General features: G+C 42.0%; 5 protein-coding genes across 24 annotated transcripts; 2 read left to right on the top strand and 3 right to left on the bottom strand.

Annotated features, from left to right (window-relative positions):
- The first annotated feature begins 3027 nt into the window (after window positions 1–3027).
- LOC130391395 (E3 SUMO-protein ligase ZBED1-like) lies at window positions 3028–6463 on the top strand. The gene is made up of 3 exons (XM_056601516.1): window positions 3028–4788; window positions 5038–5143; window positions 5289–6463. Exons 1-3 carry the CDS (start codon window positions 4093–4095, stop codon window positions 5654–5656), a joined length of 1170 nt encoding a protein of 389 aa, XP_056457491.1. The 5' UTR covers window positions 3028–4092; the 3' UTR covers window positions 5657–6463.
- A 14423-nt stretch (window positions 6464–20886) lies between these two features.
- Window positions 20887–25322, bottom strand: LOC130391390 (uncharacterized). Its single transcript, XM_056601492.1, has 10 exons — window positions 24819–25322; window positions 24581–24643; window positions 23870–24250; window positions 23499–23597; window positions 23051–23283; window positions 22766–22944; window positions 22544–22640; window positions 22345–22454; window positions 22045–22162; window positions 20887–21903 (listed from the first exon to the last, which is right to left on the bottom strand). The coding sequence occupies exons 1-10, from the start codon at window positions 24934–24936 to the stop codon at window positions 21874–21876; spliced, it is 1428 nt and encodes a 475-aa protein (XP_056457467.1). The 5' UTR covers window positions 24937–25322; the 3' UTR covers window positions 20887–21873.
- A 5581-nt stretch (window positions 25323–30903) lies between these two features.
- LOC130391392 (uncharacterized) lies at window positions 30904–56127 on the bottom strand. Of its 6 annotated transcripts, none has more exons than XM_056601496.1 (12): window positions 54558–56127; window positions 41148–41186; window positions 38282–38556; window positions 38070–38189; window positions 37802–37948; window positions 37634–37681; window positions 37465–37518; window positions 37298–37348; window positions 37016–37206; window positions 36606–36765; window positions 34972–35075; window positions 30904–32716 (listed from the first exon to the last, which is right to left on the bottom strand). In XM_056601496.1, the coding sequence occupies exons 1-12, from the start codon at window positions 54614–54616 to the stop codon at window positions 32675–32677; spliced, it is 1290 nt and encodes a 429-aa protein (XP_056457471.1). In that variant the 5' UTR covers window positions 54617–56127; the 3' UTR covers window positions 30904–32674. The 6 variants fall into 6 exon arrangements, with proteins under 6 accessions (XP_056457471.1, XP_056457474.1, XP_056457470.1 ...); XM_056601499.1 differs by lacking the exon at window positions 30904–32716 and having other exon boundaries at window positions 33378–35075; window positions 38282–38393; window positions 38478–38556; XM_056601495.1 differs by lacking the exon at window positions 30904–32716 and having other exon boundaries at window positions 33378–35075.
- LOC130391393 (uncharacterized) lies at window positions 31398–52760 on the top strand. 15 transcript variants are annotated; one of them, XM_056601505.1, is made up of 13 exons: window positions 31398–33407; window positions 33839–34026; window positions 35783–35856; window positions 36640–39646; window positions 39803–39969; window positions 40063–44393; window positions 44574–44775; window positions 44873–44999; window positions 45328–45623; window positions 45890–45980; window positions 46113–46229; window positions 46355–49231; window positions 49332–52760. In XM_056601505.1, the coding sequence occupies exons 6-12, from the start codon at window positions 44219–44221 to the stop codon at window positions 46649–46651; spliced, it is 1305 nt and encodes a 434-aa protein (XP_056457480.1). In that variant the 5' UTR covers window positions 31398–33407; window positions 33839–34026; window positions 35783–35856; window positions 36640–39646; window positions 39803–39969; window positions 40063–44218; the 3' UTR covers window positions 46652–49231; window positions 49332–52760. The 15 variants fall into 15 exon arrangements, with proteins under 15 accessions (XP_056457480.1, XP_056457488.1, XP_056457484.1 ...); XM_056601513.1 differs by having other exon boundaries at window positions 31398–34026; window positions 36640–38201; window positions 39071–39646; XM_056601509.1 differs by having other exon boundaries at window positions 31398–34026; window positions 36640–38201; window positions 38728–39646.
- A 6882-nt stretch (window positions 56128–63009) lies between the features above and the next one.
- LOC130392541 (coiled-coil domain-containing protein 106-like) lies at window positions 63010–70685 on the bottom strand. Its single transcript, XM_056603083.1, has 8 exons — window positions 70510–70685; window positions 69591–69675; window positions 69158–69247; window positions 68932–69021; window positions 68702–68791; window positions 65250–65414; window positions 64794–64973; window positions 63010–63366 (listed from the first exon to the last, which is right to left on the bottom strand). The coding sequence occupies exons 1-8, from the start codon at window positions 70675–70677 to the stop codon at window positions 63059–63061; spliced, it is 1176 nt and encodes a 391-aa protein (XP_056459058.1). The 5' UTR covers window positions 70678–70685; the 3' UTR covers window positions 63010–63058.
- Between the last annotated feature and the right edge of the window lie 87 nt (window positions 70686–70772).

The raw sequence follows: 70772 nt of genomic DNA, 5'->3' as shown, positions 1-70772 counted from the left end.
CCTTGTCTTCAGGTAGAGACCGTCAAGTGGGCGTGGCCTAGTGGGCGTGGCGGGGGTGCCGTACTGGCTTCGGCTTCTTCGTATATATAAAAGCGCTGCTATCTGTGGCTGGAGCAGCCTTCAATAAGCTCTTGCTCCCCTTGTGGCTATGTATAGTATTTACGGCTTATATGTTTGGTCCTGCTTCATTTTGGTCTATGTGTGGGTAGCTTAGATTCTTAAAATACGTAACAGGGTGTACACTAGACATAAATAGGAAGCAAACTCAGGAGGACTGACCTCTCACACATATTTAATTATTTGTTTCAAATAACCCTGACTCCTTAAATCAATGAGCTTGGTGTTTTGCTTTCAAAAATAGGTGATAGATGAAGTCTAAAATGCAGAAAATAAAAACATCCAACGTGCCTTTTAAGGATACCTTGGAATATCAGTCTATTTTTTAACCATCGGACCCTAGTTTATGACCAAAACAGCACAATTGACGGCAGCTCCTTTGCCGCGTGGTTGCATGTAAGGATTAGAGGGGGGCGGTCGATAGAAACCACCATAGCAACCATGACAGTCAAGTGACGTGTACGAAGCCCCATTGGAAAAAAATAGAATACATACCCTACACACTCAGGAGATTATTTATATTTAAATTATTATGACCATGGAGCCTTTATTTTGAATGGGTTTACATTTCGTTCTGTGTAGAAAATGTTCTGCAATCATCCAAAATCCAATGGAAAAACCCGTTGGCTTGTTGTCAAGGGAACCCAGGGCGACGCTCACTTCCGGGTTGGCCAACAAACGTCATCCCTCCACCACTCTATACTGTAAAAACAAATGTTCAAGTTGAATGATAATGGATGAATTTATTCTTTATTCTGCCATAGTATTTTTTGTTGTCGTTGTAGCAGCGAAATGCATTGTGTGTGTGTGTGTGTGTGTGTGTGTGTGTGTGTGTGTGTGTGTGTGTGTGTGTGTGTGTGTGTGTGTGTGTGTGTGTGTGTGTGTGTGTGTCCACTGCCCAAACCCGCCCATCCTCTGGTGTTTAATAGTTCTGACTGAGTTTGAAGAACGACGAAAAAAGTACCCATCGGGAATTGACGCCAGGGATCCTTGGCCATGCGTCACACATTTGACGAGTAGGGAGTGAGACTGGGTTGATGAAATCGGAAAATATGAATGGGTTTCAATGGAAAGAAAGTAATTATTTTCTGGTCCCAGTCTTTATATGCCTTGGATTACACATTTGTTGTTTGTGGATTTAAATTATATTTTTTCATGCCAAGAGAACTAAAAATGTTCGCGAAGAAGTTTGATAATGTTAGGTTTTGTCATGTGTGAGGCCACTTTGTGAACTACCAACCCGGTATCACGCAATTGCGTGCTCCTGCGCACGAACGTTAATCTATTGAAGCGTGTTCCCGAGCACGATAGTCCGACTTTTTGCGTGTTACACAAAACGAAATGTAAACCAATGCATTCTGAATGGGAGTGTTCTAAGACAATTAACGTGCTCCACAAAACGGTACGAGAGAGAGAGAAAGAGAGAGCGGGAGGGACAGAGAGAGAGAGAGAGCGAGAGAGAGGCTTCAGAAAGGGTGTGCGCAGATAGTACAGTGCACCCTAGTTATGTTTATGCCAAAACCTATATATATAATTAGGCTGTGGAAATTGCAATAAGTTAAGAACACAACTTCGCACGTTGAGCACACAGCCGTGTGACTCGTTTATTTTGTAAAAAAGAAAACCGGAAAACAAAGCGTGCTGAAGGTAAACAAATCCAGCATGGTCTGTGACGTCATGAGACGCACGTAATCCTTAGGGACAGCGATCCCTGAACCACCAAGAACGTAAATGACATGCAGTAAACAACAACACAATTGAAAGAACAACACATAACGAAATACTGTAGGTGAATTATGTTACGGTCACTACAAGGCTATAATTATATTATTTAGCGTGTAATGAGACAATCTATAGCCAAATTGTCGAAGATGCCCGAGAATCTTCGGGGATATCAGCATGGGAAATCGGCGAATCAGACCCATGAAGGGGGGGGGGGGGGGGGGGGGACACGTTAGTTGAAGGGGGGGGGGGGGGGAGGACACGTTTGTTGAGGGGGGGGGAGACACGTTTGTAGGGGGGGGCACGCTCGACAACGAGAGTTGGTTTTTATTGAACGAGACTTCAACACGGAACAGCTGCACGAAACGATGGTCACGTCACTCTCGGTGACGGTGTCGAAAATAATGAACACACGAACAATGTTAATAGAACAACACACAACCACATAACATCCCGAACCCATTAACCCCACTTAATCCTAACAACAAAACAAGTTAACAAAAGCCCCATTTGTCAACTGAGAACCCCAATTCCCAGAATCCCCCGCGGCTCCGGAACACGGCGTAGCTTATATTAATCTTTATTATCTGAATGGGAAATGCAATATTTTAGGACAGATACACCATTAAACGCGTTTCTAATGACATTTCTAGCGAGAAATGTACATTTTCCTTACATAATCTTCAGTCAGTGAATGTGTATGATCTTTATTAATCTTTATTATCTGAATGGGAAATGCAATATTTTAGGACAGATACACCATTAAACGCGTTTCTAATGACTTTTCTAGCGAGAAATGTACATTTTCCTTACATAATCTTCAATCAGTGAATGTGCATGATCTTTATTAATCTTTATTATCTGAATGGGAAATGCAATATTTTAGGACCGATTCACCGTTAAACGTGTTTCTAATAACATTTCTAGCGAGAAATATACTTTTTACTTGCATAATCTTCAGTCAGTGATTGTGTCTGATCGTTAGTTTTATAGTAATTAGGATTTGATCGGCTCGCTCGCATGTTTCAACGACGTCAGGTTGCTTTCGCTAAACTAGCAGCTCACGTGCTTCCTGCGTTTGTGTTATTAAACTGTTACTTTATGTAACTTTTAATGATATCATCTTGTTAGAAACACGTATATCTGAGAGCCAACCCAGTCGCCAAAAGCATACGTTGACAGTAGGGGTGTAAAAAAAACCCGATACGTATCGATATCCGTTTTTAGCTTGTAAGATACGACTACATCGATGCGTGAAGTCCCGCATCGGTTTTAAAATGACACGAATCGGTTGGTGCCCCGATTTAAAAGCTATGAACCGATTCACAAGTGTTTTTCTCTACGTTAAGTTGCTATCCGAAACCCTCACTCACTGACTTGGTGCATTTGAGCTCAGTCACAACAATGACAGCCTGTCATTGGCCAAAGCCCGCATACTATAAGCCTATCAGGCGTGCCGCTATCCCTTTGAATAACGCAACGTATGTTGACATTAAGTCTGTAGTGAAATGATGTCTGACCACAGCGAACCCATTTTCAATGCGCCATCGACCCTCCGATCAAAAGTTTGGAAGACATTTGGCTTCTTCAAAAAAGAAGGTAAACTTGATAAAAGTGAAGCCGTATGTAAAATATGTAGGGCAGCAATTAAGTACACTGGCAGTACTACAAATCTCAGCACACACATCTCGAGACGCCATGCCAGTGATGTTGAACTTGATGCCAGCACTGCATCGACCAGCAGCAGCACCAGCAGCACTATAACTCAGTTTCTCACTCAATCACAACTGAGTTACAATTCAGCGAGGGCTAAGTCAATAACGATGCGTGTGGCTCGTTTCATCGCCATGGACCTAAGGCCATACAGCGTCGTTGACGGAAAATGACGGATTTCGCGAACTGCTTAGAGAATTAGAGCCGAGGTACAAGATACCAAGCAGACAGCATTTCAGCGAAACGTGCATACCCGAGCTGTACAAAAAAACTAAAACTGACCTTAAGGCTAAGCTCTCAAGTGCAGAACGAGTGGCAATAACTACCGATGCCTGGACATCACGTGCAACGGATTCATACATTACGATAACCGTGCATTATGTTAATCTGGATTGGGAGTTGGCAAGCTATGTTTTACAGACGAGAGTCTTCAATGAGTCACACACGGGGAAAAACATCGGGGCTTTATTGAAAGAGGCATGTCTTGAGTGGAACATAGAGGATAAAGACCCAGCACTGGTGACCGACAACGCGAGAAACATGGTTGTGGCGGGAGTAGAGGCCGAGATGTCCCCTCACCTTTTTTGCTTCGCGCACACATTAAATCTGGCTGCCCAGAAGGCCTTGCATGTGACCACTGCTACGAAGGTGCTTGGGAAAGTGAGGAGGGTGGTTGGATTTTTCCACCGTAACATAGCGGGTGCTGAACTACTGCGACAAAAACAACAGCAAATGGCATTGCCCTCCCACAAGCTCATCAATGACGTTACTACCCGGTGGAACAGTTCCCACGACATGCTCGAACGTTTTTTGGAGCAACAATCGGCAGTTTTTGCCACACTCATGTCAAGGGAGCTCAGAAAAGGAGAAGATGTAAGCGCTCTTACTGAAGGAGACCTCAGCAATGCTGAGGACATGGTGAAAGTGATGGCACCTGTCAAAGTTATCACCACAGTTATGTGCGAAGATGAGCAGCCCACAATTTCGTTGATTGCCCCCTTCAAAGCAAAACTAAAGAATCACTTTGAGGCCACTACTGAGGACACAGGGCTCATTAAGGATATGAAGAAGGTGTTCCTCGAAGATTTTGTTAAGCGGTACACAAACATTGAAGACCTGTTGTGTACTGCATCAGCTTTGGATCCACGCTTCAAAACCCTGCCTTTCCTCAGTGACCGTGAGACCGAGAGGATCTTCTTGTCCATTACAGATGAAGCTACAAACCTGCATGATAAGGTAAGCTAAAGCTACCCCTCCCCTTTACAAATTAACTGTCTAAATACACAATATTTTTTGCATTATTGTTATAGTATTGTCTATTCTTTCCTCTCGTCATATTGTTGAGTGTCAGTCAATGATGGGCTACTGCATTGAACTAGACAACTAGTTAATCCAAAATGTTTGTTTTCTGTGATGATAAACATCTACCTAGTCAGTGGTTACTCATCAATAATCATCCCTGTTATTTTGTACTATTACTACTAGAAAGTAGAGGAGAGCCATCCCAGTCCGAGTGATATTCAAGAGCCAGATCAGAGAGACCCAACATCCGTCCAGTCCAGCCCAGTCCAGGTCCATGAAGAACCAAGAGGTGCGTTTTTGCATTCTGCATTTACATTTAACACTGCTGCTGCTACATTTAAAGTAATGTTTAATGGTATGGTAAATGTTATCAACTGTCATCATGGCAATCCCAAATGAGTGGCTTAATATACTGTAATTGTGTTGCATGTCAGGTGATTGTCCTCCTTGTAAAAAGAGGAAAAGTACAGCACTGGACCAGCTGTTTGGAGAAACATATGTGGTAAGACCATCAAGAAGCTCCAGGGAAAAGGTCAGCGAGGAAATCCTGAGGTACAGAGAGAGAAACCTTTTGCCCCTGAATGGCAATCCACTGGAGTGGTGGAGAGCACAGGTCGACTTACCATTGTTGTCAGATATTGCAAAAAGATACCTCTGCATACCAGCTACAAGTGTAGCATCAGAAAGAGTTTTCAGTACCGCAGGAGATATTGTTTCCTCTCAACGCAGTGTACTTAGGGGTGACCATGCCGATCAATTGATTTTTCTCAAGAAGAATCTTAAAAAACTCGAGCACAAATGAATTATTAGGAGGTAGCTAAAGGATATCAGCATACACTAAATGTCCTACAAGAATTGTATTAGTTCTACTTATATATTTTTTTTTTCTCCTTATGCTGTGTTTGGCAGCAATTTGTGCCATTACATTAAAGTAATAATCTAGGCCAGGATGGCGGTTTTGGTTTAAACAAAATTAGATATTTCCTATTGCTGCTTCTTACAGTTCACAGCTTTACTTCGTGTTTGCAGTGATATTTCCTATTTTCTTACAGTTCGCAGCTCTATTTGTGTTCTCAGTGAAAGGTTGCACATGTATTAATTGGTATAATGATACCTTATCTTGAGTCTGTATGATTTGCAGAGGCACTTAATTTGCAGAAGCATTTATTCTAAATATGAGAAAAGGCCAAGGTCTAGCTCTGTTTTATTTTATTTTTGTATTGTCATCCATCAACAAGGGACTTCTTTGGGTATAGAAAATATATTTTATTTTACTATTTTATTTAATATTTAAATATAATTTTTTTGTATTTCCTTATGGTGTATTTATTTGGCTGCAATGTGTGCCATTACTGAAATGTATTTTTTTTTTGTATATGTGAGACAAACTACATACAGACTAATTTCACAATAAAATGTTTGTTCATATTCATTGAACAAATGAAAAGAACTCTTTCAGAATATTTTCAATTATTGAACTGCATCGAATCGCATCGCATCGCATCGCATCGAATCGCACTGAATCGTTTTTTAACAACATGCATCTTTTCTTATATCGTATCGTGACCATGTATCGAGATACGAATCGGATCGTTTTTTTCATGAGAGATTTACACCCCTAGTTGACAGTGTACTTTTCGTGAACACTGGATTACGTCGCATTTCAACATAAAATAGCGTGTTATACACACACACACACGCACGCACACGCACAGACACACACACACAAGCACACACAAGCACACACACGCACGCACAGACACACAGACACAGACACACACACACACACACACACACACACACACACACACACACACGCACACACGCACACGGTGCATTTCGCTGCTAAAACAACAACAAAAAAATATTCCCTCAAATATTATTACTTTCAAAACGTTGGCCAAAATGGCCAATAATATCATTTTTTATTTGGGATGCTTCTAGGACATTTTGGGTGGATTTAGAACGGTATGTGGGGGGCACGTTTTTTTGCAGGACCTGGCAACCCTGCGCTGTTGCCCGAGATCTGGATCCACCCCGGCGTGGTGCCGTCTCCTTTTGACCTTTTGACCCCAGACTTCTGGGGGAATAGCTGAATCAATTCATTAGTCAATCAGAAGCATGTAAATATCGTCCCGGTGGCGTAAGAGGACGAACAAGGTGTCCTTCAACATCTACGCTTCCAGGAGATTGCAACGGTGCCACACATAAGCATATTCGAACATGTTTAATGGTAGTAATTAGCTGTCGAAATTGGAGGCCTTAATCAATACTGAGCAGCTATTGATTTGCTTCCCGATAAAGATTTGTCACAAATGACATGTTATTTAGCATCTACACGTTGAGCTGAGTCCAATGACACCAAGAACGACACTCTAGCTAATGGTAACATGTATTTTACATGGTACACCTAGGTCTAGGACATGATCTCGGTGTAGCAAGAGGCCGAGCTTGATCTCATTGGACTCAGCTTAACGTGTAGATGCTAATTAACATGTAATTTGTCAAAAATCTCCATCGGGAAGCAAATCTATAGCTGGTCATTATTGATAAAGGCCTCCAAAATCGACAGCTAATTACTACCCCGAAACATATTCAAATATGATCATGTGTGGCACTGTTGCAATCGTCTCGAAACTTAGATGTCAAAGGACACCTTGTTTGCTCTGTTGCACTACCGGGAAGATATTTTCATACTTCTAATGGATTGATTCATGTTTTAAGGTTCTCGGAGTGAGACTTTAAGTGGCTGCAGCAGAAGTGTTGAGACGAAAGATGATATCAAGAGATTTATAGAATATTCCCATTCACATTATGATTCTTCGTCGTAACATCCGACCAAACATCCTTTACATTCACAGAGCGAAGATTATGAAAGTCCAGGCTCAGCAAGTGCTCCATCTCATTGCACCTGCACCCAGCGGCTCGCTTGCAAGATTTTGGCCTGAAGTTCTTCCCAGACCTACACCCTAGCCATCCAACATGCATATCTGAGAATCAGGCCTCTCTTTAATAATGACAAAAAGTTATGAGAGAAACACACATTAACTTTTTGTTATCTCATAAGCGGCGTGGTGCCGGCTCCTTTTGACCTTTTGACCCCCGACTTCAAAAACGTGGCCACAGGCCAGCTGTGTCTACACACCTTTAACCACAAATGTACACCTCCATCCCACAAAAAATGGGGACTAGAAACTAACCTCTGTCTTATGTACATTTACTGTACTGTTGGAGGTCACGCCCCTTTGCCGACCTTTTCGAGATAGCTAGGGATGCTAAAATGTTTACACACATTTCCCGGGGTCCCGTGTACGACATATCCGAGATTTGGAGTTCTAGCCCTTAGAGAAAAAAAGTTTTCCCAAATGGAGTGTCATTTGGACAAAGCCCCTCAGAAGTGTAGCCTGCAAGGCCTAATGGTTCAGAATGTGGTGGAAAAACAGTTTTTGAGATAGGAAGGTCCTACCGCCCTGAAATTTTAATACCTTATTCTAGGGCCTAACTGGGACCTCCGCACCGAAACTTGGCCCGGTCGGACCCCGAGGGCAGGAAGGGGGGGCCCTTCCTGCCCGAGACTTGGCCCGGTCAGACCCCGAGGGCAGGCCCCCCCTTCCTGCCCTCGGGGTCCGACCGGGCCAAGTTTCGGTGCGGAGGTCCCAGTTAGGCCCTAGAATAAGGTTTTAAAATTTCAGGGCGGTAGGACCTTCCTATCTCAAAAACTGTTTTTCCACCACATTCTGAACCATTAGGTCTTGCAGGCTACACTTCTGAGGGGCTTTGTCCAAATGACACTCCATTTGGGAAAACTTTTTTTCTCTCAGGGCTAGAACTCCAAATCTCGGATATGTCGTACACGGGGACCCGGGAAATGTGTGTAAACATTTTAGCATCCCTAGCTATCTCGAAAAGGTCGGCAAAGGGGCATGACCTCCAACAGTACAGTAAGACAGAGGTTAGTTTCTAGTTCCCATTTTTTGTGGGATGGAGGCGTACATTTGTGGCTAAAGGTGTGTAGACACAGCTGGCCTGTGGCCACGTTTTTGAAGTCGGGGGTCAAAAGGTCAAAAGGAGCCGGCACCACGCCGCTTATGAGATAACAAAAAGTTAATGTGTGTTTCTCTCATAACTTTTTGTCATTATTAAAGAGAGGCCTGATTCTCAGATATGCATGTTGGATGGCTAGGGTGTTGGTCTGGGAAGAACTTCAGGCCAAAATCTTGCAAGCGAGCCGTTGGGTGCAGGTGCAACGAGATGGAGCACTTGCTGAGCCTGGACTTTCATAATCTCCGCTCTGTGAATGTAAAGGATGTTTGGTCGGATGTTACGACGAAGAATCATAATTTGAATGGGAATATTCTATAAATCTCTTGATATAATCTTTCGTCTCAACACTTCTGCTGCAGCCACTTAAAGTCTCACTCCGAGAACCTTAAAATATGAATCAATCCATTAGAAGTATGAAAATATCTTCCCGGTGGTGCAACAGAGCAAACAAGGTGTCCTTTGACATCTACGTTTCGAGACGATTGCAACAGTGCCACACATGATCATATTTGAATATGTTTCGGGGTAGTAATTAGCTGTCGATTTTGGAGGCCTTTATCAATAATGACCAGCTATAGATTTGCTTCCCGATGGAGATTTTTGACAAATTAAATGTTAATTAGCATCTACACGTTAAGCTGAGTCCAATGAGATCAAGCTCGGCCTCTTGCTACACCGAGATCATGTCCTAGACCTAGGTGTACCATGTAAAACACATGTTACCATTAGCTAGAGTGTCGTTCTTGGTGTCATTGGACTCAGCTCAACGTGTAGATGCTAAATAACATGTCATTTGTGACAATTCTTTATCGGGAAGCAAATCAATAGCTGCTCAGTATTGATTAAGGCCTCCAATTTCGACAGCTAATTACTACCATTAAACATGTTCGAATATGCTCATGTGTGGCACCGTTGCAATCTCCTGGAAGCGTAGATGTTGAAGGACACCTTGTTCGTCCTCTTACGCCACCGGGACGATATTTACATGCTTCTGATTGACTAATGAATTGATTCAGCTATTCCCCCAGAAGTCTGGGGTCAAAAGGTCAAAATGAGACGGCACCACGCCGGGGTGGATCCAGATCTCGGGCAACAGCGCAGGGTTGCCAGGTCCTGCAAAAAACGTGCCCCCCACATACCGTTCAAAATCCACCCAAAATGTCCTAGAAGCATCCCAAATAAAAAATGATATTATTGGCCATTTTGCCCAACGTTTTGAAAGTAATAATATTTGAGGGAATATTTTTTTGTTGTTGTTTTAGCAGCGAAATGCACCGTGTGCGTGTGTGTGTGTGTGTGTGGGTGTGTGTGTGTGTGTGTGTGTGTGTGTGTGTGTGTCTGTGTGTCTGTTCGTGCGTGTGTGTGCTTGTGTGTGCTTGTGTGTGTGTGTCTGTGCGTGTGCGTGCGTGTGTGTGTGTGTATAACACGCTATTTTATGTTGAAATGCGACGTAATCCAGTGTTCACGAAAAGTACACTGTCAACGTATGCTTTTGGCGACTGGGTTGGCTCTCAGATATACGTGTTTCTAACAAGATGATATCATTAAAAGTTACATAAAGTAACAGTTTAATAACACAAACGCAGGAAGCACGTGAGCTGCTAGTTTAGCGAAAGCAACCTGACGTCGTTGAAACATGCGAGCGAGCCGATCAAATCCTAATTACTATAAAACTAAAGATCAGACACAATCACTGACTGAAGATTATGTAAGGAAAATGTACATTTCTCGCTAGAAAAGTCATTAGAAACGCGTTTAATGGTGTATCTGTCCTAAAATATTGCATTTCCCATTTAGATAATAAAGATTAATATAAGCTACGCCGTGTTCCGGAGCCGCGGGGGATTCTGGGAATTGGGGTTCTCAGTTGACCAATGGGGCTTTTGTTAACTTGTTTTGTTGTTAGGATTAAGTGGGGTTAATGGGTTCGGGATGTTATGTGGTTGTGTGTTGTTCTATTAACATTGTTCGTGTGTTCATTATTGTCGACACCGTCACCGAGAGTGACGTGACCATCGTTTCGTGCAGCTGTTCCGTGTTGAAGTCTCGTTCAATAAAAACCAACTCTCGTTGTCGAGCGTTCAATAAAAACCAACTCTCGTTGTCGAGCGTGCCCCCCCCCTACAAACGTGTCCCCCCCCCCCCCCCCTCAACTAACGTGTCCCCCCCCCCCCCCCCCTTCATGGGTCTGATTCGACGATTTCCCATGCTGATATCCCCGAAGATTCTCGGGCATCTTCGACAATTTGGCTATAGATTGTCTCATTACACGCTAAATAATATAATTATAGCCTTGTAGTGACCGTAACATAATTCACCTACAGTATTTCGTTATGTGTTGTTCTTTCAATTGTGTTGTTGTTTACTGCATGTCATTTACGTTCTTGGTGGTTCAGGGATCGCGGTCCCTAAGGATTACGTGCGTCTCATGACGTCACAGACCATGCTGGATTTGTTTACCTTCAGCACGCTTTGTTTTCCGGTTTTCTTTTTTACAAAATAAACGAGTCACACGGCTGTGTGCTCAACGTGCGAAGTTGTGTTCTTAACTTATTGCAATTTCCACAGCCTAATTATATATATAGGTTTTGGCATAAACATAACTAGGGTGCACTGTACTATCTGCGCACACCCTTTCTGAAGCCTCTCTCGCTCTCTCTCTCTCTCTCTCTGTCCCTCCCGCTCTCTCTTTCTCTCTCTCTCGTACCGTTTTGTGGAGCACGTTAATTGTCTTAGAACACTCCCATTCAGAATGCATTGGTTTACATTTCGTTTTGTGTGACACGCAAAAAGTCGGACTATCGTGCTCGGGAACACGCTTCAATAGATTAACGTTCGTGCGCAGGAGCACGCAATTGCGTGATACCGGGTTGGAACTACAGCTCTTCGCTGCTGTCGACGCGGATGATATAACGTCACCACCACTCTGGTACAGACATGGCGATCTCTCTGCTCCACTTCACCTCTTTTTTCCAAGGGGAGGATAACAGCATCGAAAGAGGTGAAAACCATTATGTTTTCTCTACAGCCAATTGCATTATAAACGGTCAAACTCTTGACATGAAAAATAATAATTTAAATCCACGAACAACATATGTGTAATCCAAGGCATATAAAGACTGGGACCAGAAAATAATTACTTTCTCTCCATTGAAACCCATTCATATTTTTCGATGTCATAGGTCCCATTGGCTCTACCGGAAGAGGCGTGACTTCGCCACTAAGCTGTTGAACGCTCCGTTCACTTGCACGGGCCTTCCCGACTTCTGGCGGGGAATTATCTTTTCCTTCAGGGCTTGAAGTTGTTTTTAGAGTTGTTGAATAAAGTAACATAATCAGCAAAGACAATGGTTTTATAGCCATGCGAGCTGCTGGTTTCATCGTCCATAGAAACCATGTTATTATATTTCTGTCGAGACCAGTGCCGTGTTCCAATAGCCGTACTTCCATGAGTACACTTAAAGGAAGTACACTATCTGCACTATCCGTACTCACTTGAGTACGCTAATTTTTCAGATGTGAGTGCTGTTCCAAATCGAGTACTCTGTGGTGCACTTACCGGAAATGAAGATCACGACTGCCGCCGCGGCTCCTCCCCCGCAATAAACATCCCGCTTTGAACGGTAAACTCTTTACGCCTAGCAGCTATAAAAAGCTATCAAAACTACAAAATGACTATTAATGCAGGCTATGTGGAAAATGCGCCGACTTTGGCTCAGCCTGGCTCCGCCTCCTCCGCTACGTAGCTAAGTTGGCTGCCGTTGAGTACGGAGAGTGTCCTTCGATCCACACTTCACGATTAGCCCATTTTGAGTACGGCATCCGGGTCCTTGAAGTATACTTCTTTTCGCCGGATCTGAATTGGAACGTACTGCGTACTCAAATGTTGAGTACGCAGTACGGACAGTACGGGTATTGGAACACGGCCCTAAAATATTCTTCGTCATAACTATCAAACAAAACACCCTTCACATTCAGTGAGCGAAGATAAATAACGTAATTTTTTGGTAGCTTTTAATGGTAGCTTTTAATGGTACACTTTTAATGGTAGCTAGTGATTATGATGCCATCTCTTTGGTTTTGAAGACTTCTTCACTTTAGTCAGGAAGTTGTGGACCCATTGGCAGTATGTAAAGCTAAACCCCAGATGATGATGGACCTTTTACTACGAGGGACCAACTGAATAGGCCAGGGACATGCAATGACTGAATAATGGTGGAATGATTTGAGGACTTACGTATGCATCAAGAAACCCGACCAGAATGGGGTCTAAATGCAAGTTTCCACTGAAAACTTATTTATTTATTTTGGTTTAATAAATGTGCGCCTTATCAGACTGAAAACAGTATAGTTTACAGCACTTAATCAGTCTTGTCAAAGTGAATTGAGTATGGAGTCATTAGCTCAAAGAAGGACATTGTATTTATTGTTACTTATTATCGATTACCAATGCATGAACATTCAGTCAGCCGTAGAGTGCCAACAAATATAGCAACAAATATACCCTACTTTGATTATGATTAATGAACAAGTTGGGCTCTTAGTTCAGGGTACTGTGAATATGCTAAAATGTATTATTTTCTAATTTAAGGGAACAATACATAGGGATACAATACAGAGGGAAAATATAAGTAGAACAAAGTTAACAGAAAGCAAAAATAAAACCCCCTGATATTTTCCTTCCTAATCCTCTTCCTCTGACTCCGGACTACTGAAGCCATTTTCACCCTCAGAATCCACCCTTTGTTCGGTGTCTTCAATCTCTAACTCATCAACTATAGCACTGTATGAGCTCACAGCTTGTTGGCATGAATTCTCCAGTTCGGTGGACCTCTGCATGAGGACACTTTCGAAACCTTTTGCAGCGTCCTCTGACATGTCACCAAAATCTGTATTGAAATAGAAAATATTGAAAATGGGAAACAGTTTTTTCAAAACAAGAATTTCAAAAACATTCTTTCTTTATTCTTCCTATTTTTTTTCCTATTTATTTACTTATTACACACTGCAGGGTCAGGAGTCAAGGGACTAAGCATTTCGCTTCATGTATACCTGTATATTTGTATGTCACAAATAACATTTACTTTGAATTACATTTTGAGGAAAATAAATGTTCAGAATTCAACATACCGAACATCCCAATGTTGTCTTTGAGTTTCTCCACTCCCTTTATCTCCTTCCTTAATGACATGATGTGCTGTGTCATTTCTTTGATGAGGATGCTCTGCTCCTCCTCATACCGTTTAAGTAGCATAATTCGGTCAAAGAGTGACCTTTTCAATCTGAATGAGTGGCCTGTAGGTAGAGGAAAGTGATGGAAATATGAAAAAGGAATACTTTGATAACATTACAAACCCACAGAGAAAGAGAGAGGGACAGAGCGATAGAGACAGACAGACAGAGAGTGTGAGAGAGAGACAGAGACTACTGTACTCAAACAGTCATGCCAATAAAGCATTTGAGAGGGGGAATTATGTTTATGTTTTAGTCAGAAGGGAAAACATCATTCCATCTTCACTTCTCTCCCATGGCAGGATGTAGCCCTCCGTCAAATTGCAGGCCAAGTCCTCATCAATTTCATCTTCTTCAGATGCGTTGTACTGCAAGACCTTTTCTCTTAGTTTTTTTTTTTTAAGAAAAACAAAGTTTTCTTCGCTTGCTGTGTCTTGTCTGGTTGCTATCTGCAAAGTGAAACAATAGCCTAAAAAACTGTCATGGACACCATTTTTTTATTTTGTAATGTGCCATTACAATAGCGATCAACAAACCATGCTGACGATAGAGGTCCTGCTTCTTGCGTAGGAGGGTTACTGTGATGGTCTCTATTTCTGCCCTGAGGTCCTCTGTACACCCTTGTGTGTAGACTCGATCTAAATAGGTAAGACAGTCAGTGATCATTTCATTTTCCAATTTATATCCACTTTATGTTTGAATAGTTGTTGTTGCAATGTGCTTGATTTACCTGTGACTGCCCATTGCTGGACATCAAACACCCACTGCTCTATTGTTTGCTGAGTGAGGTTTTGCTTTTGCTGAAAGTCACTGAGGCTGGCAGCTTCCAGTTTTGCCCTCTCTGAGATCTTGAAAACACAAAAAAAAAGGTAAAACAGTTTCATGCCATCTTCCAGCAAAAAAAAGCGTTCATCAGATCTTTATCAATGAGCTTACTGTGACGTATCTCTGGGCCAAAGCTTTGTGGAGGTTCTCTGTCTTTTTTCTGTTCCAACCCATGGCCTGTTGCGTCAGCATATTTTCTCTCCCTAATTTAAACATAAATAAATCCACATGCTGGATAGGACAGATTCACATTGGAAAGGCAATTGCAGTTGAGAAAATCTGATGGACATGACTTGTTCTAAAAGTGTGTGTAATAACATAAAATAATAATACTATAATAAGTCTGTCTTAAGAGCATTCTCTTCAGTTTATGGTGTCAGTGTATTGTGTCATAACATTAAATGTGCTATACCAACCTGCTTTTGTCATGTATTTTGTGATAAGAGCTGCCCTGGAGAGAAAGCTGTTCACCTAGATGTAAAGACAATACATTAATTAAATTATCCCTATATAAACTGTCAAAAAATACATTAAAAAAAACATAATAGATCCTGTCTTTGATTCAAAGCATTTTGTGAATACATAGGCCAGTCATACAGCATGTTTGATTTTCTGAAGCGTGTCGTGACAATTTCTCTATTAGATATTGCGTCTGAGACAGATGAGATCTTTAGATGCAAAAAAGCACACGATACTTGTAGACAATTAGTGGTCATATATTTGTAATAAAAATACGAACAAAGATACATCATCAACAAACAACATAACAGGCATACATTACAATAATCGGAGGCCTCAGATGGAAACTCTCACGGCGTGTTACTTCATATACTAAAGACACGCTTAGAGGAAAGTCCACTGAGTCTTCTAATCAATGAGTTCTTATTCGTTTGGGTTTATCAGGGGGTGGTCCCCCAATACCAAAAGCCTTTGTGTACCAGATGGTTATCTTTACAACTGCAGCTGTGGGGAATGCCATTGGAGGGGGTAGCGGCCGTGTCATCTAAACCCCTGGCTTGGTTGGCGCTAGCCAGGGGGTCGAGAAAACAGGCCCACACATCAAAGGATTGCATGGAGGGTGATTTACATGACAAGAAACATAGGAAAGGGCAGGCAATAAAAATGCATCACTCTACCCTTGACGGTTTACACTTTAAATGACCCAAAAGGAGCCCAGAAGGCAGACACTATATAAAATTACACAGAATAGCAACAAAACTTAAATTCATATAGACCAAAACAATACAACATGTCGATTTTCCATCACAATCCCCCCTTTGATTATTTTATAATCACAAATTCAAAAATCTATCATGTCCGACCATCAGCACTTCTCCGCTTTTATAGGAGGTTGTTCAGACTATTTATACCACCGTTCGCTTTTACAGAAGGTAGCATAAAATCACCTAACATCACAATCAAGTCATCTGTTTCCATATATTCAAAAGTCATAAAAATAAAAACAGAAAAGAAAACCAAAACAAAGAAACAAGGCTACCATGTAGGTCCCTCAGAGGGACCTACATGGGGTTTGTTTAATTTTTTTTTTAGTAATTATTTCCTTTGGTTTGCTTTAGTATACCTAAGGTTGTTGTTGTGGGCTCCCCATCCCCCCTTTTGACACATGAATTTTCCCATGTGTCAATTTACCATAATAAGGGAAAGCCCAGGCCTGTAAGCATGGCTTGCTGTTGCGAGCGCACCAAAAACCTTCTATTTTAATTCTGAAAAACATTGTAGCATACATCATGGTTATGCTTTTTGGGGTTCAATTTTAACGTTTTGTGCCTTAATGAATTCTACCGCTGTCGTACATTTGAACTCTGTCTAACACATTTCTTTAACCTTCAACTTTTCTACTTGTCTATGTTTCTTCAAACCACTTTTCCTGATGACTTTCAAACCTTTCAGATGTAAGAAATGATCACACAATTTATACACAGTCCTAGTAACACATTAGAATATGTGTGAATGCTGTGTCTAGTGCGATACTTTACATCCGCCTGGACACTGCTCTTCTCTCCATCCGCCTGGACACGCCTCCACCTCTCTCTCTCTGCTTTCTGCCTCTCATTTGCATCACGGGCTGTCCTTTGAAGTGCCTGTCCCCACGTCTCTCCCGTCTCTGAGACCCTCCTTTGTCTCAATGTTCAGGCCACTTCCTTGTGGCTACACAGGCACCATGGAGGCCACCACTCTGGTGCTGTTGGTCCTGCTGGACTGTCTCCTTGTGTCGTCCAGCAGACCGTTCCGTAGCTCTTCAGGTGGGCCTCCCATGGTCTGTAACTTCATAAAGTCTGATGCAGAGGAGTTGTGACGTGGGGTATTTGCACTGTATTGGGCCACTGGTCGGGCTGAAAGCAGGAGGAGGAGGAGCGTTGTCCAGGTCCGGATCTATTTGAACAAAGCTTGATGCAGATGGGTTATCTTTCTCCCCACCCCTTTCCTTATCTTGTCTTGCCTTCCGTTCTCATCTATCTCTTCTCCTTCCATAACACATACTTCTTCCAATCTCTCTCATACGTTCATTAATTCACCTTGTTGCCATTTTGGCCATAAAACATTAACAAAATATCATAATATAAAAATCTGCATTTTCAATATTAGGCAATACACTTCTGTTGTCAGTGGGGGGTCAGTCGGGGTTAGTCAGGGTCAGTTGGAGTCATGTCATGGTTATGTGATTTGGTTGACCATTAAACTGGTGGTGATAGATTGTAATAATCGAGTATCCACTGTCTACAATAGCCCTTTGTTTAAAATAACCATATATATATATCATAACTATATATAATATTACATTTAGCTGATCAGGTCGCGTAATGCTGGTGAGAACCATATAACAATCATTTGGTTGGTTGTGTTATGTGTTATGGTGCTCATACCTGCTCCTTGGACCTGGTCTGCTCCCGCGTCCCGTCAATGCGAATGCCCCCTTCCACCTCCGCCTCTTGGATGATTCACAGTCACTTCACGGGAAGGTGCGAACTGCCAGCCGGCCCTTCCATTGTCTTTGTCGATTCTTTTGGGAGAATCGTTGAACCAAGGATCCATGACGCCACAACGAAAGCAGGCCTGCCTCTGTGCTTCCCCACTTTCCTGTGGTCGTCCTTGCCGTCCGGCGCCTCCACGAACATTATATCAGCTTGGTCTCTCCCGGGAATGTCGCCTTGAATACGACCCCACCGTAGGCCCAGTTTGACTTGGCGTGGTTCGCCGATGGGTGATGGGCCATTTCCAGACTGGCTGTAGCGAGGGATTCCCCTCCCACTGCAGATGGGTCCGGGAGACATTCTGCTATGTCCTTAATGTCACTGGGTCTCCATGCACGGAAAACGTATGCCAGACTGCCATAACCCCTGTTGCGCTGTTAGCGGGTGCCTCCTTTGCAGTGAGGTCTGGATAGAGGTTGATGGGGCGGCGGCCTGGGCGTTGTCGTCATACGGTGGAGGTGAAGGGGGATTCGCACGCGGTCCGCCGGACTGCAGTCCAGGTCCGGGTCTACATCTCGGGTGAAATTGAGATAAAAATATTCCTACACTCTCTACGCTCTCTGTCCCTGGCTGATTTTTTTTTTTTTCTATCCTGGCTCTCTCTTTCCCTCAAATTAAATGCACACCAACATAATTAAAACTTCAACAACCGTTTTAAGCTAAAACTCCCCATTTCAGGAAAGCCCAGTTTGCACCAATATTTTGAACCCTCCAGAGCCGCTTCACCATGCTTCTCCAACATCACCTTCGCAGGTCCCGTTATCTCAGTTTTTCCAGATTTGTTCCCCATATTTAAGATCCTTTTACACTAGCTATTATTTAACAAATTATCTAATATCGCCGAAACCTCCTTGTTACTACACACATATACATATATTTATTAATGAATGCCTATTATTATTATTTATTTATATATGACCCCAACAGCGCTTAACGGGTTTCCCTTTACCGTTTTGACAGACCCTCCTGCCCTTTCTGTTACATATATATACCATATACAGTGGGGCAAAAAAGTATTTAGTCAGCCACCAATTGTGCAAGTTCTCCCACTTAAAAAGATGAGAGAGGCCTGAAAAAAAAAAAAATCTAGAAAATCACATTGTCTGATTTTTAAAGAAATTATTTGCAAATTATGGTGGAAAATAAGTATTTGGTCAATAACAAAAGGTCATCTCAATACTTTGTTACATGCCCTTTGTTGGCAATGACAGAGGTCAAACGTTTTCTGTAAGTCTTTACAAGGTTTTCACACACTGCTGCTGGTATTTTGGCCCATTCCTCCATGCAGATCTCCTCTAGAGCAGTGATGTTTTTGGACCCACGCTGGGCAACACGGACTTTCAACTCCCTCCAAAGATTTTCTATGGGGTTGAGATCTGGAGACTGGCTAGGCCACTCCAGGACCTTGAAATGCTTCTTACGAAGCCACTCCTTCGTTGCCCGGGCGGTGTGTTTGGGGTCATTGTCATGCTGAAAGACCCAGCCACGTTTCATCTTCAGTGCCCTTGCTGATGGAAGGAGGTTTTCACTCAAAATCTCACGATACATGGCCCCATTCATTCTTTCCGTCACACGGATCAGACGTCCTGGTCCCTTGGCAGAAAAACAGCCCCAAAGCATGATGTTTCCACCCCCATGCTTCACTGTAGGTATGGTGTTCTTTGGATGCAACTCAGCATTCTTTCTCCTCCAAACACGACGAGTTGAGTTTTTACCAAAAAGTTCTATTTTGGTTTCATCTGACCATATGACATTCTCCCAATCCTGTTCTGGATCATCCAAATGCTCTCTAGCAAACTTCAAACGGGCCCGGACATGCACTGGCTTTAGCAGGGGGACACGTCTGGCACTGCAGGATTTGAGTCCCTGGCGGCGTAGTGTGTTAGTGATGGTAGCCTTTGTTACTTTGGTCCCAGCTCTCTGGAGGTCATTCACTAGGTCCTCCCGTGTGGTTCTGGGATTTTTGTTCACCGTTCTTGTGATCATTTTGACCCCACGGGGTGAGATCTTGCGTGGAGCCCCAGATCGAGGGAGATTATCAGTGGTCTTGTATGTCTTCCATTTCCTATTAATTGCTCCCACAGTGGATTTCTTCACACCAAGCTGCTTACCTATTGCAGATTCAGACTTCCCAGCCTGGTGCAGGTCTACAATTGTGTTTCTGGTGTCCTTTGACAGCTCTTTGGTCTTGGCCATAGTGGAGTTTGGAGTGTGACTGTTTGTGGTTGTGGACAGGTGTCTTTTATACTGATAAGGCGTTCAAACAGGTGCCATTAATACAGGTAATGAGTGGAGGACAGAGGAGCCTCTTAAAGAAGAAGTTACAAGTCTGTGACAGCCAGAAATCTTGCTGATTTGTAGGTGACCAAATACTTATTTTCCACCATCATTTGCAAATAAATTCTTAAAAAAATCAGACAATGTGATTTTCTGGATTTTTTTTTTAATTTTATCTCTCATAGCTGAGGTATACCTATAAAAAATTACAGGCCTCTCTCATCTTTTTAAGTGGGAGAACTTGCACAATTGGTGGCTGACTAAATACTTTTTTGCCCCACTGTATATATTGACGGAACTTTACCGGAGTTGCTTTACCGTATGTTCCTATAACAAAGTTCGAATCGTGGCCGATTTGTTCGAATATACGTTCCCAAAACAGTATATACAGTTTTCGTAACGGATTTATTGTAGCTTAAACAAGTATTTTGATCTCACCAGCTCGAATTCTTTTTCCTTTGGATACCGTACTGAAGAACCACTAGTTTATCCCCCACAGGCACTCTCTCTACCCCATTAGTCTGGTTACAGTCACCTGGAGGCGGGGTAGAGCTTTGGGGCAGAGTCCGACTCGGACCTGTTTTGGAGCGATATTTCGTAGAATCTTCAGGTTAGATATCCCGGCCGAGCCCCCAACTGTCGTGACAATTTCTCTATTAGATATTGCGTCTGAGACAGATGAGATCTTTAGATGCAAAAAAGCACACGATACTTGTAGACAATTAGTGGTCATATATTTGTAATAAAAATACGAACAAAGATACATCACAACATGCATCAACAAACAACATAACAGGCATACATTACAATAATCTGAGGCCTCAGATGGAAACTCTCACGGCGTGTTACTTCATATACTAAAGACACGCTTAGAGGAAAGTCCACTGAGTCTTCTAATCAATGAGTTCTTATTCGTTTGGGTTTATTAGGGGGTGGTCCCCCAATACCAAAAGCCTTTGTGTACCAGATGGTTATCTTTACAACTGCAGCTGTGGGGAATGCCATTGGAGGGGGTAGCGGCCGTGTCATCTAAACCCCTGGCTTGGTTGGCGTTAGCCAGGGGGTCGAGAAAACAGGCCCACACATCAAAGGATTGCATGGAGGGTGATTTACATGACAAGAAACATAGGAAAGGGCAGGCAATAAAAATGCATCACTCTACCCTTGACGGTTTACACTTTAAATGACCCAAAAGGAGCCCAGAAGGCAGACACTATATAAAATTACACAGAATAGCAACAAAACTTAAATTCATATAGACCAAAACAATACAACATGTCGATTTTCCATCACAAGCGGCAATAGAGTAACTGTTCTCCCCATTCCCTGCAGATGTGCATCATCATTCGCATGATGCAAATGAGTCCTAAGAGTCCTATGTCCACCGTTTCAATAATGACAGTAATAACATACTTGTTCAACTTCCTCTCCAACTGTGTTCCCTGCTCCATCCTGATTTCTGCCACCCCATCTCACCTGCAACATAGTGTTTTGCCATTCATTTCATTGCACTTTTACTTAATGTTAAAAGTGCAATGTAAAGCATTATTATTATTTCAGGTACCTCGCATTTGCTGTATGTGCTTTGGCGTGCATTACACTGAGAAATGGTCTCATATGCATCAAAGGCTGAAGATCTGGAAACTCATCAACCACTTTGCTTAGGTAGGGCCAGTACCTACAAAACAAGAGCAACATTAGTGGGTATTACGCACGTTGCAACACATTTTGCTGGGACATCAATCTAAAACCACAATCCTGACTTAAATACTGAGGTACTTGTCATTTAATATACAGTAGGTTGACAAAGAGAAATTACCTGCAGACAACATCCATGCAGAAGAAAGTGACATTTGCCCAATTCTTTCTGCAAAAACATGGGGTATGCAAATATTTCGCCACGGTAGTGGTTCAGTCCTCGCAATAATATCCCATGTCTGATTGATAAGAGACAATATGGATAATCATCAACTTACACACAAAGAGTTGCTCAAAACCTCACACACTCACATTTCTTGATTTTTTACTGTACATCAAATATGAGATTCAGATGTATGTGTCTACAACATGAGTGGCAAATGGCACTGTACAATAACATTCTTCTGACATACCAACATACCTGCAGACTGCCACCTGTATGCCCTCTTCATCAATTTTTGAGGAAGATTTCTTTGAGGCCTCCTTACTTGCCCTGAACCTTGACACCCCACATGTCCCATTGTCATTTGCCTGTGAAGTCAGCTGTTACTCATTTGGACTAGAAACACACACCTTACACACATACATAAACAGATTGTGGTATGCAGAATCAAACTTACTCTTGCCCCGCTGCTTCCTCTGATATTCTCCTGAAAGGCCAGAACTTCATCGTCTTTGGCTATGAACAAGCCCTCATATAAAGAGGGTTCCTCAGTTCTGTGCATTGCAAATGATCACAAAATGCCTATTTAACTAACGACACATTACTCTACATGAAACTATTTCAATGACAATGTTGTTGTTCAAATAGCTACATTAACGTCTGTGTGATATTTACATACCCCCTTGACTTTTTGAAACGATAATGTTTCCGGTTGCCATCACAGCATACTGCCAACATAACAGGTTGACAGGCTGGACAGCAAAAAGGGTCAACTTCAGACATTGTGTCCTCTGTGTGCTTGCATAAGCAATATTCAAAGTAGCTCCTCTGGAACATATCTGCACAGATTTTCCCTGGCTATGAAAGGAAAAAAAAATCTATTAGGATTTCAAAAAAAGAAACATACCCACAAAATTACAAATAGTTATAATTGTGTGTTACAATGCGATTCAGGCAGACTTACCCTTCCTCCTCGAACAGACTGGTGCTCCAGAAGCTTTAAAAAAGCATGCCTCGACAGGGAGGGAGCTGCCAACTTTATGTTTGAAAATGCCTCAAAAACATCAAACGAATATAAAGTCTGGCAGTTGGTAGTGCTTGGCCAGTAATTATACTGTAGAAGGTCCTTTACCCCTGGAGTCCATTCTGTTGTGCAGCAAGAGCAGACCTTTCGGGGTAAACACATCTCGTATCGCCCTGTGAAAAAAAAAACATTACACTAAGGATGTTTCACAGACACAATTGTGGTAAAGTTGATTGATAATAGTCAATAATAGTTTCATTTGACAAGAAATTTAACGTTTGGTAATTGCTGGTATATTGATGAATTGAAGTTTGCCGTGCTTGCAGATGTTAAGTTGGGGTGAAAGTTCTGTGGTACTGAAACAAAAAGTGTGACTTCCAGGACATACCATTTATAGTGACCACTGCAATATGCCTCCCAGTGGTAACCTCAGCCTCTTCAGTGCAACCACATATTACCCTTTGGGCAGGCATTGGCAACTGACATACTGCAAAACAGAAAATATCTGTTTTTCTATATGCTTGTTACAATAGTGATTCGAAAATCCCACTCCAACATCCACAAAGTTGGCCAGACCACTATACCATATGTCACTATCACTGCTTTCTGACAAAAAGGAAATGTTTTAACATATCAAACACTGTGAAAAACCAACAGAATCAGTCAATGAGTTATGTAAATTTGGTTTCCGCACAATATTTTCACACAATATTTGGAATAACTCTTTACTAGTCTACAGAAATTGTTGAATGAACATACCCTGCTGGGAAAAATGAGGCTGGCCATTCCCATCCACCACCACTGCCTTTGTAGGGGGAATAGGCTCCAGATAGCCATGGAATATTGCCACCCTGCCATGGAAGACATGCCTCCTGTGGACCTCTATGTCACACTTGCCACAGAGGTACTCAAAGTCCAGTGGGACAAACTCAAGGCACCGAATAACTGCCTCCTCTTCGTGGCATTTCTGGCATGTTTCCTGTAATGCTCTCTGTGCCGAGAGTTTGGCATCTAGGAGTAATGGCCTTGCTAATTTTGCCCTAACTCCAGCGAGCACCTGCTGTTGTGTCCAGGTTATGTCTGCTTTTGCCACTGGAGCTTCAGAGGCAAGGGTACCCCTTAACTCTTGAAGACGAGTTTCTGAAAATAATATAACTGTTTAACCATCCGTCAATTGTGGGAAGGCGTAATACAAATTGAGTTTAACCGTGGAACACACTAGTGTTAAATTCAATGATGGTTTAATGCTTTTTGACCATGGTAACTATTTAATGGTATTACAAACAACATTATCAAGTGATAAGAGCCCTTCCCGCTCCCCCCCCCCCCCCCCCCACACACACACACACACATCCCACACCCCATGGTAATGGTCAGAGTCAGAGAGATCATTGAGAAAGTTGTGGATATGAAGTTGTGGATATGGAGGAATGGGAAATGTAGTCATACAGAATATGCAGGCATACTCACCGAGACTTGCAGTCAATTCAATTCCTTCGAGCTGGACTTCCTCACTCACTGGGTTCACGGAAGCTGCAGAGACCAATATTTTTTGGGTTATCTATAGTATCAGGCTTCATACATTTTAGTCTGGAAATCCCCCAAAAATCAACCATACATCTGTCAAAGAGGGATAACACCATATTTCTACCCGCTGGCATTTCGTGAATTATTATTTAACCATGACAACAGTGCAGTAAACAACAACCTGATGCACGTCTGGGTGATTTCTGACGTTTCTGAAGTCGGCTCGTGACCACTTTCTTTTTTTTGACTGCACTCTTCTTTCTCCTCTTTTTTTTTGGAGGAAAGTGGGAGTCTCCCATTGCTGCCTACATGACAATAACAGCAATATTTTCAGATACAATATCAGACTGTAAAGTTATACTTTACATTGGATTACTCAAACAACAGCAATGGTAAAGTTCATACAAATGGAAGTAAGCTGATGAAATTGGTCTCAGCCGGGCCTCAAGGAGTAGCGCATTACTGATTTCAGAAGCCATATGGTCCCTGATCTCAACGGCATCAGAACAAACCTTCTGGTTTTGGAACATCGCTGGACAATTGACACACAATACAGATAAAATACAGGAGTGTGTGTGTGTGTGTGTGTGTGTGTGTGTGTGTGTGTGTGTGTGTGTGTGTGTCTATGAGTGTGAGAAAGAGAGAGAAAGTGTGAGAGAGAGAGAGCGAGAGAGAGAATGGCTCTTAAAAGTGCCTTTGTTTGTCTTTTTTGGAAAGCTATCTTGTAAATAATCTGTAACAAAGACAAAAAAACATAATTAGAATGTTTTCTACATTCATTAACAAAAATTAGATGTATGATAGTGATTACTAGTTACATCTTAGTCAAAAAAATGCAGGGAATAAATTAAATAATCGAATCACCATTATTGTAATCGTCCGACCAACAAATTGCTCAATAACCATTCTTGTTATATTCTACACAAGAATGACTGAAGCACATGGGTGCACTTCCCAAAGGAGGAAGGCCATTAAACCAGTGACAACACTGTGGTTGAGACAGCTCTCTGGCCACACCAACATGCCTTGCTCTTTGGTGTTGCAATCAACCAGGACTGTGCGTTTCCCTTTAGTGTTTATAATATAAATAGGACTCTTGACAAAATCTCACAGATTGGGGCTCGGATTCTGTTGTCAAATCTCTTTCAAAGTTTAGTTATACTACTCCGTGAATCAATGTGTCGATGAGATGTAGGCTACAATGAGGGCTGTACAGTATGGACTACAATTTATATCAAGGTATGATTTGAGGCATAGACGATAACGGTATTATAACACGGTATGTTCTTTTTATCTTCTAATTTCTATATAAATGCTTCTGAGGGGGTATTAGCCAATCAGCGTTCACTCCCTGAGTGTCTCAGGTACTCTTTGCAAGGTTCATGACTGCGTCGAAGCGTCTGCGTGGTCACGGAGTTTTAGATTCACAGAAGAATAACAGAACGTCACCTCCCGAGATCCGACCCAAAGGATGAGGAACGCGGAACTAGTACCGACCGAATGGCTCCTAGGCTACTATGTGCGTGCGGCATTCGTGTAAAATCCAGGCCACTATTCCACTTCACTTATCCCTAATGCATGCACTCCATCCCTAATGTACATGGCGCTCATGTAATACCCTACACATCTGGTATTTGCACAAACACAGAGGAACGCGATGCATTGCGCACATAGTTCAACTATAATGCTGGCTGTCTAAAAATAGGCACCTGTTTTGATAACCCTAGCTAAATTAACTAATCAGAGATAATGGCCCTCATTTATCAAACAAACGTAGAAATGAGCGCAAATCTGAACGCATGATTCATCTTACGATAGGACCCACGTGAGATTTACGAAACCTTCGTATCACACCAATCCCAGCGTACGAAGGATCTTGCGTTGATAAATACGGCGGCTGAGATCGATCGTAATGAACGTGACACGCCCATATAAAAGCACGTCTTCAGAAGTCTCGCCCCCAACTTTTACGACATGGAGAAACGTCCAACGGTAAAATAGAGGAATTTTTCCGAGACCCAAATGGAGACGCTCGGGTCACTGGTGGATGCGAACCGTCTGGTTTTATTTGGCAGCCTAAAAGCTGGCAATAAAGGCCAGCAAAAGAATGCTATATGGAAGGAAATAACTGTTGCAGTGAATATTGTTTCCAATGTTCGTCGGGCTACGGAAGAGGTTTGTTAATTAAATGAATTAAATAATAAATTAAATGTACAACTTCTGTTATCCAGCTTAAAACATTTCACATATATGCTATTGTTTGCATTCCGTTAAAGTTATTTAATTCCGAATAAGGTGAAGAAAAAATGGTCCGACATGAAGCTCATCACCAAAAAACGTGTTGCGGCTGTGAAGCCGGCCAAGCAAGAAACGGGAGGAGGCCGGTGCAGTGCGACTGCAGCGTAACTCACCGAGATGACTCTGACCATGTAGTGCGCCCTGATGTAGACGATGCCCAACGTTGCTATTTTGGAAAATAAAAGAATCGTGCGTGCCCCCAGGCCATCGGGCTACCATGTTCAGGATTGACATTCTGGCATCGCAAATAATCTGAAAATTAACCGAATGGTAGCTTTTGCGGTTGATGTACGCGTAATCATTAATAGATGGTGGCTTCATACGCACATGGGTACAATCAACCGCACCAATCACATTTGGAAACCTAGCAATAGCATAAAAATCCCGTTTGATTCCAGTTTGCTGATCGTTAGTGTATGGGAATTTAATATAACGTTCAGAGAGGGACAGTATAGCTGCCAAAACTGCTGGCATGGTTCGGCTAATACTTGGCTGGGAAATACCAGACCTGTCCCCGATCTCCCGCTGAAAGGTCCCGGTGGCCAAAAACCCCAAGGTAGAGCACACCTGCACTGGCACAGGTATTGCGTTTGATCGCCTAGTTTCTCGCCTTAACTGTGGCTCCAAATCATTGCATAGCTCCATCAGGAGATGCCTTGGGAGACGAAAACGACTCAAGAGCCATTCATTGCTCTCCATAAAAAAATCGGCGCAGTCTCGAAAAACTCTCTCTCGTCTTAGACGTGCGTTGAGGTCCTCTAACAGAGCCAGCTCTGCCATCGCTGCGACTCGACCACCTATTTGGCAAAGCTCCTGTTTATATAGACAGCTGAATAAACATTTCACCTGTCACATTCTAATTATTTTCATAGCAATACTGTTTTTAATTAGGGCTGACTTGATTGTAATTGTTTGAACGGCTGGGCTAATTCCAATTTATTTAGTAATTAATACAGATGTGCAACATGGGCTACTTGTGCTGCACTATTCATCAGTGAAATACCCGTTTGTTGCGCCAAAAAAACTTGTGTACACGAGCTCAGACCTGACGTGAGATTTCATCGCAGCCTGCGCTCACGTTCAAATTGATAAATGCCAAGCTCAACGTTGAAATGAGCGTACATCCATTTTACGCACGTTTTCTGTCGTACGCTCGTTTGATAAATGAGGGCCAATGGCTCTAGCTAACACGAGAAAAGTCTGAGACAACGTTTATATAACAATGCATATTAAATGCATATTAAACATGCAGGAAATAGGCTACATACCTGTTGAAAGTGATCCTGCAATGACTGGAAAAGGCGCAATTCTGGGATGTAGCCTGTGTGACGAAGCTATGACGCGCAGCCACAATGTCAACCGAATCGCCCGAATATTAATTAATGACTTGGTCATCTCTGCATTTGTTGGCTATGTGTTGTTTGTGTATCGCTGACCAGTTTCAATAAAACAGCAATGGTTTGCAAGAGTATTTTGAGTTTGTTTGCATAATAAAAATAAGACATAGGCTAGGCTACATTTTATGAGGCAATATCAGTTTAACATTTAACATTGTAGGGTTTGTGAATTTTTTGGATATTTAAATTGGTTTTGGGGCCAATCATACGATTTCGGTTTACACCAAAAGTCCTCTAACAAAAAAATAAATATATCTTGAGATTATCAAACAAAATGAACCACCCTTAATTTAATTAATTATTTAATTAATATGTTATTCTATACATTATCCGTTACATATTTGAATGCCCTCTTTCATAGATATGACACCACCATCACTGGGGCGTGGGAACAATTCTCCATATCCATATCGGACGGGGAGGGTGCTTATTGACAGTATAGCCTACACTAGACATAAATAGGAAGCTTGCAATGAGCATTTAAATCACCAGGAATAGTCAATAAACACTCAGGAAGAGGAATGACATGATAACTGAATTAATTAATTAAAATAACCCTGCCTCGTTCAAACAATGAACCTGGTGTTTTGCTTTCGCGGCTGCGTCAATGTCCGTGCGCATCTCTCAGAGTGACGTATTGACGTATTTAATTAATTATATATTTATTTATTTATTATATACATATTTATATAGCTACCTGTTTATATTCTGAGAAACGCTCCCATCCAAAAGGCATGGGTTTACATTTCGTTCTGCAGTACGAATAAAGTCAGACAATCATGCTCTGGGACACGATTCAATCGATTAATCTTCCTGAGCATGAGCACGAAATGTATTTTAGGAGGTCTGCTGAAAAAAAAGGGGATATCAGAGTATCTCTAATACTTCATTTACCCTTTGGTGCATATGTTGTTTTGACACATACATAAGAGGGTGCCTTGTACCAGCGCACACCCCTTCTATAGTCGAATCAAATATCCCAATTGAAAGGCTTTGGTTTATGTTTTGTGTAGCACAAAATAAGTCAGACAACCGTGCTCTGGGACACAGTTCAATAGATTATTTTCGTGAGCATGAGCACGATACATAATAGAGTGTGTACCACACTATCTGCTGCCAAAATTGTAGTATCCATATTCCATAATACAAAGCATGGACCCTTTGTTGCATTTGTGGTTTTGACGCATAGCCTACCTAGGGTGCACTGTACTTTCTGCCACACCCCTTCTGAAGCGAGCGCTCTCTCTCTCTCTCTCTCTCTCTCTCTCTCTCTCTCTCTCTCTCTCTCTCTCTCTCTCTCTCTCTCTCTCTCTCTCTCTCTCTCTCTCGTGTGTGAGCCACGGAATAACAGTGTCATTTACTTGCATTGGAGCAAATTCCGTGGCCACATCACGGACGATTTAAGTGATTCCGTGAGACCAACACGGACTGTGAGTTAAGCGCCCGTGGTCGACTCGCTCGTTGAAACGGGGATCCGTGTGTGAGCCACGGAATAACATTGTCATTTACTTGCATTGGAGTCAATTCCGTAGCCACATCACGGACAATTTAAGTGATTCCGTGAGACCACCACGGACTGTGAGTTAAGCGCCCGTGGTCGACTCGCTCGTTGAAACGGGGATCCGTGTGTGAGCCACGGAAATAACAGTGTAATTTACTTGCATTGGAGCAAATTCCGTGGCCACATCACGGACGATTTAAGTGATTCCGTGAGACCAACACGGACTGTGAGTTAAGCACCCGTGGTCGACTCGCTCGTTGAAACGGGGATCCGTGTGTGAGCCACGGAATAACAGTGTCATTTACTTGCATTGGAGCCAATTCCGTAGCCACATCACGGACAATTTAAGTGATTCCGTGAGACCACCACGGACTGTGAGTTAAGCGCCCGTGGTCGACTCGCTCGTTGAAACGGGGATCCGTGTGTGAGCCACGGAATAACAGTGTCATTTACTTCCATTGGAGCAAATTCCGTGGCCACATCACAGACTATTTAAGTGATTCCGTGAGACCAACACGGACTGTGAGTTAAGCACCCGTGGTCGACTCGCTCGTTGAAACGGGGATCCGTGTGTGAGCCACAGAATAAAAGTGTCATTTACTTGCATTGGAGCCAATTCCGTAGCCACATCACGGACAATTTAAGTGATTCCGTGAGACCACCACGGACTGTGAGTTAAGCGCCCGTGGTCGACTCGCTCGTTGAAACGGGGATCCGTATGTGAGCCACGGAATAACAGTGTCATTTACTTGCATTGGAGCAAATTCCGTGGCCACATCACGGAAAATTTAAGTGATTCCGTGAGACCAACACGGACTGTGAGTTAAGCACCCGTGGTCGACTCGCTTGTTGAAACGGGGATCCGTGTGTGAGCCACGGAATAACAGTGTCATTTACTTGCATTTGAGCCAATTCCGTAGCCACATCACGGACAATTTAAATGATTCCGTGAGAACACCACGGACTGTGAGATAAGCGCCCGTGGTCGACTCGCTCGTTGAAACGGGGATCCGTGTGTGAGCCACGGAATAACAGTGACATTTACTTGCATTGGAGCCAATTCCGTAGCCACATCACGGACAATTTAAAGGCTAGATTCCACCGGAGGCGTACGCGGTCACCGCTGCTGATCGCTTCCACTATAATCAATGAGACCATTTCCACCGGGCGCGCCGCGGAACGTTTCAGCAGCGTCCCAGGAGCGGCGTGCCGCGGCGCGGCGCTATCTTTCCGTCCAATTCTATTTTTGCCGCAAGCCGCTGCTAAACCGCGTCAATTTCGACAGAGCAGGTCGAGCCGGGCCGGAAGTGAAAAGTGAAAGCCATAGAGCATCCGGTCAATTTTCAAAATAAAACGCAATACTCAGCTCATGTAACTTCACATCAACATTATTACGTCATGACCGGTGGGTCTCAGAGGGTCGGCAACATGGTCGACGAGAGACTCATTGTCGAGTCAAGTTCAGCAACATGAAGTCATTTATGTACCAAATCATCCTTTTTATAAGGAAAATGTCAGAAAGGACAAAGCGTGGCATTTAATTGCAATAGTTTTGGGAGTGGAAGGGGAGTACATTAGGTTTAGGATTATCGCGTGATCTCGCGTGAATATGGCTGGAATGGACGCAGGAATGGACGCAGGGCAGAGGACGCGGCCGTTCCGCGGCGCAGCCGTTCCGCGCCGCATACGCGTCCGGTGGGATCCCGGTGTAAGTGGTTCCGTCAGACCAGCACGGATTTTGAGTCAAGCCCCCGCCGTGGTCAACTTTGGCACACACACAGATTGAAACGGGAATCTGTGTGTGTGTGCCACGGAATATCAGTGTCATTTACTTGCATTGGAGCAACTTCCGTGGACACATCAAGGACAATTTAAGTGTTTCAGTGAGACCACCACGGGTTTTGAATTAATCCCCGTGGTCGACTCGCTCGTTGAAACGGGGATCCGTGTGTGAGCCACGGAACATCAGTGTCATTAACTTGCATTGGAGCGAATTCCGTGGTCACATCACGGAAATCGGTGTGTTTCCGTGATGTGGCTACGGATTTCGAGTTAAGCGTCCGTAGTCATTACACGGATTCCTGTGAGACCAGGTTGCAACTGGGAACCATTGGGGCATCTTGTCATGGTAAAAACGAAATCGTTATTTTAAACAACTTAAAAGGCTAGAAGTAGCCTGACACTTCTTTGATAGTATAATATGGGTCTTAAAATATAAAACGAGTCATTGAGAACTTTAAGTGTACAGATTCCCAGCTAACGCAGTTACGTCGCCGCGACGTCGCGGTTACGTAACTTTATGACCAAACATAGGTTGCCGCAACGTAAGTTTCAACGTTGCCGCGACGTGCGGGTGAAAGACGCGATCACGTTGCCGCAATGTATCTTGGCGACGTTGCTCGTCCGTAACTGCCACGTCCTGGCGACGTCGTGGCAACCAAAATACATACTGGCGACATTTATGCAACCTTCTTCAAAAAGGTTGCCATAACGTTGCCATAACGTTGCAAGGACGTTCTTGGCGACGTTGCTCGTCCGTAACTGCCACGTCCTGGCGACGTCGTGGCAACCAAAATACATACTGGCGACATTTATGCAACCTTCTTCAAAAAGGTTGCCATAACGTTGCAAGCACGTTAGGGCGGATCTGCATGGTGCAGTCCTCATTTGCCCTTTATAGAACCCACAAAATCTAGTCTGAAATCTACAAGCCTCATAAATATTTTACCTACATTTTGGCTGGTGGCTGTTGCTAATGTGGACCCCAAGCCTATTCAAAAGACAAGACAGTACACTAACAAATATCAATTTATTATATTTTTATTTCAAATAATTTTGAATTCAATTTTGGGGATGTTCTTCCGCCTGCCGTTCCATCCGAACCTGTGAAGAACAAATAAAAGAGAACACGTGAGTGCATTTATATTCATTTTACATTCAGTCAAATGTCATTGTACATTTAGTCAAAACTTAAATATGTTATGCCGAGGTTACGCTAGACTCGAGCGTGAGCACGTTCTAGATAGCAGCCCAAGTGGCTATGAAAGCTAAGCATTGCCGGATAATGTCTAATAGTAAGAAGACGGTAGACGGGGTCTGGCATTGCGGACGTTGCGCCTAAACAACGTAAATATTCATCCTGGAAACACGAAGTCAAGCCAACTCACTTTGCACTACAGCTGCAGGAAATGCATTTTATAGTTCTTATGTTATTTAATTTAAACGTTTTAGCGTGTAGTTGATCAATGTATTAATCCTGCAGTGTATTTTACACCAATACCACACCAGGAATGGGGATCATTAGCGTCATCATGCGTTGTGTTCGTCAAAAGGCTCTAGAATATTTAGTTGCCGGTAGATCTGTTCGGGATTTAGTTGTTGAGCGAACCTTGTATTGCAACGGAGATTTGTTAGTGAACGTGTTATCCCTGTGTAACAGTGTAAATAATTACTTTATTTTATTTGTTAAATTCTGTTAAACTTGGGACTCCAACCAATATTTTATATTTTATTCTGAAGGTCCACGGCGGAAGTTTGTGTTTGAAAGTTCAGAAGCACCCAAGCTTACGTTGTGGTAAGTCGCCGTTCTGTCCGCTTGTAAATAAAGTTCACTTATAAATGCAAACCATGTAAAGAACGATGTTTAAAATATAGCATAACATGTAAAATCTAATGTTACATGTTGTAAGGCGTTTTGTTGGTTTGTGTGTGATGTTTGAGGAGTTCTTGAGCACGAGGTTTATGTGACATGTGCGCGCTAATGCGGGCCTCCTCTTTTATAGTTGTGTGTTGTCCCATGTTGCAGGTATGTTCACTTAATGTTTAGTTTGTAAATACCACTATACGATCACTTAATGTTTTTTGTTGTAAATACCACTATACGATCATTTGAAGTTTGTGTTTGAAAGTTCAGAAGCAACCAAGCTTACGTTGTGTTCGAACGGACTATGGCTGAATATATATATATGTGTGTGAACACTGGTTGTGTGTTGTCCCATGTTGCAGCTAATAAACCAGTCCAGTGCTCAACCCAACCTCTCTCCGTGGGTTCAATTAAGAAGCAGAAGAGCTGCAGTGTACCCAAGGTCACATCTGCTCTATAAGGTGTCCGGCCGCCATCCCCTATTCACGTGGTTTTGTGTATTGGAGAACCTGCTCAGCAAGCTGCAGTCTGCAACTTCTGCGGGAGGCATGTAAGTATACAAAAAATATTCTCTAACGATGCATAGCTTTCTGATGTGTGTGTATATCTATATATCTATATATATATAGATATATATATATATATCTATATATATATAAGCTTCATTGGTTGACTGGCTGTCGTGGAAATATCAATCATAACTATAAATATACAATCACATACAAATTATATTAACCTTGTTTATATAATTATTACATTAGAAGAAACTGTATACATTCTCCCTGTAACTTAAAACAAATCCCTTCCTCTCTTAAAACTGAGAGAGGTTAAGTTAATTCGTATTCAAGTTCCCACTGGAACCAGTAAGTCTGGTTTTGTGACCAGGCCAATCGACTGACTTCTTTGTTGTGTAAACTATTTACAGCCACCATGTCTTGCAAACCTGCAGACATGTCCAATAACCACCCGTTGTATTGCAAATTAACTTGGCCTTAGGTCACTCCCACTCCCTACCCACAATGGAAACGTTCCCTATAAGAATGTTGTTCACCTATTGTTTCATGGAATGTGTTCTTGGTAACTTTTGCTGCCAGTACTTTTCCCATGATCATGCCTTAAGATTAAATCAAATATTTCGCTGTCCGACGTGTCCGTGAGAGAACTTTCTCTTCATCACTGGCTAACTACTAGTTAAAACGAGCAGTGTTGGTATGGAAACGGTGGTGCTATTGTGTTTTCTCTGCAACAAGTTCTAGCTTGTTGCAGAAAGGTGTTTCGCCCAGAGTTGGTGTCGAGCCGCCTCAAAGGTTAGCCTTGTTTCGCTTGAAGAGTTGTAACCACGTCTTGTAAACAAGCTTAAAGAGTAGGACATGGATCTGCATATCATTTTGTGGTGGTGTACAAAAATATGATAATTGTTCCCTAATAGTCAGCATGTTCAAATAATTTATCTGGAGGGATATCGATTGCATATGCCTCTCTCTTTTAAACTCACCTTCAAACTTTTGGAGTGGGCTGAGGGGGCATGTTTCAAGACCTCTGCCATCAGAAGCTCCACCTCCTTCTCTTCCAGCCCCGGCTTCCATTTCATGATCGCCTCTGTAATTAGATTGAATTTGTGATCAAAAGTTAGGCATGTCACCAACACTCAGGGGGCACATTCTCAAAAAGGTTTTTTCCTGAAATCTATTCATCTCTGGAGGATATTTTTGTGTGATAGTAAGTTGGAACTTGTTGCTTTGTGATTTCATTCATTAAAAATGAATGGGATTGTATGGATTCAGATGAAGTACACAGCTAATACATTTTGGTCTGTATAATAGAAAGAAAACTGATCAACTGTGAGGACAATAAAGATATAATTTTTTTTAAATAATTTTTTCTGCAATGATGCAAACCAAAATACGACAGTATAATTCATACACGTGTATATTAGTTATGCACTTCTTGCATCTGAATCCAGACAATTATGCAATATAGCATGAGTGAGAGTGGGGTTGGTAATGGATAGAACAACACCGGTGTTGTTCTGCCGTAGCCACGAGGACTTATACAACAACTCCACTGTCAGCTAATTCACTTTAAATTGTATTAAAATGTCAGAGGGGGGATATCCGAGTGTTAGTGAAGACCCCCTGTGGCTCATGGACTTATAACATAGTTGTGATGCAACAGGAGATATGTCTGAACAGTCTTTACACTTAGCCTCTATCTGTACCAGCTGCATGCCTCTGTCAATTGTAACTGCATGATGTGTACAGATGTGTGATGTCAAAATGACTTGCACTATTTTAATTCCCCATCAGGTACTGTTGCATTTCAGCAAAAGCACAAGGGTGAAAGTCTTTGGTCCCCTTCAACTCCTGAGCAACAACAGCAGGTAATACATAAAAAATATACCAATGATAAAGGGCTTTCTGTTGAAGAAAGTACACTCAATATATGAATAAATAGATGTGATGCACTGAAAGCATTCCATTAACAACACATCCTACAATACAAAGACAAAAAAGCAGCCAGCTTGTCACGGTACCAAGGTCAGTGATAATGAGGATAGGGATGGGCATTCGATTAAATTGACCACACTGACCACTTTTGTAACTGCCATATATACAATACACTCGGATTGCATGATAGGAATATATATATTCCGATTAGAAATCGAATCGGATCAGAAGTGTCCATGTAAACGCGGCTAATCTAAATATAATTCTCTGATCGGAATAGAATTCCATGTGGAATAGAATAGGTGGTGTAGTCGGCTATAAACGACATCTATACACTTATTCCGATTAGTTTGGGGTGGGTGCGGCTACTTTTTAACTTGGAGAGATGGCATCAGCAGTTGCAGTAGTTCGCAATTGGTCCGTCTGTATTTCTCTGCTGAACAACAATACGAATGGTAATTGTAAAAAGACACACCGTGTGAAGATATTTTTTAGCATTAGTTTTATCGATGAAAAATGTACGTCATCGACGAAATTCTTAATGATCAATTAGTCGATCGTCGATTAATCATGACCATCCCTAAATGAGGAGTCTTTGGAAGAAACGGATCACATCAGCTAAAAGGTGTAGAAAAATAGCTGAAACAGCTAAATAGATTTGTTTGCACATATTTAGACTTACGTTTGATGGTACTGCCCACTGATGTGCCAAGCAGTGGCATCTTCCCCTTCTTTCCCCTAAGGCTGTAGCTGCTCCAAACAAAGTTTGAGGCCACAGAGCGCAACACCCTCCTCACACACTCCCCAGGATTGGACCCCCCAACTAGGCTCAGATGGGAAATCTAAGGAAATCAAACAACCATGGTTAAGGCAAGTATTTGCATTGTATTTTTCATGTGGTGTTGGTGGTGTTTTCTTTTGAGGGGGGCGAACCAAATTAAGGTATTTGAAGATGGACTGCTCATCTCTAACTACTTAGCTAACAACAGGGAACTAGAGATGAAAAAAGCTCAATGGCAGGGCCATGTGGCACACTTGGTGGCATGTGTACAATATAGCCTAAAGTCACTTCACCATTATTCGTACATTTACCATTTTTTTTGTGAAATCTCTATTTTTAAGGTGCTCCTCGAGTTCCTGTAGTTCGGCCTGAGTTTGCGCCTGCAGTAACTCGACACTAGCTTCCCCAGGGTCCCCATGTCGATTTGCCCGTAGCAATAATAGAGCCTCCCTCTGATTCTGCTCAACAGTCTCAAGCCTTCGGAGCAGAACCTCCAATGTCGCTGTAAAAAAAATGTTGAGATCAGAGGAGTGTATTTAGTAGTATTTGGTGTCATTTGCATACAGTGCAATACAGTTCAATACATGTATTACCGTTGATATTCTTTGCCCAGATTGGTATGGTTTCTCTCTCTCTTCGGTCACCTAAGTAATGTGTATAAAGCATAATGTGTAGGGTTAGTATAGACAGATGACTGTCATAACCTGTTGATAAGAGTTACTAGTTTGGTTTTAACCACCCTCTCCACCCGCCACTTTACCGTCCCCAGTAGAGATAGGCAATGGCGTTTCAAATGAAGACGCAATCGAATCATCTGCAGGAAGTACAAAATAATAATTCAATGTTTTTTTTTGGTTTCAAACTCTTTGTTGTCTTGGCTCATAGAATTACTGTTATGTCATCATCATCATTACCATACATAACTTTACCATCATTTTCTGTAAAAACGTCTCTTGCCGGTGAAGGAGGGGAGTAATCTACAGAAAGAACAAGATAAGAATTTAGGTTATGTGTTTTTGTTTCGAAACAGTGTCTTCTTGACTTCTATGCAATTATTTGTATTTGTTTTTAACCATCATTCCCTTGCAAAACTCTACCGTCATCAGTCACAGGGGGTGAAGATATTTGTAGTGCGCTACGCCGTGGAATGGGGGATTCTATCTGGGGTGGAGGAGGAAGGGAAGTCCTGAAATAGGGACCTTGTCCTGCCTTTTTCCCATTTCGTTTCTTTGTTTTCTTTTCACCTGAACAGAATTATATTAGCCGAAAGTAAATAACAGTGTTACATGTTTACACATTGTTTAGAATTGCTGCTTGCACTTTTAACACTAAGTTAATACAGTACACAAGGATGTGCAGATATACCGGTGTGAATAAATTTTTGGGGTTTGACTATGATGCGCCTCCCTGTGTCCTCATTTCCTGTCTCCACACAGGACTTTGTCTCCGCCCTCTTGTTCCTCCTGACGGCCTGATCCCAATCATCTAAACAGTCAGGTGGGCCAAAACAATTAGAAATTACACTCTTTTAAATGTGTTGCATGTCACCACTTGTTATTTGTCGCCCATTAACACACCTGTTGAGGAAAATATTTTTATTGGCCTTTTTAGCCAGGTTTTAGGATCGGGCAAATCTTTGTCCTTTGCCCTCTGTGTGGGCTTGTGGAGTGGCCAGTAGCTGCATGTCTTCTGAAATGGAAAACAAAATAGTTTTGCAGAACTTGCATAGAATTTTTGAAATGATTGACATAAAGGTTTTTCGCATGTACTTACATCTCCCTCTTTTATAATCCAATTACTGGCCACTATGCCAACAGTCCTTTCCCCCAAAAATTCGACAATGCTATACATTCTGTAATCAAGAACAGAGAGGTTAATTTAATACAGTAAAGAATAATTGTGTCTGTACAAGAAATTGCAATGATAATACACTGAGCAAAATACAACATACTGCAATGTCATGAAGAATGGCCATGAAGAGGATTTTTTCCCCCACAGGAATCTTGATTGCCTTTCTTTTCAGGTTGTCATTTTGGATCCATCTCAAAACGGTGTCATTGTTCTTGTACTTCAGTACTCCGATTAATGTGGAGTCACAAGGGACACTGAAAAGTGGTTCTGGGTGCTGGTATACACGGCAAAGCTGGCTTCCGTCCCTCTCCTCTATGACCTCGCAGCATTCGCGGCGATTCAAAATAAAAGAAGAATTGGACCTCTGCCTACCATGCTCCATTGGCTGTCCAGCGCATTCCTCAAGCCTTTTCACCACTTGTGACAGGGGGCATCTTCCACTCCTTACCATCCTCTTTATTTTCTTGAGACAATTTTCAAATTTAAAAGCGCTACAATTGTCCAATCCTCCAAAGGTCACGGCATCCTCCACAATGTGCAACATTGAGTGCACGTTGTAGACCAGAAACTGGTTACCATAAAGTTCTCGGCCTCTCTCAACAAAGAATCGGAGGAGATCAGCAGCATATCTCCAATGTTGCTCAACCAATGCTGGACTTACAAGTATGTTCATTGCCACACTGAATGTCATGAAGTGGCTGAAAAATTCATCTTTAAGGACCCCCTTCAGCACAATCTTTCCTGTATATAACATAAACTGCCTATGTTCCGTTGCCTTCCATCTCTCAAGCTCTTTTAAGATCTCTCGGTTTGCGAGCGAAGCTGGAAGGGATGTGTGGACGGAGGTTGGTGAGCCTGCTGCTGACCTCCTCTATTTGGGTTGCCGACATCTTCAGGCCCTTCACTCCTCTGCACCACATGAAGAGAAGCCTCTTCATGACACCCAAGCATGCCTGGTGCATGTAATCGATGGGAAATGCACTGATCATGTTTATGGGTAAATCCAAAAGCGGGGTGCTGCCATGATGATGCTCGCCCTGTGTCTGTTGGCGGAAGGAGTCGTCACTACGAGCCACCACCTCTGTGTCTTGGTAAGTAACCTTCTCATACCACTCACCCCTCTGCACACACCGGTCACACCCATAATAGCCTGTGCAAAGTTTAACATTCTTCACAAAGGCCTTTGCAGGAGCATCGCACACAAAACATAGAATGTTGAATTGTATTGTTTTGTTCCTATGTTGCAGGCCACTGGACAGGAGGTTGTTGACATCCATCACCATGTCTTCCAGGAATTCCAGATTCTGTGGTTTCGAACCTCCACAAGTAAGGGTGATAGGGAAGACTGACACTGGTTTTAAATGGACAGCACAAAGGATGGGCCACATTGTTCTTCCTGAGCTCTTAAACAGAGGTAGCCCATCTACGTTGAAGGAAAGGTCAACACAGTCGGGGACCTGGTCTGCTGGGTATCTCAATAGAGTCTGTTGCAATTTGTCCATGATAGGAAAATGGACATACTCCATACCAGACTTTGATGTGATCCTGACCTCCCTTGGTGTCTTCAGGAGTGTCCTGGTGGTGGAAGGCAGGTCAGTGTGCCCGTGACCTCTCAAAACTTTCAAAAGGTCATCAACAGCATTGTGTTTCACCTGAAACTGGCAAGCCCAGCTAGCGAGGTCAGATGCGAGCGATGCCGGACGCTGGTCGGACGCCTCCAGGTCATCCCCAAAAACCTCTTCCTCCTCATCATCAGAGGGATCAACATCCATCCAGTCATCGAGGTCATCCTCCAAAGCAGAACGATCCTCAAATGACTCATCCAAGTCCAAGGAGTTGTCCATGTCACCAACAGGCGCAAGAACACCGGATGGACTGCTGGACAAGCTGGCATCAGCCACATGGTGTTCTGTGACACAAACACTGGCAGTGCTTTCAGCTATCCTATTCATCACTTGTTTAGCAGATCTCCATGAACGGAGGTACTGCCTTGCCCGTAACTGTTTTTCCTCACTCATCCTGTGAAATAAAATGTTTCACATTTTAACGTGTGATTGAGGTTTCAATACAATCTAGCCATAAACTGTCTTATAGCAGGCTTCAGACCAAAGATTTGTGATGCAAATGCGAGCTTCAGACCAAAGATTAGCGATGAAAATACATGCAACAGGGTTCACACCCATGCAACTTCTATCAACATCACCACCGTTTCCATAACGACACCTTTACTATACCAATTGTTTTTACTAACTAGATTGCTGGTCACGTTAACCAATAAAGCTGTAGCATACTTGGAATACTTGTTACGCGACTGATGTTTTGCAAACAGTAGCGTTCCTTACGCAAAGTGGATAATTATTTTCTCCTACTCTCCTAATAATATCGTGAAGCCTCTGCTGGCCTTGACTGACGTGAGTGGCAAGACGTCATCAGCACTGAAGTAAAAGTGTTCTAAAACCAACTGTCTTATGACGACTTGCAACGTTCAATTCACACTGCTGCAACTTCTATCTACAACGGTTTTGTTACGTTGCATTGTGAATCTTTGTTCTGAATTGGCTTTTCAAGGCTGACAAGGCTTTATACACATACCTGACAAGAATGAGGTCAACGGGGACTGGAGGGAATGATCTACGATGCAAAAATAAATGCATAGGAAATTAATGTAATTGTGTTAAACTTTTAAACAGTACAGTTCATGATACATATACAGTGTGAAACAGTACAGGACTAGGCCTAGGTTTTGTGCAGGTAAAGAAGAAGATGGGAATTTGTAAATTCATCTTAAATCAAAACTGAAAGGTCCTACAAAACATTGGGGTTTAAACACAGGTGGTTTAATGGCACCATATTCTGGATTTGCATGACCTTTGTATTGCAATTGCAAATTGCATCTCTAGTTCAGGATTACTATTATTAGCCTATTAGTGATTGGTGGATTTCTTTAAAATTGACTGACAAAAAGTGATCTCTGGTCGATTTTTATTTCATTTTTTAGAACTTGACGTCACACAAGCGTCAATCGAGTACTCGTTCATATTTCCTCCTAGACTGGGTATGATATTTTTTTCGTAGGATAAGTCCCGGATTCTCGCCTCTGATTGGCTAGAAGGGCTCTCCTTTAAATCGTGTTTCGATTAGTCCTAGATGTTTGCGGGAGTTTATGTTTCGTTTATTATTTCGCTACCTACTTCGGCGCATGCGCATGACATGCGTAACATTGTAAAATACATACTATACCCCTGAAATCTCCAATAAAGACATTTTAATACAGCATACAATTATGCTCCCCATATTCTTATGTGTCAGGTAGCGTATTTCATCTGTAGACCAACTGCCTCTATCAAACGATGCTCCCACTACAGAATCACGTTATTGTACACCACTAACCCCATGTATACTGTAAGAATATGGGGATGATAATTTGATACTGTATTATTATAACGTCTTTATTGGAGATTTCAGGGGTACTGTATGTGTATTTTACACCAATACCACAACGCGGAATCAATAGCGTAATCATGCGCATGCGCAGAACAGACCAGGAAGCACAATATGATAGAAGAAATTGGCAGAACACCCTGCTTGACGGAGTAAAAGAAGACATGGCGAGGAACGGAAAGCTACGGTATGTAGATATCATTTGCTTAGACAAAGCTGTTTTTTCGCGCCTTGTGGTACTAGCACTACCATTGCAAGCTCGTGCAACAGCCCTATAGTTAAAACAAATAAATGCAACGTTACGACTGCACGCGACATAGGCGAGTGCCTCTGCCTCTTTGTTGTTTCCCGCCCGATTTCGTCGATATTAGCAAGTTGTGGTCATTGCACATCCAAAAGGCAAGCCAAAATTAATGCCATCTTAAAACTTAAAAGCCCGTTAAATCATAATTTACCCTGAATGACAGGATAAATGTGACATCAAGTTACAGAGACTACAGCTGGCTCACAATGGCATTTTTTAGCAATGCCGATAGCCCCATCGGCCTGTTAAGTTGGCTAAGTAGCCTGCTAAAGTTTACACTATTCTTGCTGTCTTCATCATACTTCGTGGTGTTGACTTAAAGGTTGGGTACGCGATTTGCGAAACGCCAGCAGATTTTGAAAATACACAACTCAAATGGTCCTACCCCCTCCCCTTCAACGCTGACTCTGACTCCACCCATTCCAAGTACCTGGACGCGCAATCATGCACGAGCGCGAACAGAGATGCGCGAGAGCGAGCCAGGCTAGCGTAGGTTTTCGTTTAACAACATGGCACTACATTCAGCTGTAAATTGCACCCAGTACCGCGGGAAGTAGGGGTTTTGGGGGTGCTGCAACACCCCCTGTCCGAGGCCCTGTCTTATCACAGAAAACGATCATTTCTAAAAACCAAAGTGGAGATTTCTGAAAACGCCGGTTATGTGTTGTCGTATCAACGGGGAGAAACGGGATTTTAGGTTCTGAAGCGTCACATTATGCACCAGGAAATGCTTAAAGGCCATGGTGCAGGTTTAATTTTTTTCGGATTTGCGTCATTTGCTTGTTGGTAATAAACATTTTAATGGTTACCTATTGTATTTAATGTGGTTGGGTATCACAAAACGGAATTTAATACGAAAAAGTGGGTCATATTGGAGCGGTTTGCGATAGCATCTCATTTCTCCCGGAAACCGTTGCATGACGTCACGGTAGGGAGACGACAGACGTAGCCCTTCGAGACCCATTGATAGTACAGAGTACGAGAGAGATAAGTAAGAGATAAATACATAGATACATATATAGATAGCCTAGATAGATAGATGGACAGACATATAGATAGATAGAGATAGACAGAATAGATAGATATATAGACCGATATAGATATAGACCGAGAGATAGGGAGACAGGCAGACAGATAGCATAGCATAGCGAGTTAGGTAGGTAGGTGGGTAGGTAGGTGTAGCATAGCGAGTTAGGTAGGTGGGTAGGTAGGTGTAGCTTTAGAATGGTGTACAACTGTGTTTGTGCTGGGTGTAATAATTCTAGCAGAACAGGACACAGGGTCCATGCCTTTCCGAAGGACAAGGCAACCCTCAGACAGTGGGTACAGTTTGTCCGCGTTAGACGGGCAGATTTTTCTATTCCCTCGGTCACTAAGAACTCCAAGGTCTGCAGCGCTCATTTCACGGAGGAAGATTACGACCAAGGGGATATCAGGATGGTATCTCTCGGGTTAAAGAGGCTGGCACAGCTTATTCCGAACGCCGTGCCTTCTGTGCACACGCATCTCTCTGCCTGCCCTGCCCCGAGACCGAGAGGCACCAAGATCAGTGCCGCCAGCCGCAAGCGAGAGCTGGCTATGGTAAGCCTCATGGTAATGTTTACAAGCTGTGCGTTAGCTAGCCCTGTGTATACTACATACCGTATTCCCTTTGACACCGCCTCCACTACCTTCATGACTCATGATCAGTCTGACATTAGAAAAGAACATTTCGTGATTCATGAATATGAACCAAAACAAAATTGTCCTGAAGTAAATGTCCAAAAGCTTGTCATATCTAACTAGAAAGCGCCATGGCTAGTGTTTGGATCAGTGGCGCTCATCAAGCGACTTTCACAACAGTGTGTGTGTTCTATTTAGTTGATGGATTTAATTGCAATTTTCCTGATGGAAAGTGACTATTACGGTCCTCTTTCATATGTATTTAGACGTGACTGTGTCGCTGACGCTAATTTATTTACGCATGTTGACAGATGCCTCACCGTGTGAGACCACGGACGGTGTCAATGCTGCTACGGTAGAGGACCCCTTGCCCTACTCCACTTGTGACACTGGGACACAATGTATTTTGAAGCCCCTTGGAAGGTCTCACGGTAAATCTTGGTATTTTTTTAGTGGTTGATATGCTGTCTAAAACATACGTTGCCAAATTATATGCATGCAGGAAATTTCCAAACACATTGCTAAAATTAATACATAACCTAGATCAAAACATAACCGCTTAGATTTGCCATGATTGTCATCTGTTTGGGTATGTTTATTGACTGCCACAGCTGTGCAAGTGAACCTGAAGCCCAAGATGGTCAGCATGGGGACACAAACTTTCACCCCCCTCACTAGTCCTGACCCAACGGATGGAGAAGATGATCTCTCTGTCATCAGTGATGCATCATGGGTACCAGGAGACCAGATGTCTGAGGAGGATGAGGAGGTGTTGTGTGAGGAGCCATCTCAAACTTGCGACCCCCACCAAAAGTGAGATAATTTAAAGCCAACATAGACCAACTTTGAATTTTCATTTTCGTGCATCTGTAGTTTGACTGACACCCCCCCCCCCTCTTTTTTGTTGTAGTGGCATTGACAAATTCATTGTTTGCCAAGAGGAGCTCATGGCCCTGTTTGCCATCTGTCCGGCCTGTTGTGAGAAGTCAGATAGTAGAATCGTGCAGCAGGAAGGAACATTTGTTAAAATAGAGCAGGTAGGGTTTTGTTTACACTGCAGGCCATATCTGATTCGAAAATCAGAATATCTTACTAAAATCGAATAGCCCTGACTGTCTGCCCACATTGCTCATTGCAAGTGATCAGTGCATCCTCCTATCCACATTAGTTGCTATAACAGTCTAATATCTTGTGGATTTATAATGGCTAGCTTGGTTGGTGCTGACGTTGCTTCTTTTTCAAATTAGTCTTTCCAGTTAATTTACAATGTATGTACCAGGCTTGCTTTAGTCTGTGGGTTTATGATGCCATCATATTTGAGTGTTATACACTGATTGCCATGTTTTTTTTTTTCTAAATATCTAGGTCTGTGCATGTGGCTACCAGCGTTTCTGGCAAAACCAGCCGATCCTAAACAGGAATATGCCAACCTCTAACCTCCTTTTAAGCGGGGCCATCCATTTCTCTGGATGTTTGGCCACCCAGACATTACGGATGATGACCCTGTTTGGCCTTCAGTGCATCAGCGCAAGCACTTTCTTTCGCCATCAGCGCCGTTACACCATCCCCGTCATCATTCAGGCCTGGCAGAACGAGCAGGCCAAGAATTTTAGTGACCTCAAGGCAATGGATGGAGGCCTAGTAGTTGCTGGTGACTGCAGGTAAAGCAGAATTTGTTGATTCTATGCTAGCTGCCACTAAGGGGTATGAACTTTAATAATCTCATGTCATTGTTAATTTTGTATCCTAATACTGTTCTCCACACTTTGTTTGTGCGAGAGCTCATAGACCAGTTGCACATTTTTTTTTTATTTGTTATCATGCAGGGCGGCTTTAGTTTACATTTGCAGATGTCATGGTGGATTGTCTTTACAGACACTGGTTATTAAAAACTTGAAACATAATTTTAATTTCTAATTATCCCCAGGTCAGATTATCCAGGGCACTGTGCAAAGTACGGCTCCTACACATTGATAGAGGACAGAGTAAACAAGGTAGTTGATGTTCAGCTTGTTCAGGTAAGCCTGATGTTATTAGACAGAAAGAAATTCACTCTCTGCAATTTGTTAAATGGACTGCATCTTAATATAGCACTTTTCCACGTGTACAACCATGCATAGGGCTACACTTACACTTATATTATGTTGCAGAGCTCAGAGGTCCCCAACAGCTCTTGGTGTGAGATGGAGGGGCTCAAGCGCAGCATCGGCTTGCTGAGGCGGAACGACCTGCATTTGTCAACCCTCATCACAGACAGACATCGCCAGGTATTTACAAAAAGAAAAATAATGTAGATTTATGAATTTCACTGAGGCTGGACGTTTGTGCTTTGCTGATGCACTGAGGGCCAGACAGTGCAAGCATCCACAAAAGTTTGCTCTTTACTCCTTAGGTTGCCAAATGGGTGAGAGAAGAGCTGTGCCCTGAAGGGACACAGCATTATTTTGATGTCTGGCACATTGGGAAAAGTATGTATCCATTATTGGAACGTTTAAGCAGTTTTTGTTATTGCATTTCGATTAATACCATTTGTTCTAAACCAGGTCTGGGGAAGGCCTTGGATACAGCCTCAAAAGACAGACAGTGTGAACAACTACAGTTGTGGAGGCCAGCCACAGTAAACCACCTGTACTGGACTGCAGCCTCAACCCCTGATGGCAATCCAGCTGTGATGGAGGCCAAATGGTGAAGCTTGGTGAATCACATTCAGGACATCCACGACCATGACACCCCTGCCTTCTCCAGTTGCGCTCATGCCCCTCTGGAGGGGGATCAACGAGATAAAGAGTGGCTGGAACCAGGTACAGTACACAGTATGTGGCATTATGAATGCTCTACAGCAGTGGTTCTCAAACTTTTTACCATGAGTACCACCTTAGAAATGATTTGGCTCTCCAAGTACCACCGGAATTAAAATAAAGTGCGTAGGCCTATAACTACATAGAGTTTACACAGAAGGCATTAATATTAATAACACGATTTATTATTCACATAACTTGACTTGACTGAAGCAACCAACTGTCTATAACTCATGTATTGTATTTAAACACTTGCAACGGGATAATACTAACAATTGAACAACTGCCTCAATAGGGCTACCCAGCAAATGGGGATATCATCTGGCATATAACATACCAGTCAATCTAGTGAGGTTATTAACAAGTATACTGCATTAAAGCATTCAGAGCACTGAATATAAATTTTAACAACTGCAGTCAACCAATCATGTGAGGTAAATTGTACTGCATCAAAACATTCAAAGAATTGAACATGAATATTTAAATACTGGAGTCAAACAATCCTGTTATAAGTAATCATGCGCAGCAAAGAGAGAAATCATGTGTACTGCGATAACACTGTAATCAAACTATCATGAGTAAGAACAAGTGTATCATAGAAAAACAACGTATTCAGTATTAAAAAATACTGCAGTAAGTGCCATAAGGTCAGAATATAAACTATGTTTAGGTTTGAAGGAGAATGTACTCAGGCACACATTGAAAATTAGGCCTATCATGCTTAGTGGGAGGGGTGTGATGTCTGGGTCGATTGAGGTTAGCTTTAGCCTCAGACTTGGTTCAGTATCCAACCTGCTTCCAGCACGCAAGTTGAGGGGGGATGGCATCCCCCTTTGGAATTAAAATGATCAAAATCATCCCCCTTCTGAAACAGCCATCCCCCCTTCCCATCCCCTGTTATTTTATCAATTAATGTGGAAATATTACCGCTGTTTCATTATAGCGGTTTCCTTTTCAATTCGGCGCAAGCAACGTTACTTTTCCCAGGGACAGATTTGACAGCGATACTGCATTCTCGGGCAGTATGCTATTGCGCAAGCACGCAGGCGTACTTGCGCAATAGTGCCTTGCCTTCCCGAGCTCTCATTCCACACCGTACGAAACTGACACTGGTAGCGTGAAGCAGTCTCTGCATCTCAGACATCGCTTCCGCAGGCAACTCTGTCCCCTTTTCTCCTACTAAACGTAAAACTAAAACGAAACAACTAGCCTAACCATTGCAAATAATTTAAAGCTGCAAATAAAACGGCAGCAAATGGACTATGGATTACGCGTTGTGATCTTCTCTACACGGCCGGGATTACGGCTGCGTCTTGCGGCGGTTAAAATAGCCGACACACTTGGTTGCTGCGGGTCTGCTTTCCCGAACTCACCGTTGTGTTTCAGGAGCATATCTTGCCGCCTAGTAGCCTACTTGTAGTAGCTACTCTGGTAGCTCGATTTCGCTTGGCATATTTTACATTTCACCTTATGATCTCCTATTTCTTTAAAGTAGGCCTATTTCAATTCTTCGCTGCGCTTTGCTTTAACCGCCATCTCTTAACTTTTTGAATTCTGGCGTGCCTGCACACGGCACGCGCCACACAGAAATGGATACATTTAATTTGCTTTGTGCCCACGGCATGCGTTAGTGGCGCCGCACAGAAAATGTATACATTTGCTTCAGAAAACTTTGTTTGTTTGTGTGTATGCAAACTCGAGTTTGCCTGTCCACCAACCGAGTTCATTTGTAACGAGTAGTAGGCCTACTCGAGTTATCGATTCCCCAGATATCAGAAACGGTTGCTTCAACTTCAAAAAATCGTTCATACTCCGCGTACCACTAGAGGGCGCTCGCGTACCACCAGTGGTACGCGTACCACAGATTGAGAACGGCTGCTCTACAGGGTTTCCATTTAAATCATTATTTCATACTCTGGGGATCTCATAACATTCTGTTTACTGTAAATATGTTTGCTATAATTCATATGCAGGACAATTTCATGTGTTTCCACTGGAGAAAAAATATCTGTCTATTTGTATGTCTGCTGTGTGTGTGCCTACCTATCTTGGTCTCTTGCAGGCTCAATGGCAGCAGTAAAACTGGAGGGTATCATCACAAGGACATCCTTACTGAAGGATGTTCGACAGCTGTCTCCGCAGCACCAGACTTACTCCCTTGAAGCCTTCCACTCCCTGATCCTGCACTTCGCACCCAAGCACACTGGGTTTTCATACCAGGGCATGTATAGCAGGTCAGTGCTGTCCAATGGAATAACAATGCCGTATTTGATCATACATACACCAGGTTTCGAAAGTGTTCTCAAATGTGTTATTCTGTAGGCTTCTCTTAGCGGCGCTGCATTACAACTGTAATGCGAACAGAGAGACCGCACGAAGAAGCGATGGTTTGGAGAGGTATAGCGTGCGATATCCACGTTTCAGAAAAGGTGCCTGGGTAGTTGTGCCCATCAAAGAGAAGGCCTCATACGGTAGGCAGTGTCATGCAGTTCTATCATATTTTGACATTTGCGCACAAGACATCTGTGACATCGATCTTTATACAGTATTTGATCATTATTATGTCTGCAGGTTATGCAACGTCATTAATCGAGGCTCTTCGGGAGAGCTACATGGATTCACCCAAGGCTCTTCAAGAGGTTAGCGCCAATTTGTCAGCCTGTGCACCCGCCCCCATCGCCAAATCCTTCGAACAAATTCCCAAGGAGGAGGCCGTCAGCCTCTATCTAGCCCAGCAGTCACGCTACAAAAAATTGAATTAGCATAGTTTTTTTCCCACACAGGCCAATCATTTAGTTGTGAGTATGTATATATGTATATAGTAAGTATATGTTATTTTGTCTGGTGGTGGTTTTCTGTATGCCGCATGTTTTGTTTTCTCTTTGTGTGCTGTTTATTGCTTGGGTTTTTTGATTGTTCCAGGAAGTTTATTATAACCTTACATTTTAACCCCTTGCGCTGACCCTAACATCTGTCGACTAACATTATCTCTTGGTTATTTTTGGCTGTAACCCATTCATTCCTTTATCAGCATCACCATGGTTACCGCCTCACTGCATGTCGCATGTTTTGTTTTTATTGCTTGGGTTTTTTACTTAGTTGTGTGCACAAATCATTCCATTACAGCTCCATTTGCCCCATAATTCATAAAAAAAATGGTAAGAATCCGAAAGGGACCTCTGTGTGCGCTTTTCTCTTGGATCACTATGCGTCTGCTCTATGTGACATCATTGCATGTATGTGTCCGTGAGTGAGTGAGAGAATGTGCTGTGTGAGTGCTGACCCTCAGGTAAGACCACACTATTGCAAGATTATTTTATGTTGGTTTCTTTGTGCCTAACCCTTTTTTTCTTGATTTGTTTACTTTATCAGGCCTTTCAACCTGTCCCTTTTTTCAGTAATCGATCCCCATTACTTGGGATGACCTAATAAACTGTTTTTATATGAATTCACATGTTCTGTGTATTTTATAACATTTTAAAGGCGGTTGAGCGATCGCAACACAACTAGCATGAGTTAATTCTTGAACTGAAAAATAATTGTATTCATGTTGTACGTGCCAATATGGTTTTTATTCTTCATCCAAACGAGGCCATTGAAAGCCATGATGGGTCTGGTCACCACTCTGAAATTGTTGCCTGATGGCTGAAACCAGACAGGAGGGTAGAGGCTTCCTTATATGCAGGCCAAGAACTCCATAAGCCCATCGTATAGCCTGCCTGTATGCAGTGTACCGGTATTGCCTAGGGAAATAGGTTGGAAAATAAAAAAATTGCATGCATGTTTATTGTCTATGCAACACATCTCTAGTCGCCTATAACTGTTTAAGTTGGTTCATAGGACTCTATAAAAAGAATGCTAAAGTAACAAACAATTAACATACTCGTGCGTGCTGGCTTGAAGGGGACCATGATCCTGCTTGAAATGTGTGTACGCTATCTTAAGCACAAACGGATTCAGGCAGCATGCATCAAATCCTGGATGCTGAGTGAGGCATGTCACATCTGCTGGTCTTGGGCTGAGCTTCTCGACCAGCGACCAAAACGCACTCACTTCCCGACAGCACAAGCTCTCCACCACCGATTCCATAGGACGGCACCGCCCACACAAACACCTGCCAAACACAGCGACACAGACACGCTTACTACTCTCCCTCTCACGGTAAGCGCTACCCTGACGGTGTCAATGACAATCAATCACGAGGAGTAGAATCGAAAATAATCACCGCTGAATTCATGACCAGCCTACGTGTCCGGCGGCTACCGGGTACGTTTGCAACAACACTTTCACCGGAGGAATATGTAAAAGCTTAGAAATAAAGACTAGGCAAAATATGTACCGGTAGGTACTGGAGCTATTAGGCAACCATCAAAACGTGGGATAACTAATCGTAGGGTTTATCCGGGGAGGGGGGATAGCTCAAGCGCTCGTTGCTGCATTGCTAAATGATAGCAACTCACCAGGACACCTCACCAACTCTCCACCCATTCTCCTCTGACCATGAATTTAATTGGCTTTGACGGCCATCAATCCTCGGCAATTCCTCATTCGCCCCCTCACGTCTAACAGGCTCGAAATTATACGGCTGTGGGCCATCATAAATGTAATTTGTGGTTCTTGCCACCTCTTCCTCATCCCAGTTAGACGCCATAGTTCTAGTACTAGGCTGAGGCTACCTTCCACCACGACTCCCTACCGTGACGTCACCACCGAACGACGTTAGAAAACACCCGTTACCACAAAAAACGACAAAAACTGGACTTTAACGCAATTTTGGAGACATTTCATGAATGCGGTACATATTTTGAGTGCTTTATGTACCCATTAATCGAAACTTCCGGTTAACCTGCACCATAGGCTTTAACGTCATGTGAGCATCCGCTGTACCGTATTGGTCCGAATATAAACACAAACCCCATTGTAATACGACCTATATTTGGAAAAAAGATTTGAAGCCCAGATCTTGATTTCATGAATAAATAAATTGTATTAATTGAAATAATATACGAAAATAAAAAGGCATAGAATAAAACACTGCATTGCCACTAAACAGTAGTGCAAATAGGCCGTACTGATGTGTACACCAAAGACTTCCTGACACTCCTCTGCCCCGCTGTGTTCGCTCTGGCTGTGGTCGCTCCGAACTGTTTCGGCCCGTGGCAAAGCGAGTCATCCTCGCTGCTGTCCAAGGCATGTTGAGACGCAGCATTTATTTAATGCTCATATGTCCTAGTGCTGAAAAAAGGTTATATGAAAAAGTGTGAGGGTAGCGGTGGTGCGCTAAACTTGTTCTGTGAGCAGCTGGATGTGAACCATGGTGTGAAGGAAGTGAACACAACGATCGATTTTCAACTGTGCGCGCATGCACTGGTGTAATTGAGCTGCGCTGCTATATATCTTTTTTATCAATGTGACGAGTTGCGAGTCTAGTGCAGGCCGGGTTTTTTTTTCCAGCACCCCCTGCTGAGAATACGTTCTCGCGGCTATGGTTGCACCAGATGTTATAAACATTAAACGGTCACATAAATCAATACTATTTTTAGAAAATGTATGTTTGTTTCATATAATTGTATTGGAAGTCCTGGTTTTCACTAGGGTTGCCGCGGTGTGGACATTTTCACACCGAGTAATAGCCTACACTCGTCTCAACACCGGTATTACCGAGTATAAACGGTATAAACTTTGAAACTAGGTCAACCGCCACACAAGCATCGGTTTAGACCCTTCTGTCCTTCAGTTGCCGCCAACGTTCAAAAGCAGCGCCTAGGATTATTCTTGATTTCAGTTTTTCTCTTTCAGCGTTTTTATTATCAATTACTCTCTGAAAAAGAGTTTTCCTTCTCTTTGCTGGTGGTGGTGGTGGTGGTGGGGATTGTGGCGTCTTGTCTGCCATGGAAATTGTCTTCTACTGCTAGGTCCAAATGTGGATTAACTAGTTCCAGTAGATACCGCAGGATAACAACAAACAGGAGCTTGCTCTGGGTCACGAGTACTGCACGAAGGGGTCGGGCGCGGGGGAGGGGGGGAGGGGGAGTGCAGTACGACCGTTTGATTGACGTACTTACTGTCCAATGAAACTCGGTGGCAATGGATATGATTGGCTGGAGTTTTTCGAGCCCTGCACGTTCCACAGATGATTGACAAGTTTAATTTTCATGTCAGTACTTCTAACTCAGTGGCTGTAAGCGGGTTATGATAAGGATTTCAAGTAATTTTGCAAAAATGGCCAAAAAAGCAAATCACCTATGCAACCTTTAAACAATTACTACACTTGAGTATTAAGTGTAATTTGCCTCTGCCTATAAACACATATCATTTGAGTAACATTAGTGTATAACTAGCTAGTTCATTAGCTATTAGCACCGCCCAGCTAACGCCTGGGTATCGTTGTCATGGTAGTACTATAGCTAATTTAAGATTTAGCGAATGTCATCGTTATCAGAATGGTCTATATACTACTAACATTAAAAATATAAACATTGGAAATAAATAGCTACTTCAAATTAACTTACCTTACCTAATAATTCTAGTAATAATATATTTTCGAAATTCTTCTGTATTCTTCTGTATTCTATCTCTTTTCTCTCCTGTCTCAAAACCCACAAAGACAAATTTGGAAGTACAGGGTATTTAACCGTCTTTATTGCACGAGACCTCTAACTTTGGAAGTACTGGGTTTAACTGTCTTTATCGCACGAGACCTTTAATGCCTGGTTCTATAAACGCCATCACATTCGCGGGGGCAGTATGGCCCCCTTGCCAGCGGTACTTTTTGCACAACTCATAATTTGTTGTGTAATCTACGGCTGTTCTAACAGCAATACAAAATCATCACTTAGTTTTTATGGCATACCAACCAACAGTGAGTAAACGGGAAGGGACAGAACCTGAGGATTTGAGCCAGCGTTTCAACCTTGTTTCTGTTCCAGTGTTCCTTTTGCGTCACGTTGTGTGATGATATAATATACAAACCCAAGTATTGGGGTTTATAATACAGTAGGCCTATATAATAAATGATGGGGTCCTTCAGATGAGATTTAAAAGTATTGAGATATATATGGTATATTGTGGAAAAAAATATCCCTCATCGCACAGCCCTACCAACGTGTGCCCTTCTGTGGATTAATTGGTTGTAAAACAGGGAACGAAAAAGCTTGAACTGATAGCAAGATCTAGTATGAAATTAAAGTTTTAATTTCAGACATGTTAGATATCAGCCTTTAAGGCATTCTGTTATTCAATTTCATTTTAGTTCAATTCAACCACACAGAATAGACCATCATATTGCAATGTACTGTGTAAATGCAAAAAACAAAAATACAAATATTAAAATAAAACGTTGACATTGAGATTCTTATTTCATGGTGTCATAAATTATAACAATATAATTACAACAAAACAACAAACTGTAAAAGAAAGTGTGGAAATGGCGCCATCGAAAATCTTTTTTTCTTTTTTATATTTTAAAGCAAAATAAGATTTAGGTAAGCATAGACATCGAAAAGGAAAGCTTGCATTAACAATGTTTGGTCTCCTCTTTGCCAAGTATTGCAGAGGGCAGCATGGCAATTACTTGGTCCCTTCTCACATCTTGTGCAGCTGTGAGCTACAGGCATAAAATCAAGACAGATTTGGTCAAACTCAGTAAACTAGACACCATTGTTCTTGTATAGCTGTCCTCACACACTTTTTCATTTTGCTTGATATGTTATTCAACTGCTGTGTGTGTGTGTGTGTGTGTGTGTGTGTGTGTGTGTGTGTGTGTGTGTGTTTGAACAGAAAGTATTAAATTAGTACCTTTTTTCTTTTTCCAGGGACCGAACTGAAGACGCTGGGATCCACCATTTAAGAGACATCCGGAATCAACAGGACATCTTCACAACCCTGACTCGGCAGCGACAGTTGAGCCAGCCTCTCTGCAGCTTAAGGACAACTTCAGCTTGATCGAAAACTGGGGTGCAATTCGTATAATAATAGGATAAAAACACCAGATTTGGTGTTTTAAGGTTTATTAGTCTGAGGTTTAATTAATGTATCAAAGCAACACAGCACTCGTGATCGTGGGGTGGCTATCTGGGCCACTCGACATCAGAACCTCGAGTTTGCAGCCTCAACAAAACACCCGTGATTATATCATTGCCCAACCCAACTCTCACTCGCACAATTTCAAATTGCATTGATGACCTTATTTCAGCCTTGGTTACCGAATACTAAGATTAAACTCAGGTTGATTGTCAGTTCAGTCTTATCCTGTGGGTCAGGCACTGCTGTTATTTTCTTGTAACTTAAAATTGCACTAGACAGCATTAATATTAGTTTGGATTGGATTCTGATTAGCAGTCACTGCTTTAGCTATACTCTCCACCTCAGCCTCTCCACGGCCTTTATGCTCAGTCCTTGTTGACCAATGTAAACCTTCAATGTGGTTTGTTCACTTGAATCCGTGAAACGCATGAATTTTACTTCAAATGTTTTGTTAATAGAAAGAATTGTCGTGATTTGGTCCCTGTATATGCATTTGAAATAAATGATTCATCAATTCAGTATCTGAATATATTTCATTTCTATTTTTCAACAGGGTCAGAGTTTGTGGAAATGAGAATTGTTATGTAGTTCTGGATGGTCAACATAGTTGAGCACAAATATTTGTTGTGGGAATTGAGTCATCACTAAGTAGTAAATAAACAATAAAAGTGGTGACATTTTCTGATTTAACCTAATATTTGTGTTGGACACAAACAGCCAGTGTAATTCTGAAGTTTGATATCACGGTAAGTAAATGACCACACCACTACGTAGCCGTGACATTACTTGCATTACCAAGTGGCAACGTTAGCAAATGACCACACCACTACGTCGCAGCAACGTTATTAACAGTACCAAGCGGCAACGTTAGCAAATGACCACACCACTACGTCACGGCAACGTTAACAAATTACCACACCACTACGTTGTGGCAACGTCACTCACGCTACAAATGGGCAACGTTAGCAAATGACCACACCACTACGTCGCAGCAACGTCACTCACGCTACCAAGTGGCAACGTTAGCAAATGACCACACCACTACGTCGCGGCAACGTTATTAACAGTACCAAGTGGCAACGTTAGCAAATGACCACACCACTACGTTGTGGCAACGTCACTCACGCTACCAAGTGGCAACGTTAGCAAAATTACCAAGCCACTACGTCGCGGCAATGTTATTTGTTTACTTTATGGCAACTTCCTTTAGGCAACGTCATGGCGATGTTGCCACAACGTTGCCAGGAGGTAATGTTGCCATGACCAAATGGCAACGTATAGGCAACGTTGCCGTATGGTCGTGTGTTAGCTGGGTTGTTTATTAAAAAGTACATTTTATGCACACAATACCATCAGTAGATCACCCGTCGACGCCATTTTGTTTTCAAGACTCGATAAGTAGATTGACGAACACAGAGATTGTGACATCCGTCAGCAACACACAAGCTCTCTGTTCGTCAATCTACTTATCGAGTCTTGAAAACAAAATGGCGGAGCCGGAGATCGGCTACTTAAATCGGCGTGCGCAGCTTCCTAGCCCCTCCTCTGACAATGCCGTCACCATTTGTGGGTGTTCCCAACTTCCCGTGGACCTCGGCGCACTTCTCGCACAGGTGTCTCTCCGGAGACAGAGGGTTTTACGGGACAGAACCGATCCCTTGGCATTATCTTACGATATTCAGATTTCAGACTTTATTGTCATTGTGCAAACAACGAAATTGGGGTTCTTCATGAGATATACAGATTCTCATCAGAGGGTGTTCGTTATTTGATCGCCCTTTTGGACCTTATGTAGACAATTGTTACTGTTGCGCATTGTGTCTCCGTGACAGAGTGCTAGAGTGGAGGTAGCGCGTCAGTCTTGAATTTCTGCGCGGGGGGCTCGACTCCCAAGTGACGCGAATTTATGTGAAGCTTAAAATGTCCCCATTCTCATGCATATGGAATACTTATTCACTAAATCTTATGGAATTATATTTTTGTGCTTATTTCAAACTTGAACCCATATTTTCAAGGCCGTGCTGGCACCACATCTATGGGGGTAAAATGCATGATGATAGACCGGCGAATTTGAACCCCGGTCGCTGGCGTTCGGGTCTTATACTAATCCACTATGCTACAGCCGCTACCTCTCAGCGGTTGAAAACATGCTATACATTTCTTACATATGGGTGTATTTAAAGTGAATTCCCTAAATGATAGAATAAGGCAGGATGGACGTTGCTTATGCATTTTTAAATCATCATCATTCTATTTGGATTAATGGCGAACAATTATGCATTTGGCATAGTTATTTTATAGACAATATGCAGAATCTTTTCACTTATACGCATATAGACTGCTTGATCTATCGTAAAGGTGATTAAAATGACGCAAAAAACGCCCCTTTCAAGTGAACGCGCACTGAACCTAAAGCGGAAAACCTGGTTCAACTAATTGAATCTAAAGTGAGCTTCGTGGTACCATTTAACTCTGATTGCGAGTTGCGGCTCTGTTGAGCCAGGTTTTCCCAAGAAAGCCTGGGTATGTTCAGCGAGGTTCGTGGTATACCCCCCCTATGTTTCGCACCCAGTGCCTGTAGCACTTGGGAAATCTTTGTGTTTACCACACTGGCGTCAAAACGTACCAGTGAGGATAAGTCGTCTATCCTATCTCCCAGAACACGCACTCTATCTTCTGCATCTGTGTCTTCAACACGATTGTTCTCCACATCATCGGCCAAACTTAAGTTCGGAGCGTATCAATAATCTCCATTGGTGACCATTGACCTGACACATACGAACTAGAAGTGAACGTGAACAAGGAAATTACGAGCAAGTGACGTAGTTCCCACCCAGACGCTGATTGGCTGATACGTTTGACACTTTATATTTACTTTTTGGAAAACATTTTGGATTACGTTTTGGAAAACGTTTTGCAAAACGTTTTGCCAAATCTTTTGCTAAGCGTTCGTTTTGCGGATTGAAATGTCATTTGAATATCGCAACTCACGGAGCTTGGCGAAGTGGATTGCAATCACGGGGACGCTATAGCTTTTCAATTTGAATAAAGGGAACTCAAAGAATTTGACAAAATGTTATTCTATTTTTATTGTTATAACTTTTGCAAATTTAACTGAGGATTGCATTGTCACTTTGCATATTAAAGTACACTTTGAATAACGTATTTACAAATTACATTATAAAATTGCATAATGAATTGTCAATTGCATAATGTAATTGCAAATTGAATTGCCATTTGAATTTTGCTACATATATGCTTCCATATGATATGCGTGGGGTCGAGATTCGGCACATCACCGGCTTCTTGAAAACAAATGCATATGGCTAGTGTAGAAGTGGATGGGGAAGGGTCTTCAACAAGTTGTTACGACATGCCGTAACAACTCGCGCTCTATGCGAGCGCAAACCAAGAAAACAGCGAAGAATCGCGAAAGTTGCATCTATCCCCTTTAAAGATACCATTGAGAATGAAAGGGAAAAGTTAAGAAAGTTAAGCCTAACCATTTTCGGCTCCCGGGCGGGAGACCGGGGACGGGGAATTGAACCGTTGGGGATTGTCTTTTTGGTTTTAAGTGTTATATTTAATTATATCATACAGAATATATCCTGATTCATATTCTCTTCCATTTAATGAATCCATGATCATCTGGTGCTCTTTAGCCTAAAAGAACAATGAATTTTATTCTCCACTGTATTTTCTCACTCATAAAATACAGGGTAACACTTTACAATAAGGTATGCAAAAACATGGGTAGTTACTGAGGAACGAATGAGTAACGAATGATGAACGACCAGGGGCCTAAGTGAGTTACTGGTAAACAGACTAGGGGACTACTGTATTCGTTACTGAGTAACAAATGATGAACAACCAGGGGGGCCCTAACAGGGCCCTAAGTGAGTTACTCAGTAACTACTGATGAGTTACTGGTAAACAGACTAGGGGATACTGTATTGATTAATCATTCTGTGAATTAGCAAACTGACCAATTGATTATGAAAGCAACTGAATTTTCCTGGGATTTCACAATTAGTTATTAAATTAACAAGACACAGACGGGATGATTGTCATATTTTAATAAAAATATTCACAATACGTACGTACACACAGTAGGCTACATACATTAATATTCACATTAAAGGTTTATTATGTGGCATTAGTAATGCTGATGGCTTAAAAGCAATTGTCCACCGCTGCGGGGCACGCTTTAAACCTGCCGCCCTTGGTTTCAAGCGCTGTCGAGGGATGGCTTGGGTCCCACACTGGATCGACTGGTGGAGCTGGATCTGACTGATGATGAGTTGTTACTCATTCGCGAACCATTGGTTCACCAGTAGTTAAGCTTTTTGAACCATTCGTTCACCAGTAGTTAAGCTTTTTCAACCATTCGTTTACCAGTAGTGAAGCTTTTTGTGTACCTTCATGTAAAGTGATGCATCATACTGAGTTGTTACTCTTTCGCGAACGATTCGTTCACCAGTAGTTCAGCTTTTTTTGATCATTTGTTTACCAGTAGTGAAGCTTTTTGTGTACCTTCATGTAAAGTAATGCATCATACTGAGTTGTTACTCTTTCGCGAACCATTCGTTCACCAGTAGTTAAGCTTTTTCAACCATTCGTTTACCAGTAGCAAAGCTTTTTTAATCATTCGTTTACCAGTAGTGAAGCTTTTTGTGTACCTTCATGTAAAGTAATGCATCATACTGAGTTGTTACTCTTTCGCGAACCATTCGTTCACCAGTAGTTAAGCTTTTTCAACCATTCGTTTACCAGTAGCGAAGCTTTTTGAATCATTCGTTTACCAGTAGTGAAGCTTTTTGTGTACCTTCATGTAAAGTAATGCATCATACTGAGTTGTTACTCTTTCGCGAACCATTCATTCACCAGTAGTTAAGCTTTTTCAACCATTCTTTTACCAGTAGCGAAGCTTTTTGAATCATTCGTTTACCAGTAGTGAAACACTTTGTGTACCTTCATGTAAAGTAATGCATCATACTGAGTTGTTACTCTTTCGCGAACCATTCGTTCACCAGTAGTTAAGCTTTTTCAACCATTCGTATACCAGTAGCGAAGCTTTTTTAATCATTCGTTTACCAGTAGTGAAGCACGTTAGGGTTAGTTATAAAACGCCAAACCAATGTTGATGACAATGAGGGATCTACAGCCACTTTAGTTAAACATTTATAACATAATAATAACAAGGTAATACAGAAAATATTAACAATTTAAAACACAAACAGAAACAAAAAAAGGCATTTTAAAATGGAACAAAAATAAAGGCTGCACTTTTAACAAGGCATTTCTCAAGAACAATGAACACTGAAAAAACCAAACAAGAAAAAGAGCTGTCTACATCAACAAAACTCAATGAAATGTTATTGATGGAGTTCGTGGCGAATGTCATGCAGCAATCTGCCAAGGGGACCGTCTTTGTGGTCATTCGCCAACCAATGAGTCCACTCGATAAATGAGAGATGGCTCTTAAGTGTCCTCTCTGTGCGGTTTCCCCGCAGTCTCCACACCTTGGATTTGTAGGCTGACCAAGCCCGCTCAATGTTTTGGGTATGGGCTCCTGTGACTGGGTTGACGAATGACTGGCGTTGGTTTACAGAAAAATGTACTTATGCCGCTTTTCCACCGCACATGTAGCTCGACTCGACTCGACTCGACTCGACACGACTCAACACGGTAGCAGCACGGGTCGTTTTCCACCGCAAATAGTACCTCCTGGACGTGGGCGGGGTCGGCTGCGCGAAAGGGCCGTGACGTATTTTTGTACGCGACGCAAACAACACCTACGCAACCCACACATGGACAGAACCCTCATAACAACAATGGAGGACATCGATAACATTACTATTATTAGCTGGCATGTTGAAGAAGTGGAATATGTTGGCTGCGGCGCTGCTATGGCTGTTACCAGCATGGTTGCCATGTCGCTCTCGTGACTTCGTCACACTCTCTGGCCAATCAGTGGCCGGCCGTCTGCCGACGTCACCTTTTAGCATCGGCTCAGCCGCTTGGAACCTAGAGCGAGGCGGTACTAGAAAAAGCAGCCACTTCAGGTACCAGATACCATGTTTTCGCGGTGGAAACGCAAAAAATGCGAGCTGAGTCGAGTCGAGTCGTGTCGAGCTGGTACCATGCAGTGGAAAAAGCGGCAATAGCCACTCTGTGCCAGTGCAGTCATGTAGACCCGCCACCTGTCCGTGAGAACTGTGGTCCCTTGACCGACGTATTTTGTGACCAGCGGAATTAAGTAGCGCCTTGACCTTTTCGTCACCAGCCTGAGGATGGGTCTTCTCCTTCTTCCTTTGATTCCCAGCATTCCGAAGACCCATTTTCTCCTCCTCCAGGTAGCTCCAAATCTCCCCCTTCCATACATTGATAAAGTAGTAGCAGACAGGAAAATAAACATTAGGACCGACAATTAATGAAAAATTCTAGAACATGTAAAAGTCAAAGATTATTTTGTTTGCACGGTTAAGAAATTACGCTGGCCATTGTGTTTGGTCATATTAAAAAGAAAAGATGCGCAACCGATGTGAATTTGATGAGTTTCAAAGTGTTTTTAAAGCAAGTCATAACTGTGTGCATGACACAATATTAACATTAAATTTCTTCGCTGATTCATTCATTAACCTCTGATCTCAAATGATATGTTCTTCTTTCCCCTGCCATTTTATCCAAAGCTCTGACTACCCCATTCGGTAACACTTTACTTGAAGGTACCGTCATAAGCGTGACATGACATTGTCATAAGAGTGACATGACACAGTCATAAAAATGTCATAAACATTATGTCAATGTCATTAAACGTTTATGACTGTTGTCATTAAGTGTCATTCGATTTGGTAACGACAAGTTGACATTATTTTGGTTGTCTTCATTATGACAACTTGACATTAATCAAGGTGACATAACCAGAATTTGTCTTTGTCATGACAACTTGACATTAAATTTGTTTGCGATGTCCTTATTATGACAACGTGACATTATTCAAAGTGACATTACTAGAAAATGTCTTTGTCATGACAACTTGACATTAAATTTGTTTGAGATGTCCTTATTATGACAACGTGACATTATTCAAAGTGACATTACTAGAAAATGTCTCTGTCACGACAACCTGACATTAACGAAATATGCATCTATTTTTGTGTTTATGGCAAGTTGACAATGATAATTATAATTAGCTGTGCAAGGTTAAAGACCAATTCTAGCACTTGGTCATTGATGTTTGACAGAATACCAAAAACTGACTGTCATGACATCATTATGACAATGTAATGACAAAATTCTTTGACCTAAAGTAAAGTGGTAGCATTTTGATCTGTCATTAACATATCATGAAGGATAAACTGACTGTCATGACATCATTATGACAATGTAATGAAGAAATTCTTTGACCTAAAGTAAAGTGGTAGCATTTTGATCTTTCATTAACATATCATGAAGGATAAACTGACTGTCATGACATCATTATGACAATGTAATGAAGAAATTCTTTGACCTAAAGTAAAGTGGTAGCATTTTGATCAGTCATTAACATATCATGAAGGATAAACTGACTGTTATGACATCATTATAACAATGTTTTTATTATAACATCATTGACAATTTTATTTTCTCATGAACATATGAACTGGCTGTCATCATCATTATCACGACACAAGGTCACAACATTATACTATACACGTTACAATGTGCTTAGAAACCTCTTCTGCTCAACACTCATGTCATGATTACTGACCATGAACATGTTGCATGTATTTCCCTTACCATTTTTACTCAAACTAATGGGTAAAAGCTGCTTTTGATCACCATTACAGAATGCTTTGCTGCTCCTGACCAGTAGCTATCAACAATATCAAACTTAACTCAAAATCTAGAGGTCTAATGACTCAAATCAAACTTAACCAGCTATTGCTGGCATACATTGTGACTTCTGGGCCTGTAATAACTGCAACATTGCTACAAAACAAGCAAACACAAATACTGGAAAAAGTTTGTTAACAAAATATGAACAACAATAAAAACTATTGACTAATTGGCTTTATGCACAGCTCCAAGACTTCCTGAAATAAGCCAGCTCGTTTATTTCATGTCTTACATTATTGGACCAACTGATTAATCCAGGTGTGCCTGACCATTGTTGTGAGGTCAGACACACCTGGATTAATCAGTTGGTCCAATAATGTAAGACATGAAATAAACGAGCTGGCTTATTTCAGGAAGTCGTGGAGCTGTGCATAAAGCCAATTGTCTAATGATTAGGTCATTTTGTAAGTGATCGGCAGTAGTTCACCTGCATTTTTTTTGTGCGTCAGTGTGCTCGCCATTTCTGCTGTTATGGCTTCCCTGCACCTCTCTGTGAAGGTGGAGATTTTGTCATGGCTATCTTTACTCAAACCCTCAAATATGTCTGGGAAAATCATGTGGACCTCAGCGATTGGGGCGGTCCTTGCTATGGTGTTCCGGTCCACCCCCAAATGCTCAAAGGCTCGCTTCATGGATCCAGTTTTTTTGAAGCTCTTGAGAGCCCTCATGTAGCGCCGCACCACGCCATCGATGGTTGTCACTTGGAAGAGAAGATGACAAAATTTGAATTAGTTATGATTGATTTCCTTAAAGGAGAAGTTTGGTGTTAGACCTAAGCCCCATTGTTCAAGCTCATCACATGTGGTCCATAGGAAAAAGAAGAAAATTTATTTGAATACTATTATTTATTCATATTTATTAATTTGAATACTATTCAAATAGTCAACTATTCAACGATTCGATTCGGAGAAGTCTTATTCGACTGAACCTCGTCAAATAGTCGCAAAATGTGGTTGTGGAAAAAAAAAAGGATTCTGAATATATAGGGGTGCTCCCTGCTGCAGTGCTGAACATCTGATTTTACACAGAATTTATGTTTTCTTATATTATAATGAGACTGAAGTATTTGTTTATTCGGGTGTTTAAACTCTTTTTTTCTGTAGCAGAAAGAAATGCAAATGAGATCATGAATCAATAAACATCATGAATCAACGATTAGTCGACTGAGGGCAAAATCTGACAAATCAGACTCGACTATGAAAATCTTTAGTCGAGGACAACCTTTGGTGCAACATACACTTAGTTATGGTCAGGCAGCTAAAGCTGACCTAATGGAGAGAATGGCCTTAAGTTTCAGTTTTATGCTATACGCTCCATGAAGTAAGCTTTAGCTGTAACTTGATTTATGTAGTGCCAAATGTTCTTGTTCTTTTTTACTACTACTTGGTACACAGACACCTCAAACAAGAGGATAATGTTGATGAACAATTAGGTCAGGTTTCAGCTACAGTTGTGCAGGGGTGGAAAGAGTCATAAAAAATCTACTCAAGTAAAAGTACAGTCACCTAGATTAAATTTTACTCAAGTAAAAGTAAAAGTACTGGTGTAAAAATCTACTCAAGTAAAAGTAAAAAGTAGCTAATTTAAAATGTACTCAGAGTAAAAGTTACTTAGTTCTTTTTTTTTTAGCTCCTCGTGGCACAATCTTTTCGATTCTGACCTTCTGACACTGCAGTTGCCCAGAGCCATTCGAACATTCATTCGATATTCAGGAAAATTTTCAATACTCAATACCAATTTCAGTTCCACAGGGATAAAAAAATAAAATAAAGATAAAGTAGATAGCTTAAAAATCTCTCCCTCACTCCCTCACACACACTTGCTTCTTTAGTGTATTTCCTGTCTGCTCCCAAGGAGGGGGGGGGGGGGTATTTTGGTGTAGATGGAGCTGAACGAATTTTTTACTTTGTAGCTGAAGCTATTTAAAATGTAACTAAGTACATTTCTTCCAACAATATTTACTCAAGTTATTGTACACAAAAAACTACTCTATTACAGTAACTAGAGTAAATGTAACTCATTACTTTTCACCCCTGCAGTTGTGTTACCCCCATAGATTCTTTGAGTGAAAAATTAATGGGATTCCTCTTTAAGAGCAAAACCTGTTAAGCCATTAGCTCCACTTACTCCTCGAGCGACTGTGTGGCTCTAAGGTTTTCATTGGCTTCTTGGTCTTCCTCTTCTTCTTCTTCTCCTTTACCTTAACCTCTTCTTCCTCTGATAAGAATGACTCATCAGAGGATGAGGCTGAGGGTGTTTCAGAGGAGGTAGAGATGACTTCTTTCTTTGCACTCTTGTGAGAAGGACCTGTGGAAATTAACATGTCGAGAGACTATAGAGTAAGCAAAGTAAATAATATACTGTTTGTGTGTGGGTGTATATGACATACTGTATACACACATACACACACACACACACACACACACACACACACACACACACACACACACACACACACACACACACACACACACACACACAATATATACATATATATTATATGTATATATGTAGTATACATTTACTGTATGCTATGGTCTTTGAAGTGTGTGTGTGTGTGGTGGGGGGTTAATGGAATTGTACCTGGCTTCTCGTCAAATCTACTAAGCAGAAAATCTTTGTCCTTTTTGAGATCGATGTTAGCCTCTTCCAGGTGCTTCACCCGCTCCTCCAGGCGTTGTATTTTCATCTTAGCCAATTTGTTCTCCTCTTTCAATTTTGTGATTAATGATGCTCCCGTTGGTGACACTGCATAATTTGAGAGAAAATAAATGTTAAAATAAACAGAAAAAGTTTAGAAAGCCTTTCCTAAACATGGTTAAATAATAGAGGTTATAGGTTGAATATGGATAATCTTTATTAAAAGCCATATTATTTTAAAAATACCTACAGAGCATTTAGAGGGATGCAGAATAAAAGTATTGCTTTTCCATTAAAAAAATAGATTTACTCTGAATTCATTATTTGAAAAAGATTTACTGGGTTCGACAATAACTTTCTGTTGTCGCCATTTTGGCTCACTTCTCCGCTGTTTTCCTGAGCCTGCTCCTGGTCGCTTGCTTTCAACAAAGCCTTTTTAATAATCAATCGGTGGATTGATGAATTATCACATGTTACAATGTCTGTATTTGTGTAGTGAAAAGAGAGATAGACACGCACATCGGTCAGTGTATGTTTCGTTAGTTTGATTTTTTCTTCAAACCGAACTGTCCGAAAACTATTGAATCCGTAATCCGTGTATCATTCATTCATTCTATTTTCGATTGGAAATCCAAAATCAAAAAACTAAAAAGTGACAGCTTATTTTGTTTTTTGTTTTTGAATCCAACACAAAAAACGAAAAAATGTCTGGTTTTTCATATTTCAGATCAAGAATACGAAATGAAAAAACAGGCAGCAGGACTGAATTTGATTTTAATATTTAATTGGTCGGGTTTACGTGACCCGGAAGTTTGGCGATATCAAAGAGATGCAGTCCCAAACATCAATAGTGACAGCGACCATCCGTGGAGCTGGAGGGTAAACCATCAGTTCAGCGACAAGACCGGAGACTATACACTCTTTATTACTGTACAGAGTAGACAGTATGATTTGCTTGTTAAAAAAAAACTCACTGTAGCCTATATTCGTGCAGGAGCAGAGACACAGCCATTGCGCATGCAGGGGAATGAACGGACATTCATGCCCGGTGTACGGAGATATTCCTCCTGCACGACGGGGCACGGGGATGTACACCAGGCATGAACGGCGTTCATTCCCCTGCAACGGCTGTGTCTCCGCTCCTCCACGAATATAGGCTACAGTGAGTTTATTTTTTACTTGTCGCTGAACTGATGTTTTACCCTCCAGCTCCTCGGATGTTCACTGCCACTATGAATGATCTTTGTGACTGCGTCTCTTTGATATCGCCAAACTTCCGGGTCATGTAAACCCGACCAATTAAATATTAAAATCAAAATCAGTCCTGCTGCCTGTTTTTCAATTTTGTATTTTTGATCTGAGCCTAAAATTGAAATATGAAAAACCAGACATGTTTTTGTTTTTTGTGTTGGATTTAAAAACAAAATAAGCTGTCACTTTTTAATTTTTTGATTTTTGATTTCCAATTGAAAATAGAATGAACGAATGATACACGGATTACTTTCGTTTTCTGACAGTTCGGTTTGAAGGAAAAATCAAACTAACGAAACGTACACGGACCCACATCCCCAACAATCTCTCAAAAACTAGGTGCTGGACCGCCAAGAAAGGAACAGGTAAAGTAAAAACGGAGACCGCACACTAGTAGTCTGCTCCTGTGACAGTTTAATGTCACTCACATGTGACGTTTTGGGCCTTGGCCCTTCATCAGACAAGTCTGATGTTTAATGAAGGGCCAAGGCCCGAAACGTTTTTTTTTTTCACCGAGACGAGAGCTGTAACACTCTGGGCCCTATCTTGCATCCGGCGCAAGTGACTTAGTCACTGGCGCATGTGTCGTTGCTAGTTTACAACTGGCGCAGAGCGTTCTTTTCCCACAAGCGCCACTCGCCGGTAAATTAGGGATTGATCATGCGCCCCAAGGGGCGGTTCGGCGGAAGGAGGGGGCGTGTTCTGGCGCAAACGCTATTTTGCCGTTGCTGAATACCATTGCGCTACTGACATCGAAATACCTGGTTTAAAGTCAGTGGCGCGTTGTTCAGATGCTATTTTAAGGGCGGATGCATACATGCGCATGCGATGCACGGATTGCTTGTGCACCTCGCGCATACACTTTGCTTCTCTCATCTACCTAGCCGCACATTCTTGGTAAATTATTTGGGAAAGAACCGCTGATGCAGCGGTAATAAGTTGTACTTTTAAATCAATGCATCTGCAAACACCGTACAGCAAACACATATTTTCTTGACACAGACATCGTGTAGGCCTACATGCCCATAACTTTTAGGATCGATGAGTATTTGATCGTGAAAAACATTGTTTTACCGCGAGTGAGTGTTAAAAAGAATGAATGAATGCGGGCGCACGTGTGTGCTCTGTTTAAACACACGCAAACTAAACACGTAACGCATAATACAATCAATGGCAATGTCTATTACCGCGGGGACACATACATATTAGGATAGCATACAATACTGATAAGAAACAATGTTTATAATGTATTGCGTATATCATTAAATAGAACCACAGTTACCGCATATCATATGTTATATCATATGCGTTTTTTCTTTGGCGAAATTTATTTGAGGACTCAGTATTTCTGAAGTTTTGGAAGAAAACCCCTTATTCCATGTGTGAATTAGGCCATATTATTTGGCAATAAACTGAGCCATTTGCAGTTTGAAATTCATGTGCATCTGTCTCATCGGAGACTGCAGACGCGCTGTCAAAATATCAACTCGTCCGATTCAAATGCGCTCATGGCTCTTAAAGGGGATGGGAGCTGGCACTCTCATTGGTTTGTTGGACGTTACGCCCCAAACCACACCTACGGGTAATTAGGCTGCTTCAGACCAACCCTTTTGACACTTGCGCCGCGACGCAAGTGTCATTTATCCGCCTGTAAAATAGCGATAGCGCCGTAGAACCGCCCACAAAGCTACTTGCGCTTTGCGCTTCCCACTTGCGTTTCAGACCGTTAAAATAGGGCCCTCTAACTGTGACTCTGAGCGCAAATTTGGTTTTCAGCCACAATGTGGAAGGAGCCTCCACTATCCCTGTAACAAGTTACAAGTCATCCAAAGCTGTTTAATGAAGGTAAAAACGAAACACAAGGTAAATATTCTGCATAGTTCTCCTCCTCTATGTCTTCTGATCAGAGCAGCGTCCTTAGCAATGGTGTGTTTTACCTAGCAACAGTCTGGCAACCGACAGCAGGAATTATTTTTATGTTGTTGTTGCCTCTCTTGATCAATAGATGGCGTTATTCTGGTAATTCTCCCTATTCTATCTTTGACTATACACTGACAGTGAAAGACAGACAGACAACATTTCACCATGCTAGTCTGCTAGTCTAGACTAGGGGAAGGTATTGTCTTCAATAACTTTTCACTTACATAATTTTTTGGGGGAACTGCGACGTTTGGCCTTTTTGGTCTTCGGCTGCATGACAACTTCATCTTCAGATAGAGAATCCTGAATTTTTACTACCAACAGACACAGAAACAACAATTAGTCAAACTCCTAATTGGGCTTCAGGCTGAATATGAAATTTTCCCCATACATTTAGAGACGCATTACTGTTTTACTTATACAAACTTCCATAGTATGCACAATATAGACTTACGTGATTCCTTCGGGGAAGAACCAACTGCGGCCTTTTTGGTCTTCGGCTGCATGCCAACTTCATCTTCAGATAGAGAATCCTGAATTTTTACTACCAACAGACACAGAAACAACAATTAGTCAAACTCCTAACTGGGCTTCAGGCAGAATATGAAATTTTCCCCATAAATTTAGAGACGCATTACTGTTTCACTTACACAAACTTCCATAGTATGCACAAGACTTACGTGATTCCTTCAGGGAACAACCAACTGTGGCCTTTTTGGTCTTTGGTTGCATGCCAACCTCATCTACAGATTGATCATCCTGAGGTGGCACTACCAACAGAATGACATTTAGTCAAATCTCCTAGCTAGGAATTTAAAGATAACCCAAGATTTTGAGATGCATTACTCCAAATCCCTCTGTCTTTTGGCCTAAGTCATGTAAAAATCAATTTATCTAGCCTAAAACCATTACAAGACGTTGCCTATTGTTATCCATAGTATTGAAGAAACTGGGACATCATGTATGTAATGTTTATTATATGGAACACACAAAAGTGTATGAGCTGCCAAGGTGATACCACTTTTATACATGCATGCCTCATACAGTACGAGGCTTCAAAATTATTGGAAAACTATATATTTATTCAATGATTTCTAATGTTTTTAAACTCACCAGTCATAGAGGAACACAGGTTAGGGTTGGATGGTCTTTTAGTCTTGCTGCTCCCTTCACCTCTCTTCTTGCCACGAGTTTCCATCTAGACCAGCATAAAAAAGAGGGGAAAAGCCATTTACATCTCACAACCTCTCTTAAAATCTAGAATAGGCTATAAAATAAGTTTGCATTCTAGCTAACTGGAAGTTCTCTCTTCAGGACTGCTGAATGAGAGACGTTTTGTAACATCAGTTGATAAAACGCAGCAGGGCAACATTTACTCATTGCACCGTTATCACCTTTGTTTAATTGAAGCTCTTACTATAATGTTACAGTTAACATTACCTGTCTGAGGATTAAGGTTAAGGTTGTTATGCTGACATCACGTGGCGCTAATTTCATTTGTTTTTCGGTCTTTGCTGTTTTGTTTTTTTTCTGCGCAGGTTCCAGCCTCACATGATATAGATTTACTATTTAGCCAGCCGCTGTGTTTGTTTCCTCAAACTTATTACCGTATGTTAGTTTGTCTTTTTTTCTCTCTCTCTCTCTCTAACGTTAGCGGTTGGTACAGAGAGAGCTACAGATGTGTTCAGGGTCAAAGTCAGACAGTCGGACACAGCAGTTGCGGCCAGACTCCGGCAGTAAGCACCGCTGCAGACGTTGGTTGAATAACATAAGGTTACACCACTGTAAATGTGTGGGGAATCACAGCATTATTTAACATTATTAATTTGCAGGAATCAATTAAATTGTGCACAATAAGTTACACCCCACGCAGAAATTCAGGCCCTGTCCTTACCTAGCTAATGTTAGATAACGTTAACATAGTGAGCAATGAACTACCAAATACTGACCAAGGAAGACAGCTGCCAGAGATATAACGTGTATTTACAAAAAAATAAGTTATAATATGCTTTGAATTGAACGTTTGAATTACCTCTCTTTCGAACTTCACTTTAGTCGTAGTAGTTATTTTCCCTCTTGTCGTCTTCAACAAGCGTCCTGTGGAACCGTCCGGAACTTCTGCTGAGTAGTGCCTGTTACCGTAAAGCAGGTAATAGACCAATACCTGCAGTGCAGTGAACTGAAGACTTAACGCATTCATGTACAACTTTAAAACAAACTATGCATCCAGATAAGAGAAGCAAAAGAGGAAATTATTCAAATTATGCATGGCTTGTTATCGTGTCACTTTCTAAA

This window comes from Gadus chalcogrammus, chromosome 11 (genome assembly GCF_026213295.1).
Source record: "Gadus chalcogrammus isolate NIFS_2021 chromosome 11, NIFS_Gcha_1.0, whole genome shotgun sequence".
NCBI classification, from domain to species: domain Eukaryota; kingdom Metazoa; phylum Chordata; class Actinopteri; order Gadiformes; family Gadidae; genus Gadus; species Gadus chalcogrammus.
This window is presented reverse-complemented; position numbering and strand designations above follow the sequence as displayed.

Bases quoted from the DNA above. Each gene is read 5' to 3' on its own strand.
- LOC130391395 (XM_056601516.1), top strand. From the start codon at position 4,093: ATGGTTGTGGCGGGAGTAGAGGCCGAGATGTCCCCTCACCTTTTTTGC. The intron at 4,789-5,037 runs GTAAGCTAAAGC...TATTACTACTAG, and splicing joins CTACAAACCTGCATGATAAG to AAAGTAGAGGAGAGCCATCC. The intron at 5,144-5,288 runs GTGCGTTTTTGC...GTTGCATGTCAG, and splicing joins GGTCCATGAAGAACCAAGAG to GTGATTGTCCTCCTTGTAAA.
- LOC130392541 (XM_056603083.1), bottom strand. From the start codon at position 70,677: ATGAATGCGTTAAGTCTTCAGTTCACTGCACTGCAGGTATTGGTCTAT. The intron at 65,415-68,701 runs GTAAGTGAAAAG...CAAATTATGCAG, and splicing joins CAGTTCCCCCAAAAAATTAT to TGTCACCAACGGGAGCATCA. The intron at 63,367-64,793 runs GTAAGTGGAGCT...TTCTCTTCCAAG, and splicing joins GCCACACAGTCGCTCGAGGA to TGACAACCATCGATGGCGTG.
- LOC130391392 (XM_056601493.1), bottom strand. From the start codon at position 54,616: ATGTCTCTTAAATGGTGGATCCCAGCGTCTTCAGTTCGGTCCCTGGAA. The intron at 41,187-54,557 runs GTACTAATTTAA...TTTGCATCGTAG, and splicing joins TCCCTGGAAAAAGAAAAAAG to ATCATTCCCTCCAGTCCCCG. The intron at 40,575-41,147 runs GTATGTGTATAA...TTTATTTCACAG, and splicing joins GTTGACCTCATTCTTGTCAG to GATGAGTGAGGAAAAACAGT.
- LOC130391393 (XM_056601505.1), top strand. From the start codon at position 44,219: ATGTATTTAGACGTGACTGTGTCGCTGACGCTAATTTATTTACGCATG. The intron at 44,394-44,573 runs GTAAATCTTGGT...TGACTGCCACAG, and splicing joins GCCCCTTGGAAGGTCTCACG to CTGTGCAAGTGAACCTGAAG. The intron at 46,230-46,354 runs GTATTTACAAAA...TTTACTCCTTAG, and splicing joins TCACAGACAGACATCGCCAG to GTTGCCAAATGGGTGAGAGA.
- LOC130391390 (XM_056601492.1), bottom strand. From the start codon at position 24,936: ATGGGAGACTCCCACTTTCCTCCAAAAAAAAAGAGGAGAAAGAAGAGT. The intron at 23,284-23,498 runs GTATGTCCTGGA...TTTTTTTCACAG, and splicing joins TGCAGTGGTCACTATAAATG to GGCGATACGAGATGTGTTTA. The intron at 21,904-22,044 runs GTAATTTCTCTT...CTTGTTTTGTAG, and splicing joins TGCATGGATGTTGTCTGCAG to GTACTGGCCCTACCTAAGCA.